This window comes from Amaranthus tricolor, chromosome 17 (assembly GCF_026212465.1).
Source record: "Amaranthus tricolor cultivar Red isolate AtriRed21 chromosome 17, ASM2621246v1, whole genome shotgun sequence".
Lineage (NCBI taxonomy): Eukaryota > Viridiplantae > Streptophyta > Magnoliopsida > Caryophyllales > Amaranthaceae > Amaranthus > Amaranthus tricolor.
This window is the reverse complement of record NC_080063.1, coordinates 10,953,185-11,025,273: the sequence shown is the minus strand read 5'-3', so window position 1 is coordinate 11,025,273 and position 72,089 is coordinate 10,953,185. Positions and strand designations below refer to the sequence as shown.

The window sequence follows — 72,089 nt, the reverse complement described above, 5'->3', positions numbered from 1 at the left end:
ACGTACTATATATTGATCTATGCACGTGCAATGGTAATCATTATGCATGAATAGATCAATATATAGTACGTGTACATGTTGTTGTTGTTTGCTCATGCCCCCTCCAACTGACCCTCTCGGGTCCTACCTTCGGGAAAAACTAACACACTGGGGTACTAAACCAGTGAAGAGACCACCATATTGGGGTTTGCAAGGCCCGCATGGTATCACCTCGGTCAAGGAGCGGTATTGGCCATCCGGCGCTCAATGACCCAAGCATGCTCATACCCCCTTACGGTGGTCCCGTCGAACCTCACCTAGGGGACTATTAAATCAACCGGACATAATCCAGTCAAGTCACGCCAATTAATCGTACATCAAGGCTCAATAAGCAGGAAATCACTTCGACACCACACATAGCTACGGTGCGTTCTCTACTATTTAGAAATTTGTTCTCATAATCTCTTAATGTTTCCATTCTACTTGCCTATTTCACTAATATGACTATACACTAGTATAATTTACTTTCTGGCGCTATATAATTCTAATGCAATGCATATAATCATGAAATATGGATAATACTTTGAAACAATGAATATGATAATCAATTACTGCGTGTACATGTTGTAAAAAAGAAAAAGAGAAAATACTTAACATAAATGCTAAGGATTAATTAAAAAGGGTGAGTGAGTTGAAATTTCGGCAGCATCTCTGCTGAAAACTGAGGATGTGACTAGAATATGTATAGTTATAATTGATTAACATGATTAAACTAATCTAAGGCCTATAACGCCTTTCAAAAGAATACGTCACGACGGAATAAATCATCGTCGGCTTCACAAAACATCAACTCTAACGAGGATCGTTCCCATTGTTGTTATTTCTGAAATTCCCCGGTATGGAGCTTTGTTGCCCATCAGTAGCCGGGTGAAAAGATGTGCTCCGAAGAAGTTCCGTACCCAAAGCTTTCTGAAATGCTTCCTAGAATTTCGACACATATCTTGTATCACGATCAGACACTATAGATCTAGGGACACCATGGTATCGTACGACATTCTTAAGGTAAGCTCGAGCCAACTGATCCATATCCCACTGATTATTCATCGGAATGAACTTAGCACTCTTGGTGAGTCTATCCACGATCACCCATAACGTATCATTTCCTGACCTAGTCCTCGGTAAACCCAAAACAAAATCCATAAACTCGTTTACGACGGGAACGGTCTCAAGAGCCACAACCTTCTCCTCTAATCTTCGAACGTGACACAAGTAACAAGGTAATCCCTACCTCAGCAATCTCTTCATTTTCAAGGCAGAAATTGAGTGCGACAAACAAGAAGTGAGGCTTGTGGGACCTAAGGGAAAAAGGGTTAATCTAAAAAAATATATTAGATAGCGTGAGAACTAAAAGTATAGCTAGTAAAAAAATATAGAAAATATTTATTATATATCATTATCCAGAAAAACAAATAATAACAGTAATAAAGATCACAATGCAATGTAGACTGAATTAGTGATAAGTAATGAGATTTATAGTACGACCAGCAAGAAGCTTTCCGGTAAAATTTGTGGATGATATGATAACGAATCTTCTGGTTTTAGAATAAGTGAGAGAACGTAGACGAAATACTAACCATCAATAATATTTTTCTTTACCAGTATTTATATACACATTACACACAAATGGAATATGTGTTGGTCAAACTTAAACATAATCAAAAGGGAGTTACTTTTCTTGGTAGCTTTTTCTATAAGGAAAATGCCAAGAAAAACACACTTTAATACAAATTGTTCTTTGCATAGTTTTCAAAAAAAATGTGAAGTTAATTTTCTACTCATTTTGTTTTTTGTTCTTTCTATTTATTTGTTTTTTTTTTGCATAATTTTTAAAATAATTTTTAAGCTTTAGTTTCTCTAAATATAAATTATAATAAAAAATGTAAACTAAAAGACTATACTTTAAGAAGAATTTAACAAACTAATATTATTTTTTATACGTATTAAAATAATATTATTCAAATTTGTTTTTTAAATAAAATTTCTAAATCAAAGGAGTAAAAGGCAAAAATATCTAAGAATATGAGTCTGATAAACCTAGTTCCTCCGTGTAAACTTAATTATAATTAGTTAATTCCTTTTTAAACTTATATGTGTATACTTTTTTTAAAGATATATATGTACTTTTTTTATTTTGTGGTCAATTACAAATGATCAATAAGATATAAACATTCACTATTAGAGAATATTTTAATTTAATATTATATCTTTGTTAATTATTTTAATGGTATCATGTTTGATCCCTTGATCTTATTGTGATAAGAGTGTAATTCAGTAGTATTGCTTTCCTATTGACAGCTGTAATTTCTGTTGTAATAACCCTCTTTATATAAGGATGCAACAGTCTTTACATGTGGTAATGAAATAATACAGAATTAGTTTTTCTTTCTCTTTCATTTTCTTCTTTCTAAAACCTGATAATGCAGTAGTATCTTTCCCCTAATGCTCACATGGTATTAGAGCAGGAATTCTGCCAAGAAACGAAATAGGTTTGTACTGTTCTTGTTCTTTTCTTGTAATCAGCCTTATTGTCTTGCTTAACATTTCTCCGTCTGCTTTTCGTTTTTCTTCTTTCCTTATTTCCTGATATACCTCTTTTCAGAAACCACCATACATATGTCCTCTGATAATCAAACTTCACAACAAAATCATATTGACTTAACTCAAGATCCATCATTTGTTTACCACCTTCATCCTTCTGATGATACCAGAACAAAACTTGTTAACACTCCTTATGATAGGCCTTATAGATAAGAACAAATTATGCTTCGTTGATGGCTCTCTTCCTCAATCTTCAGCTGATGCATCACATATGAAAGCTTGGGACAAGTGTAATAACATGGTGATAGGTTGGTTGGTTGCTTCTCTTGATCGTGTGGTTGCTAAAAGTGTGATGTACAACAAGTATGCTTCTGAGATATGGACTGATTTAGAAGAACGATTTGGTATTTCTACTTCTGCACAAATTTATTACTTACATGAAGAATTATCTAACATATCATCAGAGGAAAATAAGAGCATCACTGAGTATTTCACTAAGGTGAAATTAGTTTGGGATGAGATAGAAAATCTTAATCCTTTACCTACTTGCATTTGCAATTGGTTTAACTAAGAAAGTCTTGAAGTTACAACAAGATCAACGTCTTATGAGCTTTCTTATGAAAGTACGGTCCGGTGAAAACAAATGTTCTCATGTTACCTGAGCTTCCAAACGTTTCCACAACCTATTGCATGCTCTATCAAGAGCAAAATCACAAAGAGCTTGCACGAATTCATAATTCTTCTTCCTCTGATTCTATGGCTTTTAATGTCAACAAAAAATATGCCTATGATATAAACCATTCCAGTAACCGTTTCTATAAGCATACAATACAGATAATGGAGCATTTAACAAAACCAAGGCTGGCATTGGCTTCAAACGCAACTCCACCTATTTCTGTGAGCATTGTAAAATACATGGTCATTCTGTTGAGAGGTGTTTTAAACTCAATGGTTATCCACTTGGTTTCAAGCAAAGGAAATTTGTTGGTTGTGTTTAGGAAACTGATAACAAAATTGATCTTGAAAATCTTGGTCCAACTGCTACTTAACTTGATAATCTCATGGCTTTGCTAAACAAACACAAAGAGACTACTATTGATTCTGTTCCCATGGATCTTGAGACCATACATGGTGCTGCGAATCTTTCAGGTAAATTCTGGTTCCTTTCTAAAACGCATGCCTCTAGGTGGATCATTGATAGTGGTGCTATGGACCACATGTTTAACTCTTTGGATTCTTTTGTTTCTGTCCAAAAGTTCCTTGGAGCCAAACATAATATCACCATTCCTGATGGTAGAAAAGTGATGGTTGATCTTTGTGGTGATATTGTGTTGATGGATGGTATTGTGCTCAAAAAGTATGCTCTGGATTTTCAATTTAATCTGATCTCAATATCTAAACTTTGCCTTGATGTTTGCACTAATGTTCTATTTATTGCTGGTGAATGTGTGCTTTAGGGCCATTCAAAGACAAAGGTTCTTGGTAAACTCTCACATGGCCTTTACTATACTGATATTTCTCCTTTCATTCCATTTCTATATTCAACAACTTGTGTTGTTGCTGAGTACTCCAAATCAAATAAATCAACTATTGACCTAGCTAAGTTGTGGCATCTTAGACTAGGCCATTTACCTCTTTCACAGCTCAAGATTTTAATTCCTGATATTGATGTAAATAAATTCAATAATTTTGTTTTTTGTATTATTTGTCCGACTGCTAAGCAAACCAAACGCCCATTTCTAAGCTCTCAGTCAACATATGCAAAAACCCACCATTCATCGTTTTGAGGCTCTTACACATACCCGTGGTTACTTTTCAGCCACGTTGGGTCAAGGCATTCTCCTCTCTGATTCTGAAAATTTGGTGCTCCAAACATATTTTGATTCCGATTGGGGGGCGTCTTTTGATTCTAGACGCTCTATATCCAGCTTTGTTCTTCTTCTTGGTCGTTCACCCATTAGCTGAAAATGTAAAAAGCAAGCTACGATTTCCAAATCATCATCTGAAGCTGAGTATCGTTCCATGGCCAGTGCTTAATTTGAGGTTGTTTGGGTTGTTTGTCTTCTTGAAGAACTTGGCTTAACATCTTTAAAGTCTGTTACCTTGCATTATAACAATATGTCTGCTCTTCATATTGCTTAGAATCCAGTTTATCATGAACGTACAAAATATTTGGAGATTGACTGTCATTTTACACCTGAAAAAGTTATGGAAGGCTTGTTACAGTTAACCTTCCTCCCTACTTCTTCTCAGTTAGCTGATATATTCATCAAGATCATTCCGTCTACTCAGTTTTGTCACTTAATAGAAACTTGGTGTGTATACCCCAACCAAGTTTGAAGGGGGATGATAAGAGTGTAATTCAATAGTATTTCATTCTTGCATGCACTAGTATTGCTTTCCTATTAACAGTTGTAATATATGTTATAACAACCCTCTGTATATAAGGATGCAACAGTCCTTACATGTGGTATGCAATAATACAGAAATAACTTTTCTCTCTCTTTCATTTTCTTCTTTCTAGAACTTGATAATGCAACAGTATCTTTCCCCTAATGCTCACATATTGTTAGAAGTATGCCTTTCTAACTATCCATACATCAAATAGCTAAACAAATTGTTTAACTATAAAAATAAATTGTAACGGGCATTTTTTTACCAAAAAATAAATAATCCCTCAATTTCATTTTCTCAAAAGTATATCTCACAAAAATCGCTGTATGTTTGTTTTTGGTAAAAACCCCTATAACAATTATATTTTATTATTTGAGAGACATTAAGTGACTTTTTCATGATTTTATCTATGATAGCAAAGATCCTACTTTATATCTCATTCGTGTAATTTATATAAGTTATACTTTTTTAATAATATTTACTTAATCCATCCAACCATAATTTACATAAAATAAAACTACACCATATTAAATGTATTAGTTTCCTCCGTGAGACACGAAAGTAAATGAAACTACATGTAACATACCGTGTGGGTCTGTATTGATTTCACTATGCTGAAATTATTTAGTGCAATCAATAATTTACTTAAATTAATGAAACTTTATTTAATGCAAACGGTTTTTTTAAGGTCTTGTAGACGTAGACTAGTATGACTGTATGAGGAAAATCAAAAAAATAAACAAGATTAGATCTTTTCCTGTGCAACTGTCAGCGGAAAAAAAAACTGCAGTTGGATAGTCATGTTTAGATGGTCAAAACTCGAAACGGTCCGGTGTAGAAATGTTTTTAATAAATTTAATAATTGATATTTATCCATTTTTGTAATTAAATTTAATTTGACTTGATTTTAAAATAAATTTAAATTTATCTCAAAACACCCAAATTCTTTCTTATAAAAGTGCACTCTGCTTAATATTAACATAATAGAAGTATGAGCCATTGAGTAGGTCATTATATGGTTCCTAAGTTTTTTTTTATTTACCATCTACTCACTACCTTTAGTAGTTTTGCTATATATTTTTATCTTTTTAGTCCGTTTTATAAGATTTGCAACATTTCTTATTTTTGGCATGACTTATTATTCGTAAAATTTTCATTCACACATTTAAGTTATCTTTTTACATCAATTACACATTTTTTTTAATTTCTCATAAACTACACTTTTTTTTCAAGACCTAGGAGAACGTGAGAGGAACAGATTAAAAGTGACATGCATGAACTTCACCTCTCCAAGGACTTGACCAGGGATAGGAGTTGTTGGCGGCGCCTTATCCACGTCTTAGATTACTAAACCCGTCCGTTTTACCAATCGTTTCTTATTGTTCATTGCCTTTAATTATCGCTCTTTACCCCCTTCTTTACTTTTATCTTTATTTTTAGTTATTTGTAGCTATTCTATTTATTCTTTTTGTAAGTTGTAGGTTTCTCTCTCTTTGAAAACATTTTTCGAACCGAGGGACTCTTTAACCACACTCTTCTCTATGGGTATGAGCTGCCGTTATTCTTTTCTTCCCAGACCCTGATCATAGTTTTTTATGAGCTTATGATCGAGATACACTAGATATGATGATGATGATTCATCCAATTTTTAAATTTACTCAAAATTTATCGTTATAGTGCTGGATATTAGAGTACTTTATACTTATAAATGATAAAAAAAACATCACATCAAAATTTTATCCCATCTTCCTTTAGAGTTTGCTCCAATTTAACAAGAATGCTATGGCATCAAATGGTTAAATCTCAAAAGAAACAACTTCAAAGTAATGTGTAAAATATATTCATAGGAGTATTTGTCAAAAACTAGTACTTCACCTACCATGCGTACGCAGAGGTGTGCCACAAAATTAACTCTAGGATTGTTGGTTAAGGTAAGAGGCAAATAAGAAATGAGAATTTGACACCTAACTAGGAAGAATACTGTTGTTAGGGTAATCTAGCTAGCTAGGTTAATCGTACATTGCTAGTTTGCTAAATCCTCTAGTCATCATAGCATAACTCTATAATTAAAACGACTTCAACTTTAAAGGAAATAAAGGATTTGTCATAAGATGATGATGATTTTGGACCACTCATATTCTTACTATTATCATCATGGCATCCATTATGGAGGGCATACTCTCATTTAGCCTTTTAATTTAGTCTTATTTCATATTTGGAAATAGACTTTGCCACTTCAAAAAAAAATTAAAAAAAAAACTTCCTATTTCAATTATCTTTTGGTAATATAGATTGATCATCGTGAATAATACTCCTTTCTATTCACCCTTTCTATTCACCATAAGTGTCACTTTTGCTTTACTTCATCTAATGCACTTATTCAATTTTTAATATCTTTAACTGTGCATAATTAAAAATCATGGAAAGTTGATATAAATAATCTTTGCATTGAGACGAATTAAACAAGATCCCACTTGACTATATTTTAACTTATAGATTAATAATAAAATACAAATTAAGAATAAGAGATGAACAGTGCCCAAAAAGCAAATGGGACACTTATATAAATTTTCGTTGATTTATTTATAGTAATACTAACTTTTGAGTTTTAATTAACCATAAATGATACCAAATAAGGGTGGCCGGTGTTTTCCTAGAATAATACCAACTTTTGTTCATAATAATTTGACAAAAAAAAAAAAGAAAAACATTTATTTAAAAAATTGGCATTATTTTAGGAAAACATCTCCATGATTAATCAAAAGTTGGTATTACTTTAAAAAAATTAATAAAAATTTATATCATTTACAAAAAATTTTCCATCCACACATATTAATCTCTGGAGCTCTTTATTTATAACCGAATTCTCACCATATCTTAAAAACACGTTCAAATTTTAAAAGAGATAGTTTTTAATTTGACCCCAAAAATATTGGTGTAATCTGAAAGCATTGCAGAATGCCTTTCCTATGTCAATTCCAAACTTTAGCAATGTTTCTATGCAAGAACTTTGTCTAATAAGTGGGGTTCATCAGATAATCATAGTATATTTTTCTAACCACTCGATAACAAATACTATAACTTTATTAGTTTCTTTGTCTTGGGTCACTTTCAATGTTTGAATGAAAAAGTATTCACCATGCCCAAATACACTAGAATTAATGGAATTAACCTCAAATGTAAATCACACCAATTTCGAATCTAATACATGTACATAATTATTTGGGACCTAAGTTTTTTAAATTCACCACCGTTTTAAAATATAGATGAATTAAATTGTATCCTTATTAATTATATTTTAAATTTATAGATAAAGAATAAATACAAACAAATTAAAAAATCATTAATAAAGAATGTAAAAATTCTAAATGAAATAAGTGAAAAGAATAAGTGGGAGTATATACTGTTTTCACATAAATTATTTTTCGATTTTGTTTGATAATTTTATTGATTACACTTTTGAAATATATAGTTTCGATACACTAAAAGTATTTTTAAAATATTACTATTTTTTCATCACAATATCATGTTTCACTTTAATTTTGCACTTTTTTTTTATATAAGTGTGCGTCTTGTATTAAATATAAAATATTAATAAGAATACAAAGTAAAAAAATGAATTCGTGGGATTATATTGATAAAAATACAAAATAAGTAAACTAAAATCATTAGGAGTGCTTGTATTCATGACATGTTGATAATTATAAAAAAATTTCAGTAAAAGGAAAATGACGAAACAAAACAAATACTCCAAATAAAAAAGTGAAATATTCATATTATAATAGAAGAACCGAGGGAGTTATTTAAAATCAAAAACATTTTAAATTTCACCATTTACTATTTGTTGCGAATAATCTCAATTTTAAATTATTTTTTAATAAATTAATATTTGTCCTTAGTTTGCTGTCAGCATACAAATAAGATATGTTGATAGCAAACTAAGGGCAAATGTTGAATTATTATAAAATAAAAAGATATTATAATAGCAATTTAAGGACAAATGTTAAATTATTATAAAATTAAAAGATATGTTGATAGAAAATCAGAGATAAAAGTTAGATTATAAAAAATAATTCAAAGATAAAATTATTCTGATAAAAAATTAGATTATTAATAAAAAAAATTGGTTATTTTAACCCAAAATAATAAGGGACAAACAAACACTAAGAAATAAAAATGGATAGGGCGACAGGAATGTTTGGTGATTTCAAATCTGGAATCTTAAACCAAAAAAGAAACTGTGAAATGAACATCAAAAATCTACTAATGCATTTACATCGGTAATCTCGCTGAGTGGGTCCATCGGTCAACATCTTGTGTGTACTTTACGACAAGACATTTTTTAAAATCCACCACTCTTGTCGTTTTCAACCTCTATTTTCATTTTATACACTCAATAGCCAACCACTAAACTAATTTATGTTCAAATTACTAGCTTAGTAACATATTAACGGGTAAGAGACCTCAATTAACTACTACTACTATTAATTTTGCAAAAAAATATTTGTCATGGTATCATTTATTTATTTATTTATTTATTTTAATTATTTATGTCATATTACTTTATTATCTCTTGACTTTTCGCATTGACTTTGACTTTCGGTCAACGGGCCTTTTTTCTGAATTTTCCATCTCCCTTGAATGGCCCAAAGGCTAGTCACCTCTCATTACCCTAACTCCCTTCCAGAAAAGTAACTTCTCACTTCCCCTTAAATGCATGGTCATCCTTCTTTCATGAGGAACAACTGCCCATACCTCCTACGACCTTCACCTTCCCCTCTCTGATGTAACTTCCTCCTTGAACATTATAAATAGGGACAGTCATCAGAGAGGAGGGGATCATCTGAAAAACCATCTACAAGAGCCTTACTTGTTCTCTACTTCCATTTCAACTCCATTAGCCTACCGAAATTCTGTAGCATCAACCGCAACCTCTTGCATTCAGTTTATAATCATTTACTACATATCGCCATATCCACGTTCTAACTTGAGCGTCGGAGGGGTTTTCCGGGAGATCACCCCCGGACAAGGCTAACGTGCTGTTTTGCAGGAATTCAAGTCGCTTCCTTCCACGAGTCGCTGCTCTTGATAACACTTCCACTTACAGTATTTCAAGTGTTTTCCACTTCCTCGTTTCATCACCGAAACAATATTATTGAGTTATTTATTTGAGAGATCGTCTTATAGTAAAATATAATTTTAAAATAAAAAATTTATTAGCTAAAAGTTTTTATTATTCGACTATTTAATTAAAGTATAAAACACGTCTCACGTTGAAACCGTCTCATACAATAATTATTGTTATACAATTTGTTTTTAAGCTAATATATAAAATTTCCTTTATCGAACATTAAATCTTAAAAACATAAAAGTATAAATAATTATATTAAAACCCATTAAAAATCAAATCTACTAAGTTAATTAGATTAAGTCTAAAATTTTCAAACTCTCTAAAATTTCAAATCCTTTATTTTTGTAATGTTAAAGGAGTGAAAAAGTATAAATAATAAAGAAGTAATAATTTACAAGGTAGGTTAGTAGGGTACTTTTAGAAAATTAAAAAAGACTTCCACCTTTTAAAAGAAAAAAAAAGAAAGTTTAAAATTATGTTGAAAGCCACTCATCCTTTCTTGCTTCCCAAAGTTGTTGAGAGGTAGTTTCATTGACAATGCTTGTAACTATCAGGTTCAGAGTACATGAAGTCGGCCATTCGAATGCATGGTGTAGTGGGGGCAAATAATTTTTTTTAAGTATAATTTCAGTCTCAAATACCTATAAATTTATTTTTAAAATATTTAAAAAAAAACATTTTTTATAATAAATATATTTTAAGTTCTTTATATTAATAAAAAATTATATTTTAAATTTCAATACAAACGTATAATCAACAATATAAGACGAAGGGAGTAAGATTAAAAAAATGATCACCATTTATATTTTCTTGTTTAGCATACTATCATACTCTACCTTTTATTTCATGATATCTATCAAAAGGAAAAGATCCTTATAAGGCATATGTGGGGCTTTTGTGATTTATTAAACATTTTTAAGGAACATTATGTAATATTTTGTTGATCATTTTATAGTTAAAAAGTTTGACTAAAAGAGAAAGGAAATGATTATTGGGTATGGCCGACATAATATCCATCCTTCTCACTAAGTCATTATCATATTTTAGAAAATGTGGTTAAATTTTTGACCACTAAACACCAAATATATTCTGTCAAGATTTATACAACTTAGGAATAGAGAAAGGAATTAAATACAAATAAAATACATTATATTGTTTTTTTATTATCTACTTGTAAACTTAATTTTCTACTCAAATATGCTAAATTTTATCATATGTAGGCAGCTTTGACTATATTTAGTCATAATAATCCAATGCTCATGACATTCTTTTTATTTAAAAAGCTACTTGTAAGTTGTGAGCAAAAGTTTGATATGAAAAATTCTAAAGATGAATATCATAGCTATTTTGTATTTTGTACATTTCTATATATATATATATATATATATATATATATATATATATATATATATATATATATATATATATATATATATATAAAAGTATAATTGTAATGTAACTTAGTTTATTAAATTATAAACTAAATTATATTATAATGTAGTAAAATTAGTTATTATATATTAACAGTGATATAATAATCAAATCATTATATGATAACAGTCGTCACTCGCTACGTAAATATTATTCGGTGAAAATTGGGCTGCTATAAATATTATGTAAAAATATAATAATAATCATCATCATCATAATAATAATAATAATAATAATAATAATAATAATAATAATAATAATAATAATAATTATTATTATTATTATTATTATTATTATTATTATTATTATTATTATTATTATTATTATATCATTATTATTATTATTATTAAAAGGTAATTTAAGTTGTGGTTCACGGAGAATCGCAACATGAAGTCTATTTTCTGCTCCGGTTTAAATTGACACAGAATTTAAATAGTATATACTTCTACAACATGTGCTTGGGGTCAATAACGCAACATAAAGTCTAAAAAATTCAAAATATAAGGTTTTTCTATTAGTGAATCATACAATCATTATGTTGTTAAGATTAATTTATATCGTTATTACATTTTATGAGAAATGTTTAAATTTGATAACGATCATTGGGGGAAATTTTTTGAGTTTATTTTTTAAAGATTTTATTTTTATATGTTTATATAATAACAATTTTGTGCGTTGGGGAAATTTATATACTAGAATATTACATAAAGGTAAAGGTAAAGGAAACTCCTAGTATCCAGCACAAAGCAGGGTCTGAGTGGTTTTTTTTTTCTAAAAGATGCGGACAAATCATACCTATTCCCCTCAAGGAGGGAGTAAAGAGCTTACACAGTCAAGAAACTCCCCAGCTAATACATGCACTCTGTAAGGATCGAACTTCATACATTCGACTCAACATGCAGATGCTTTATGTATTGTGGCGCAATCATTTTTGGTATACTAGTATATTACATAAATTCATTAAATATCACAAACCACTCAGCTACCAAAAGATATGTCATATTCAACTACTCGTCTTCTATCACACCCCCCTAACAAATTAAGGACTAAACTTCTTCTAGGTTGTATTTAGATTTAAGATAAGGTTAATAAAGAGGTGTTATATTAAAAACATATGGATCGGATAATTTTAGATGGAGAGTAGTCATTAGTTGATGACTTTCATAATTGTCTAATTTAATTTTTCTTTTTGAGAAAAATTGTCTAATTTAATTTTGAAAAGCTTATTTTTATTTAATTACAGATGTTTTTTTTTAAAAAAAAAGACTTTATAGTCTGGCATTTAATGTACATAACAAAAATAGTCATAGTAATCTATTCAACCTCTTTGAAGAGTATAACTCCTATATCCATAATTCTTCATATACATTTTTAGTATCTTTTTATATATGTGAGTTGTTTTTCATATTTAAGTGCATACATTAGTAGTGTCAACATAAAGAGTGTTGATGATAGTTTTCTAACATCTTTTTGGATTTTTAAAATTTTTTTTTTAAGGATCATGTATAAATTCATGAAAAAGAAAATAGTAAAATTGTTGTTTCAAATGGTTAATCTTTACTTTCAAATTATTTCAAACAAACTCTACTTACAAATTAGGGGTCTTAGAGTAAACAACAAAGAAATAAATAATTGTTTCTTACCAGATTTTTGGATCAATAATTAGAGAATAAAATGCATAAGTCATTACTGCTTCCGCTATTTTAAATTTGCGCTATATGACTCAAAAGATTAAATTAAATTCTAATGTAAACTCGAAGAGATCAAAAAATATTATTTAAATTTTAACACTAGCTAGTTTTGCAAGATTGGAAGCTTTACTCAAACGGTTAATTTGCAGCTATTAATTTTTTTTATCCTTTTTTCCGGTTAAAAGTTTCAATCTTTAATAAAATTATATCTCATATTCTAAGTTTTTATTGTGGGTCTAACCCACTTGTGGATAAGTAATAACTCTATACTTGTTCTTGTACTGTTCGTTTTAAGTGGATGCCCAAACATTCACTAATAATTGTGTCCTAATGATGGATTAATTAAGTAGAAGTTCTTTTGCTTCTACTATATTAATTTATTTAGGAGAATCGAGCACAAGTTATCAACAGGAAAAAATGGAAAAAAAACCCCAAGAAATGAATCAAGTTCAATTTTTATGAAAATGTGTCTAATAGACATCTAATGTTAAATTGTGTTGAAATTTAATCAACTTATTAGGGACATATTTAAAATTCTATCTTAATTAAACGGTTCATTTTAACCATGAGATTGTCTATACTCAATAGATAGTAATTAGGGATCACAATATAATTCTACCTATACATAGTAATAAATTGCTAATGGGGCAAACTCTATAAAAAGGCAAGAGGGGCTTGTATTCCGGATCTATCCAATCATATTAAAAAACGATGTTTTAATAGTTAATATAATTAAGGTCTTAAAAGTGCAGAATAATTAATATTTCCGAGTGGTTAAGAAAATAATTAATATTTCATCTTAAACCTTATAATCTTAGGGAAGTATTTGGGAATGACCCGTACACTATTTTCCGAGTGGTCAAGGTGATGAGTGTCACCATGAAGATATTGTAAAATATTACAAATTAAAGTATTCAAAAGACTCTTTACGAAATAGGAAAGTGGAACCAACTAAAGCTCTATAATTCAAAGCTACTTCGTATATATAAAAAAACTATGGACAAAAGTAAAATTAGAATAGAAAGTATACGTCCTTTCCTAATTAAGTAAATGACTCCATAAAAAAAAATAACCTTTTTAGTTTTGCTAAACAATAAGCTAATCCATTTATATCTAAAATGGACTTAATTTATAATATTTTTAAGGTACATCATTCTTTAATTATTATTTACAAGTCGTACACTTCTAATACTTTAGTCCTCTTAATTACACTTTATAACCTACACTCGTTAAATTTTAAATTGATACAAATTATTTTAGTGTGCACTAAGTCTATACAAGACCAACTCGTCATTATTACGCTAATGATGGTTATTGTCTTTCTAACGTTTCTTTTTCCGCCACTAATGATCATTGTTTATAACTAATTAAGCTAATTGGAACTTTCAAAGTCAGAATAATCATATAAAAGTTGGTTACTAAATCTAAAGTTGTGCCTTTTCTGGTCTGCGCATAGTTCCCCCAATTCCAGGCTAAATGTTGTACGGTCTTCAATATGACGGTATGCTAAAATTTGCTAGTCTCTTTAATATAATGGCTTCACATTAGGGATGTTTTTGCTTGGGTTTAATCAGATCCGGAGATATTTACACATTAATTTTTTTTGACACCGACTCAGATATAAACCTTTAATTAGGGTCTAAAATTTTAGACTTATACATAAATTTGTCGGGTTGAATAAGTCTAGGATCTTAAATGAATCTAAAAGGATTCTAAATGAGTCTTAAATTGATTGTTTAAATTTATCCTTTTTCTCATTAAGGTTTAATTAAGAATAAAATGACTTTATATGTTATATATAAGTCTAAATTGAGTCTAAATAAATATATAATAAATTTAGTATAGTTTAAAATTAATTTTAGATTGTTGTTACCGGTTGGATCTAGAATGAATCTAGTCGATATAGGGTGGGTCTTGGTCTTAAAAGAGTTTAGAGAGTGAATATGGATCTAAAGGTATTAGATCTAGACCACAACTATTTAATTTTTTTGGATCCAAACTCTAAACTAGATCATTTGAGTCTCAAAAACATCGTGCCAAACTCTAAATTAGGGTTGATTCTAAGAAAGGTGAAATAGAATTTTAAACCGATGACCATCTATATTATTAATTATCAATTAAGTGAAGAGTTTTTTTTTTTGCAAAAGGGCCAAAATGGTTAAAAAAAAATTACTAACCATATCTAGAAGACTTGGCCATCTAGTAAAAGAAAATTAACAACAGATATTATCCATGATATAAATTGAATAACTTAAATAAATGAATGATCATGAAATCCATAATCCAATCATAAGGAATTCGTAATACACTAAGGACATGTTTGGATTTGGTGTAAATATTTAAGGGGTAAAAAAAATCAAAGTAAGAAAATAAAGTTGATAAATGAGAAATTAGTGAAATATAATTGTTATAGAGGTGGAAGAATGGTTGCAAAGTAATAAAAAATGAAAGAAGCTCTTAATTTGTGGGGTAAATATTTATCCTAGGGGAGGATGGAGAAATGTATTACCTCCATAATAGGGGAAATCATCTTTTTTTTCCTTTATTATTTTTATTTCATGCTCATTTTACCTTCTATACAACTATCTCAACTACTTCAAATGCATCTCTATTTGCTTTCATTTCATTAGTTTGACTTTATTTCCCCCTTAAACATTTACACCCAATCCAAGCACTAGAATACACGGACACTTCTTTAGACTGGCGTGTCCCGTGTCGGACACGTGTCGGACACGGACACGCGAAAATCCGTGTCCGACACGCCAAATGAAGTGTCCAATATTTTAATATTTTTTCGGACACGCGGACACGGCATGGACACGGCAAGGGACACGACAAGCAGTCAATGACACGTTTTTTTGAAAAAAAAAAATAAATAAAAGTTGAAATGTTGTTCTTGATTTTTTGTATATCCTCTTTGAATATTTGTTAATTGCTATTTGTTAAGGTTAAATTGTTAATGTGTTATTTGTTAATCTTAAATTCTTAATCTTAGTGTTTGTAATTTGAATTTTGAAAAGTTGAAATGTTGTTTTTGATTTTTTTTATATCCTCTTTGAATATTTGTTAATTGTTATTTGTTAATGTTAAATTGTTCATGTGTTTGTAATTTGAATTTTGAAAAGTTGAAATGTTGTTCATGATTTTTTTTATATCCTCTTTGAATATTTGTTAATTGTTATTTGTTAATGTTAAATTGTTAATGTGTTATTTGTTAATCTTGATTTTTAAATCTTAAATTTACCTATTTATTTGGTTTTCTTTGATTTGGTTTGTATGACTATTTTTAAATACTCATGTTGTTTATTTGGTACTTATTTGCATTTTATGTGTGTTTTATGTTTTTAAAGTGTTTATTTACATATATCAAATGAAAGATTGTAAAATTCTCTTTAATTTGATATATTTATTATATTACCATTTTCGTGTCCCCGTGTCCGCCATTTTTAAGTTGGCGTTTTCCCGTACCCGTGTCGTGTCCGTGTCTGTTTTAGTGCAACCTAGTCCAAGCATGGCATAATACATGCTGACACTCACACAAACACTACAACATAATATACTTTTTTGAGGTATATTTAGTGACATTTAATTTAATTGTCACTACTTTAAATTTCTAATTGCATAGTGAATTTAGTAACATTAAATAGACTCTTTCGCAGCATAATAAAAAAATCATACTAAAACTTTTTATAAGAGAATTTCCAGAGCAGCAGGGCTATCTCCAAACTTTTAAGGGCCATAAGCAAAAGTTAAATATGAGTTTGTTGAGCACAAATATGTATGTCCGTTTTTCAAGTGATGATAAGAAACTAACATATTATATTTATTAAATAAAGTCTTCTTTATTTCAATTACTCCTAATTTAATTAAAGAAGAAAATAAAATAAAATTTTAATAGCAGTATCTAGGGGTGAAATCAGGATTTGGAGTTAGGGGGGTCAAATTGTTGATATACTAGCAAATTATTTATTATGTATAAACTAGTTAAAATATGAAAATTTTAAAATTATATTGACTGAAATAAACTTAAATCATAGCAAAAATTATATTTAACAAATATAGTTGAAGTTTTCCTATAATTACCCCTTTTAAAAGAACATGTGTTTTTCACTTCATATATTTGCCTTCTAAGGCTCCAAAAAAAAAAGCACTATTTAAATTAAGATAGCAAAAATATAAACACACATACTAAAAAAAGGATGAATATGAAATTATGAAAGATAAATAGTAATAACATTATAGTATTAATAAAATTTATTAGTCTACTATAAAACAATAGTTTAAATTTGGGTTTGATTCATTAACCTTAGATTACAAATATGTAATCTCAACCATTAACCTATACTAATTTTTGTTACAATTATGCAGTCTTTAAATTATATAATATATTAGTAAGGGCGCCAAAGCCAAAATTACAAAGAATCGCATTTTCGACAAGGGAGCCCCGATGTGGCTTTGCCTATGGCAGTACTACTTTTTAATATAATAGCACTACATAGTTAGCTAGGTTGAATACTATCAATGAAAAAAAAAATCAAACATACCTACTAGACAAAAACTCAAAATCGTCATTAATTATGAAAATTAATGACACAGATAACACGAAGATTTACATGTATTGCTAAAAATATTATATTTTTATATTTAGTATAAAATCAGATATATTAATTTTTTAGACCCTTGAAAAATAACAGGGCCTTAGACCGCTACTCTTGCTGTAACGCGGACCCTGCAAAGCAGTGTAGGAACAAGATCGTTAAGTTTCAAAATATAAACAACAAAATGATCTCATGGTAATTATTGTTAGCAACTTGCAAGTGAAAGCTTTCAAATTTGAGCAAAACACCAGAATTCATGAAGTATTTAGGAATTAGTTATTTTAAGAATTATATATTTAGTAGAGTTGTTATGTTAGTGGGTAGTTAATTTTGAGATCATGGAGTAATGGTTAATAGTTTATGGAGGAGTGGTTTCTTTATTTTGAGTGATTTGTCTAATTGGAGTTGAAAAATAAAAAAATTTCAACTTTGGTGTTCCCTGAAACTTAATTCTTTAAATGGTGTTCATATAGTTAAATAGTTTTACTAAGCTACATGTTTTTGGTTTGGTAATTCCAAACATGCAAGAGGATAATGTTGTTTTGTCAAGCAAATATATGTGTTAAACAAATTCAAAAAAATCCCACAAGTCTTACAGAAACAGCTGAATGTCCAAAAAATACTTCTACATACAACCAAAAATCTCAATCAAGTTCAAAAGTCAAAATCAATAAAGATGTTTGTCGAAACTACTATCTTTGCAAGCAAAAACCTATATTTACCATTATCAAATTCAACAGAGATTCTCAAAAAAAAAATATAACAATTTGAAAAATATGCAATGTGCAAGGCTATCTCTAAATGAAGATAGCATTATCCTTGTGATCTTTGTTTAAAAAAAATGCAAACTTTGATATATAAAAAAAAAAAAAAAAAAAGAAAAAAAAAGAAGTAGCAATTTGATGTGAATAATTAGCTTTTATAAAGTGCAGTAGCAATTTGATGTGAATGCTACCATCTTCTTCGTTTACTGCTAATCAAAATAAAATGTGAGTACATTAACGATGGATAATAAAGTATAGTTCGTTTTCTGACAATTGATGCATTGCTTAACAAAGTAAATTGATAAATTGACTAACAAAGTAAACATCAACATAGTATAGTTATATTCTTATTGATAGATTGAGTAACAAATTAAACATCAAATAGCATATTATAATATTCTTATTGAAATAGCATAGTAACATCAACCGTTTACCGTAGAGCCGATTGACAGATTTGTGATTATACAAGTCACTCAATAACATTCTTATTCATAGAGATCCAAAAATATAAGACAATAAATACAAGATAAATAACAACATAACTACAATTTATTAAGTTAATTGTTAGGATAGGATTTCCAAACCAAATATTTTAGCTTAGTAAAACTCCTTGCCTAAAAGAACACTATTTTGGGTATTAAGTTTTAGAAAACACCAAAGTTAAAATATTTTTATTTTCCAACACTCCTTAGACAAATCATTCATTTATTTTAGTTACTAGGTTAATTATGTTCTATTCTATTATTATAAAAAGGAGTCTAAAAGTATATCTGATATTTAACACGCCTAATTGGCAACTTTCTCTAAAACTTCACCCAAATATTTTACAAGTATATTGGATATTTAAAAAATAAGTTGCGTCTTCCCACTTTGATTTCTAGAGTTGTTATGGAGTAATAAATAATTAAGCACATAAAACATTTACTCAAACCTAAATATAACCATCCACTACTTATCATAATCTGCCACTATCACTCATCATGCCCATAACTTCCACATTAATTCACCATCTAATTTTCATTCTACCATTATAATTTGTAAATATATTTTGCTTCATTCATTTACGGGGAAGCTTTTATATTCCTACCGTCGCTCCGCAAAAATATATCGTCCTTTTACTTACAATCCATACTTAACCAAATATTTCTTCAATTGATCAGAACTCATCCTACAATCCGTTAATCTTGCATTCATTAATTATCATACATTCATTACTTTTTGTTTCCCAATCTGACTTGAGCGTCAAAGGGGTTTTCGGGGAAATCACCCCCGGGCACGGCAAACGTTGTATTGCAGGATTTGAGGTCTCATTAGTGGAAGGATTGTAAGTACTTTCAGCATACTAACAGTTGTCCCCGACTACACCTTATTTTCAAGTATTTTAAGTATCTTTTGCACTTTCTCATTTCAATACCGAAACAAAAATCTTATTAGAGTTGTTCAAATGCGATCAAACCCGAAACTCAAACCAAAACTGAAAATTATCAAATCTGAAAATCCAAACTGAAACACGTGTGGTATTAGTTAATAGACTTGTTACACTCTGCAATTTATTTTCTTTTCGTAGCTGTTTCTAACGTTATTTCTGAATAAATCTATCACATTTAGAAATTGAAGCGATAGATTAAAAAATTCTAGAAATATAATTACAATTTGTGCAATTGACATAAGAAACCTTTTTGTTATTATCAATTTTTTTTTTTACTTTTGATCAATGTTCAAACCCCTGTAATAAGGAGTATATCTTAACTGTACTGTACATGTAAAGGAGGAATAATTAAAAGAAACGTTTCTGAACAATACACTGTATAGAATTACTTTTGTCGTTTTGACTGACTTAAAATTCTTTAGCCAATGGACAGCATTAGGCCAACGAGGTGACAGTGCCCCACACCATTGCAGGGACTATCCTGCAGAATATATTGTCTAGGTAAATTGTACTACCATTCTTATTTTCGTATTTGAAAGATTGGCATTTCTTTTTCAATTTATTTACCCCAACATGTGAATTTGACTAGGTTCGCATGTGAAGGGTTGTTGTATTTAGATGAAAAATATATGCACATTTTATAAGTTATTAGAGTGATTCTTCCTACTATTATATAATTTTGGTATGATATCTTCTTGACTTATGAATTTTGTGCATATCGTATTTTTCTAATTATTTATTGACATTCAAAATAAGTCTTACCTCAATTTAACATCTACCTCATTAAGATTGTCTACCAATTTGTTCATCTCTTAAATTTAGGTTACCTTAAGAGGATATATCATCATTATTCTACTCAGTGTATCCTGCTCATAGAAAAACCATGGATAGGGTCTGGAGAGAGAAAGACAGCGACAACTCATACTCATAAAGGAGAGCGCGACCAAAGGAGTCCCCCGGCTCGAGACGATAAAAAGACGTAACTACACGGGAAAGATAACTTAAATGCATGTAAGTAAATCTTTGAGAGGATATATATTGGATACTAAAGTATATGCGCCCGTATAATGTTGATATACTTCCTCCGTTCTGAAATATTCGTTACATTTTCGTTATTGACACTATTCATCGTTCAAACTTATTTAATATATTGCGGCTAATGTATAAGAAAAAATATAGTCAAATGAGATATTGTTTGAATCGTTTAATCGCATACTTTCATAATATTAATTTTTTATACTTTTTAGACGTGTATAATTCAATATATAAATTATCAAAATAACGTATTGGATTGTGTAAAAAGTCAAATGTAGCAAATATAGTAAAACGGAGAAAGTATAAGATATGAATTGATTTGACATCTGAATTTTAATTGATTTTCGAACGATTAATTTACAATCAATTTCAATTATAAACAATTTTTTGATTTAAAAAAGTCAGGCAAATTTTTTTTGGCGAATTCAAATTTGTATCGAACCAAAAGTGTGTTGATAATTAGCAGTTAGGTTTTGCATCAATGTCATACAACGTATTTTTAGAGTTATTTTATTTCAGTTGATTATTCATTGTGAATATTAGATTTACAACCAAATCAATTTAATTTCAACTCTAAGCTAATTTGGAACAACTTAATGGAGGTATATATAAATAAGATTTTCGATAAATAATGCAATTAATCAACTAGTCTATTAGAAGATCATCTCTATAAAAGACGTATCTCAGACTCAACCCATTAAAACTAAGACCTATTTACTGTATTCTTAGTGCCTACTTACATCATCTTAGTATCTACTTACTGTATCCTTAATGCCTACTTACATCATCTTAATATGTTTACTTACAATATCCTTAACGCCTGCTAATATCATCGTTAAATGTTTACTTACAGTATCTTTAATGCCTACTAGCAATATCTTAAATGCCTATTTACAATATCCTTAGTGTTCACCGAGTAAGCAAGTACCTACGCCTACCTACAATATCCTTAATGCATGTCGAGTAACTTACTCTACATTGCTGACCGAATTAGAGACGATCTCTCACAACAATTTTATTTTCTAACTTTTTGTACGAGACGGTCTCACTGTAAAATATACGTCATATATAAGCTAAATAATCTAACTAATAAATTATTAGCATATAAACTAAATCTCACCGAATGTTTCACAAAGATTGCTCAAATAATTGTAGAGCTATGTAGATCGAGAAAACACTAGGGTGAAGCCCAGCCCAAACGGCCTCGTGTTACGATAAAAAAAATTGGACTCTAACAAACGTATCTTTTGGGCTTACAACTAATCATGACCCGAGTGAAGTGCGTGGGATAAGAGTATTGATTATTCTATCTCAAAAAAAAGTATTGATTATTGAGGCATTTAATTATACAAATTTTTTATTAAGACTGTCTTATTGTGAGACGACTTAATATGAGGTGATTCAAAAGCTAAAAGTGTTTGTTACCTTTTCAGTTTCATTAATTTTTTCTCTAAAATTATAGCAAATTAATTTTTTGAGCTATTTTTATGGGGCGTCTTATGGTGAGACGGTCTCATAAAAGACTTGTTAGATTAATTATTGCATGTGTGACAAATTATAATAATTAAAATATTTGATAAGAACACTTGATGATCATAGTAATTCCTAATTAGTACTCCGAATACGATAATTAAAAAATTAAATATTTTAGATAATACATGTATTATTTTATTGAATAATAAATTTGATAATGGAAAAATGGGTACCATAAATATTATAAAAATATTAAAAGAAAGTTAGTACAAAAAATTTGTGGACCACAACTGATGAAAAAATGATATTTTAATAAGGGATATAAAACGGTAAAACGATGTTAATGGAAGATATGTGAGAGAATATAAGCATTATTAAATATTAAAATGAAAATAAACAAGGTTATTTTTATCTAAAATTTGTGATACAAATACAAAATTTTTTTTTGAAATAATAAATATAATATCCAAAATGACAAATAAAAACTTTTAAGTAGGGGAGTGGATATAAAGGTGAGTGTGTGGGATAAGCGCGTAAAATAAATAATGAAAAAGTTGATAAGTACTTGAGCTGATATTCATACTCGTGCTATTTTTTGTCTCCGTTGAGTGTTGATTCTATGACTATTTTTAAGTTGAGACTTGAAAGCTGAGTGACAGCTATCACTTCTTGTTGAAGCTGTGGGCTATGATTATTTGTTTTGAAAGGACATACTACTACTTGTATTACTAGTATCTTAATCATCCATTAGTCACATGTTGGCCGCTTTATGAGTCATTAGCTACTTCTTCTATTCCGATTTACCTCTATCATTTTAAAAATAACACTATTTATTCTTTATCCTTAATTTGTTATTAATTTTTAATTTATAAGTTAAAAACTGATCTTAGCAAGGAACATAGGAGTACTAATTAGGAATTACTATATGATCTTCTAACTGTTCTTATCAAAATTTTTAATAATTACTTCCTCCGATTCATTTGAGTTGTCCTATTTTCTTATTTGGGCAATTCATCTCAATTGTTCTATTTCCATTTTAGAACATACATTTAGACCAAATTGCTCTTCTACTATTTTTATAACTACCAAAACATCCTCATTTTAAAAACTTACCTACACTAATTAAACCCACAATCCTAATTAATACTCTAACTAATTACTCCCTCCTTTATTAACCCTCTCCCCTTCTGATTCACCCTTCCCCCATTCTTAAACCCTTTCATTAACCCTTCCCCGTTCTGAAACCCTAGATCTTCATCTTCCTCATGTGTTCTTCTTTGACGGCGTTACTGTGAAATCCTTCTGAAACCATAAATCCGGTAATAAAGTCGCCCTTCTGAAACCCTATATCTTCATCTTCCTCTTTTCTGAAACCCTAGAACCGTTAATGGAGTCACCTAATTCTTCTCTCTCTCATCCTGCACTGAAGTTGTTGTTTGGTGAATGTGAAGATTCAAATTCGTATATTTCCTCACCACATTCTTTTATTGAAACCTCTCCAAGTTGGGGAAGAACAATGGACAGTGAGGATGAAGAAATTTCGGCTATGTTTGATTTGGGACTTGATCTACCTGATGATGACTATTTTCCTTCATCTGACTCTGAAGATTATGGTGGGGAAGATGATGACACTGTTTATGATGTTAAGGAGCCCTTCTCTCGTATGTGAAACGGTTACTCTTTCCCTCTTACTAATGATCTAACATTGCATTTTTGTTATTTTTGATTATGCATCTTCGTGTATGTTGGTCTGTGATGATTTTTTTTATTGAAGCCAAAGAAAAGCTCAATGATTTTTGAAAAGAGTGCTTGTTAGTTGCTACAAAAATCCATATACACACTCACAGTGGCACCAATCTTCATGATTTTAGGAGGTAAAGAGTATGTTTATGGATCTCAATGATAAAAACATTATGTTTGCTGAGAGATGCGCCTGAAATGATTTTTTTGCCATTAAAAATCCCAAAAACTTTCCATAAAATGTTTAGTTATAAACAGCTTGAATGAATCAACATGATGTTTAACCTTAAACATTTTGCCATTAAAAATCCCAAAAGTGTTGCTGGATTTGTTGCTACTGGTTGGTTGCTGTTGATGGTCGTTTTGCTGCTGAGTGTTGCTATACTTCTGTTGTTGTTAGTGCTGTTGTTAGTGGTTCTGTTGATTGTTGATGTTGCTGGTATTCCTGATGCCTCACATTAAATGTTATTAGTTCTGTTGTTGTTGGTTCTGTTGATTGTTGATGCTGCTGGTATTCCTGCTGCCTCACATTAAATGTTGTTGGTTCTGTTGTTGGTTCTATTGATTGTTGATGCTGCTGGTATTCCTGCTGCCTCATATTAAATGTTGTTGGTTCTATTGATTGTTGATGCTGCTGGTATTCCTGCTGACTCACATTAAATGTTGTTGGTTCTGTTGCTGAGCGGAAAACCTCTTGGTCTTCAATTCCCAAGTACAGTAAAGCAACCTCTAAATGATTTGCATCCAAATGTCGGAGTGACTCATAAATGATTTCCTAACTGTTAAATAATCTGGTAGTCTCCCCTCCCTAGCTAGTTTTCTTTTGTTCATGTGTGGAATATGGTAGTCAATACCACCAAGTTTTTTAAGTACTTCAACCTTACATGTTTGTAAGGTTATCTAAACATGCCTTAATGTGTGGTGTTCTAAAGCTTCAAAAGCACCTGTCACAGCCCTAACCAATTCAGTGTAGTTGTATGTTGCTTTCTGGTGTCGTAACGATTGAATAGAACTAAAAAAAACCTAAGTCTAACACGTTCATATCAGGGGAATTTGGAGGCTGTTGAATTAAATGGATATTGAATTCACCTTGATTTGCAGCTTCCCTGAATATTGGAACATTGTCTAGATAGTGTGGTTTTGCATTATCCTGTTGAATGTAAATCGTTTTGCTTGCATCTTCTGGTCATTAATATTTTTCGTTTTTTGGCGCATTTTTAAAATAGTGACTAAGGTATACAACAAAAGCATATTCGGTTTGTTTGACCTCTTTTCTGAAGTCAATGAACGAAATGACACATGGCCTGAGAAAAGTGTTCGTTATTTGTAGCCGTGAATAAAGTGTTGAAGAGATCGAGGAGGAAGTGGAAGTATAGATACAAACCCCCTTTATGAAATGTAAATTTATTTATTCAGGATGTAAATTTTAATAATGTAATTTAATTAATGGCTATGAAGACTTTTGTAATTTTTAATTATGTAATTTAATTAATGGCTATGAAGACTTTGTAATTTTTAATTATGTAATTTAATTAATGGTTATGAAGACTTTGTATTTTTAATTATATAATTGAACAATTTTAAATTTTCCCTTCAAATTTAAATTTATTCAGATTGGAGGGAATGATTAGAGTTTAATCAACTTCATTACCAATACTCCTACATCACATGCCTATACTATTTAAGGTGGTCCCCCCACTTTCTTAATATGCATGCCCAACCCAAATGGTACAACTCAAATGAATAGGAGAGAGTATAATTTGTCACAAATGCAATAGTTAATCAATAAGTCTTATATGAGACCGTCTCATTGTAAGATGAGTTTATGCAAGCAGCCCATTAGTAAAAAACATTTAGAAACAATAAAATTTGAATTGTAGAGTACCAGTTTTTTTTAAAGCGTTTGGGCTGATCCAATTGAGGCAGTCTCATGGTGAAACGGTCTCAATAAAGATGTGATTATACGATTCAAACAAGATTCCACATAATTAAATTATTTCTTACACATTAACTGCAATGTACACAATAAACTTAAACAATGAATAGTATTAATAATCGTAATGTAGTGCATATTTCAGAATGGAGAAAGTATGTAATGTCCCCTATGCATCCAAACCAAATAGATAGTGATCATGATATCACAAATGAAGCTAAAAATACAAACCATATAATTCTCCACTTCTCCCCAAATTTCACCAATGAACTTATTCTTTCCATAACACCTTTCTACTTTATCTTAAACATATATTTTGAAAAATGTAAAGAAGTGAATGAAACACAAAATAGAAATGAAGATGGTAATTTCCAAACTCATATAATCTAATGGTCTAGTTCAATCATTAAGTTGATGCTTATATACTCTCACAATATGGTTTATTACTCTTTGTGATCATGACCGTTATAATCGACCTCCTTCAATTCAAGGCTTAGACCACACGATAGCATCAACTCAATACCACATCCAAGAAAACATCAAACAAACTCACCCAAAGACAACCAATAACAACTTCTCATTCTCGAGTAACTGACATATATTCAATTCTCCGTAAGAAATTCCATGTCTTTATTTAAGCGAGGGCCACAATCAAAGAATAAACTCAATTAAAAAACATCAGCTATTATCAATAACCGTAACATAGCGAGTATTTCAGAACAAAGAAAATATGTAATGTCCCCTACATAATTACATCCAAACCAAATAAATAGTGAACATGATATCACAAATAAAGCTAAAAACAAACCATACAATTCTCCACTTCTCCCTAAATTTTCACCAATACCAGTACCACCTTTCTACTTTATTTTAAACTTGTTGCCCATTCTAAGTAATAAAAACATTAAACACATTAATTTCATGCTCCCTCAATCTCCCATATGCTTCCTTTGAACAAATCAATCCAAAATATCTCATGGCATAACTCATTTTGACCCCTTTTTCATGTCCAATACAAAAGACAATTTAGCTTAGTGCATAATATTATATAATTTCACACAATACACTACATAAACAATTCAATTAGGAGTATATGACTATACCCATCTATAAAATATAAAAAAACAGATGCCTATTGGCTAAAGTTCACTAATGGAAGACACCAAATCACCACCATTAGACACGTGTAGAATTCCTGTGGAACTGTGACTCAAGAACAACTTTGTTGTCTCCCTCTAATTTGAGCTAAAATGTCTTTTTCCTAATGCTGTCCCTTTATTTCCTTCAAAATAGTTGAAAAGATACCCAAAATATCACACTACAGTAAATTAGTTTAGGAAACCTGCTGTCATCCAATACCAATTCAACACGTGGTAATTAAAAAGTACAATCTTATATCTGGACACGTGGTAAATTACCCATTTTACAGCTGTACTTATTTAGCAACTAAAGGACAAATGATTGTGACTAAAAGAAGATACTACTACTGCTAGGTTGCTACAATTGGAATTTTTTTTTAAAAAAACCTTAATTTATCAGATTCCGCGTAACAAATAGTTTACACGTGTCTTACCTTGTTAATCCCATATCTTGAACACTGCTTAACTTTTTGTTACTTCTATGGCTATATTAATTGTTTTAATATTTAGTATGATTTAATTTAATTACTAATAATTAACTAACACATAAAAATTACTCAAAACGATCAAAATATGGACACGAATAATGGTGGAAGGTGTACACATTCGGATGATGAGGTGATATTAGCGGCGAGTTGTCCGAAAAAGCGAGCCGGGAGAAAAAAGTTTAAGGAGACGAGGCATCCGGTATACAGGGGAGTAAGAATTCGGAATGGGAATCGGTGGGTTTGTGAGGTTCGGGCACCTAATAATAAGACACGAATATGGCTCGGAACATACCCGACTGCTGAGATGGCTGCACGAGCACATGATGTAGCTGCATTAGCGCTTAGAGGTCGGATGGCTTGCCTGAACTTTGCTGATTCGGCGTGGCGGTTGCGTCTGCCTTTGTCGACTGACACGAGGGATATTCAGAAGGCGGCAGCAGAGGCGGCGGAGGCTTTTAGAGGGGAGGAGGTGGAGGTGAATGTAGGGGAAACTAGTGGTACGAAAGATATGGAAATGGAAGAGGAAGTTTCTAGAAGGGATGTTGAAGTAAGGAAGAGTGGGGGTGAGGATGTATTAGAGGAATATATGGATGAAGAAGAAATGTTTGATATGCCGGGGTTATTGGTTAATATGGCTCAAGGAATGTTGATTCCTCCACCTGATCATGATCCGTATGGTGGTGGGTTTAACCGGAATGATCATACTGAAAGTGATGATTGTGAAGTCTCACTATGGAGTTTTTCTATTTAAGATAGTGCAAAAATATGATTTTTGTTGGGGTTGTGGTACGCCTTATATTTCGATCGCGATAAACTGTTACAATGGGAGTATGTAGACATTGGATTTTGTTACTTCATTAATTTCTTATTCATGTTCACCTATTATACAGGCATGCTAGGTGTTTAATTCAACCAAGAGTGTAATATAAAGCTATAAAGCTAGAATTCTTTTTTAGAAGTAGATTGTCCTTTTGTTGTGGTGGGAAAGCTAGAAAAAGACTAAAAATGTTTGGTTTAAAGTTAATCCTTTGTAATGCAATTTATTTTTTGATAGCGATATTTTTTTTTACTATAACAATTTTCTTTTTATTTAGTTAATTTGGTCGATATATACTATTCATAACTAAACACTTTAAAAGGAAATGTTTAAAGGGTTGAAAAACCTCTTTCTAATTTGTTTTTTCTATTTCAATTTTTTTGTCATTCTCAGTAATAGAAAATGGAAATAAAATTGAATATTATTTCAGTCGAAATAATACCACTTTTCTGGGGCAAAATTATTGATTTGTTTCTCATCTGGTACTCCTTTTCACTTAGCTTTATTCTATAATTAAAAAAAAGATAGTGACATTAATGAAAAGAAGCTAGACTGGGTGGGAATAAAAAAGGGCACAACAATGTTTAATATTGTGACCATGATGCATGAAATTTAACTTAGTTGAATCACAAATGATTTGATCGTACTAAAAGTAACAAACAATAACTAAAACTAGAATGGATGATTCCGATCATGTATAAGTTATTTGATTGCACAAAACCCCTTAAACATAAAGTCATAAAACATTAGTTGACATTTGCAATGTTTTTACATTAGTTTACATATTTGTTTTTAAGCTTTAAATTTTTTTTTAAAAAAAAAGAATAAAAAAAATAAAATCTTAAAGTTTTTAACATATTTTTATTCCGGTCCTAAAAACTAGCATTGTTTAGGTCACCTTAGTGTCTGAGTTCCAACAATAATGAGAAAATGTGAACTGTATTACGTAGATGCGTAACGTACCTCCTTAGATATGCAACCCAAGGAAATACCAAAGCCATCGGACTTCATTATAAAGAAACAAAATCAAAGACTATTGATTGATGGATGCATGTGTACTGGTCTTGGGCCTATTATGGGCAAATGGACCCAAAACTACTACTATACATAAGAGGCCCAAGAATACTACATCTATCTGAGTTAAATAGTTCATTTGTTATCTACATATAAGTTGTGTACCGAAATATCTTATTAGAAGTAAATATCTCAATATATCTCATGTGAGTTGAAATGGCTAAATGCTTTATTGTCTTGACATTTCTCATCTTCAACCAATAAAACTCTATTGCAACATTTAAGCAGCTCTGCATATTGTTTCTAATCCTGTATCTCAAGGACGAACTACACATATTGAGATGGATTGCCATTTGATATGTGATAAAATTCTTAATGGTACTTTTAAAACTTCTTATATTCGCATAGGTGAATAATTGCCCAGTATTTTCACTAACGATCTGTTTGGTTAATGGTACTAAATGGTGGTAATGAGAATGATTTATAGTGTAAAATATCATCAAAAATTCCATGTCATTCTCATGGTGATGAAACTTTGATTCACAAAATTTTTTTTGCATATAAATTTCTATGACCACCTAATACCACATTTTCCAATAGTAATGCATTGAAAGAAATTTTATAAAGAAATGACATGATTGAAGTCAAGTATGACCGTTAAGGTAGCTAAGAGCTTTTTCAACAAAAATTACACTTATTTTCATTTCCATTACAACCGTTTATTACCACCTGCCAAATAGACAGTAAAGTGCGTGCTTGGCAAAATCCAATTTGGTGTTTTTCGGGATCTTCATACTTCTACTTGAGGGTGAGTATCAAAATAGCTTATTATGTCAACGTATCTCATGCAATATTCTTTACATATATTTAGGCATATAGTTAGGATATGTGAATATTGGGCTGATCTTTTGTTTCCTTCATAGGGTTTACTATCCTGTATTAAAGCTAGCGAAGGTATTTCTTTCTGTTGAAGGATATATAGAAAACTTTGCAATCTTCATTATTTGTCATTGGTCATAGTCGAAAAAAGAAAAAAATATGTTTTGTTATAAACTTAAGGAGTAATTCATTTTACTACCAAATTGGTTTTACTTCATTTCAGCTTCTAAAAGGATTATCTTTTTTCTGTCGTTATTTGTTTGAGCTATTGGCCCATTTGTTTAACACTCCTAATTGAAATAATTGAGAATGGTTTGTAGTGTGAATTTTCATGATATAAATGTATCATGTCATTTTCATGGCATCAATGAATGTTTGATGATAAAATATTTTTTCACAATTTTCCATTACCACCTAATAACATGTTCAAATGGTAATGCGTTGGATGTATTTTGTAAAAAAAATGAGATTATTGAAAGAGAATATGCATGGCCATTACATTTGTTAAGAGATATATTCTACCAAATTTTACATATTACATTCCCACCATTTTGTACCGATTACTAAATGGGCCATAAGAGTTTTGACATAAATATTAAGAATAGGTATCACTTTAAATAAGTGGGTGACATGTAATTTTTTACCGTTAATTGGTAAAAAAGACATAATCTTTTTAAAATTAAAGTAAAATTTTAACGTTAAATTGATAAAAAGTTGGTTAGTATGAATAGAAATGGGTTATTTAAAATGAACTTGCGCAAAAAAAAGTCATTTCCTCTTAATTGAAGAGAGTATAAATTAATTTCGCAGTTTCAATTAAATCCAAATCCATGGACTAATTGATTTAAGTAAATATACTATATGTTTGAGAAAAATCTTTTATAAAAATTATGGTTTTGAAAAAGACGAGTTACCGATAGTCCGTTACCATGAAAGTTCTAGATTGTTCTGGATATAAACAATTGAGATGAGAAATTACTCTCTTCATGATTTCGGAAAGAGTCGTTTTTGCTTCGTTGACTTTTGCGGTGTTGTGGTGTTATATCGGATCCTTATAGGTATCTACAAAATCAAGTAAATATGTATCGAGTAATCGGGCTATCAGCCCACCATTAATAAAATCCCTCTAGATTCCCAACCTTGGTTTAGGCCCGTCGTCAAAGATTAAGACATTCAACTATCTTTCTTGGGATTTATGTGGTATTTTGAACAATAAAAAATTAGAGTTTTGTCTTATTTGAAGACCAATATTTACCTTCAAATTTCCAATTAGGTTTACATCAGAGATCGACACTTAATCTTTTTTTTTTGCAGTCATCATAAATAAGTTTTTTAAGTCTATCCGGGAACTGTGTTGTGGTGCATGCTGTTCATTAATGATATAGTGTTGGTCGCAGAAACTAACAAAGAGGTTAATACTAAATTAGAAGATTAAATGGCGATTTTAAAAGGCAAAGTGTTGTATATAAGTTATACAAAAACTGAATATTTAAAATGCAATTTTAGTGATATAGAGCAAGATGATGGTCCGGAGGTAACAATTGCAAAAGATGTAGTTACAGCCTTGCAGGTATAATCAAGCTCAAGTATTTAGGATTTATTATCTAGAGTAATTAATAGATTGATAAAGACGTTACACGGTCTTCACTCTTTGTGGAATTAAGTAATCAAAGTTTCTATGCTCTGATCTGTTTAGCTATTTACAAAATTTTTATTTCAATTTAACAATATGAAGTAGTTTATTACCACAATCATCCTTATCAAGATTGTTAGAATAATTTCACCTATGATCAAAAAAGGTGGGATTGAAATTGGTAGAATCGGATCATAATGTCGTTAGAACTTATAAATATGTTTTAATGCTATAGGATACTTTATTATCAGTCACATTTCTTCATTTTAGTTTGGTTTTGAGATGATAAATAAAGATTTATTTGAGTTTTTCTTTTTATTCATTAAATGATATACTTTAAATAATTTTTGTATTGTTAACTTATATTTATATCTAAGTAAAAGCTAAAATATAATATATTTTTTATTATGGGACTATCCTTGTAAGATTAGTTCATTGAACCATAAGATCATAAAATCGTTTTATAATTCTATTATACAATCCTACCATTATTAAGATCCTACTTAAAATTCAAATTATTTATCTATTTTAAATTGTAAAGTTGTTAAATCGTAGATCATGATATTTTGATAACCATAATCCTTATAATTATTATTGTTTACTACTTAGCTTACATTTGGATCGGAATAGAATAGGAAAAATATATATACATGTTATGCTTCCTTATGGTTAATTCGGCCCTGGCCTCCTACACACTATACAACAGTCTATACTACATCGTCTACACACTATAATCGATATTATGATAACCATAATTCTTATGATTATTATATTTGGTCAATTCAATAGAATATTTTAATTAAATAGGAGAGAATATATATATATATATATATATATATATATATATATATATATATATATATATATATATTGTTTTTCCAAACTAAAAGTCACTAAAAACTTGGTAGTTGATAATTTAGGCACTAATTAATTTGATTATCATTACCCACATAGGCACTAAAATTAGGTCAATGGACAAAATACCAACGAAAGAAACAAATTAGAAGAAGAATAATTTAAAAAAAGACCCTCAAAATCTGCATCTATTTATCGAGTAGAGACTAATACCTGGCCACACGTGGAGTCATGTACACTCTCCCTTACTTCCACATACACTCAAGTCTCAACACTGAAGCACCAAATTAATATCACTATTCGCCCCTTTTTTTAATTTTTTATGTAAAAATTAAGTTTTGTTTTAGTTAAAGTAATTTTTTTAGTAAACTTTATTATACTTATTATATTTGACTATTTATGTATTTTAATTTATTATTTTATTATTTATATATTGAATTATGCACATAAAAAAATTACAATAAGTTAATATTATGAATTTATGCGAATAGATGATTCAAATAAAATCTCATTTGACTATATTTTTTCTTACACATTAATCGCAATATTTAAAATAAGTTTGAACGATGAATAATATCAATAATCGTAATGTAGCAATTTTTCAGAACGGAAAAAGTTGGTATTAAGTTTCTTACGTACTTTTTCTTTTTCATTATACTTGTTAAATTGAACTTTTTAATTAATTCAATTTGTTATTTTGATAATTTATATATTGAACTATATCCATATAAAAATTATAAAAAATTAATATTATTAAATTATGCAATTAGACAATTCAAACATACAAGATCCTACTTAATTGTACTTTTTGTACATATTAGCCACAATATATAATATATAATATAAAATTAGATTAAATAATAAATAGTATCAATAATCATAATATAACAAGTATTTCAAAATTTAATTTTTTTTGTGTTGATTCAAAACATAAATTTGATTTTTTCTAACTCTCCTCAATGTAATAGAAAAAGGAAAAAAGTTTTTCAAAGGTCAACTTTGGTCGCATTCAAGTCTATTAGAGACATAACATCCCCGGTTTGATAGTTGATAATGGAAATAAAAAATTAGTATAATTTTGGTTGAAAAATCTCTTGATTATTTTGATGGTTATGTTTGTCCAACTTCAATTATTTCATTTTTCTTCATGAAATTCATTCCAATATATTACCATTGAGAGAGGTGGTATTAGGTGGTATTGAAAAAATTTTTTATAATCAAAATTTTTCCATTACCACCGTTTAATCTCACTAATCAAACAGGCCGTCAATATAATTCAAATCAACTCCTCTAATATAATTCATTTTAATAATAAAATTTATGGTTCAAATTTTTGTATTTCTTGATCAAGGAAGTATCCTTTCTAACTCATTCACTCTCTCTCCATTTCTTCAACTTTCACTAAAATTTTCCATTAAAGCTTCTTGAGATCTTCACTTAATTAACCCAAACCTAACCTCCTCGAACTTTCCCTCCTTCCCTCTTTTTCTACTTAACTCATAACCCTTCTTCTGATTTCCCTCCTTGCTTCTTCCTTTTCTTTCTGTCTCTGTTTCATAATTAATGGCAGGTAGCAGAAGTTTCAGTACTCTGCTGATTGGTGAATCTTAAAATTTCCCCATTTGCATTTACACCATAACCAACTGTACTTACAGCTTTTTTTCTTCCTTCTTTTACCCTCTAAATTTATTGCTTAGAGCCATACACCATTAATACTGTTATATATACTACTAGCACTAGTTATTCGAAACCCAAAAATTGAATTATGGCTATGGTGGTGTATATGTGTGGTGAAGAGAAATTCAGAAAATCATCCTTTAGAGCTGATCGGAAGCCATGGATGCTGAAAGATTACCTTGGAGATGACATGAGTTCATGTTCTTCAAATGGGTTCCGATCATTTCCTCGTCGACAATGTTGTGTTACGGTTCGCAACCTTATCGAGAAAGAAGTTATGGGATCCCGTCGGAATCATCACTCTAAACCTGCGAAACGTATGATTACGAGAAACCGTAGCATTTCTTCAACTCTTCAAAAGGCTTCAATGGCGGTGATTAACGCTGTTAAGTTTCTTCCGTTTAATAATCCGGCGAAAAATTCTTTGAAATCTAGTGATGGGAAAAACTTTCTTTCTAGAAGTTTCTCGAAGAAGTTGTTCAGGAGAAGTTTTTTCTGGAAGAAAGAAAAAAGTGGTAATTTGATGGTTATGAAGAAGAGTAATGGTGATGATGATGAGATTGAACGGTGGATATCTTCGGGGGTTGTTGGAACGGAGAAGTATCAGCCGTTGGATTTGTCTAATGATACGACTGTTACGAATGTTTCAACGACGAGTGTAAGTAATTACAGTGACGGTAAAAGTGAGAGTAGTTGGTCTGACGACATTACTTTTACGTCTGATTCTAGTGAAAACGATGTCGTTGGGAGGAGAGAGAAAATGGAAGTAGAAGGAGAAAAAGAAGTCAGCAAAAGAGTTGGCGGAATAACCGGTCAGGATTCCGTTGAGCCTGCGGTATTAGCTAAGGTGAGAAAATGGTTTCTTAATTTTAAAATTGGTTTATTTATTAATGTTTTTTGTGTTGGTTACTTTTTTTTGCCGTTGATTTAACTTTCAGTTTAGTCTTAGATGCAATCTCTGCTGTTTATTTGCTTTGGTTTTACTCATTTGAAAATCAAGTTATATGGACTTTTTGGTCTTATACTAAATAAATAAAATAAAAATAATAAAACTTATTGACCGCAATATATATTTTATGTAACCTTAAACTCTTTAAGAAAATATATTAAAAGTTTACACTCAATAAGAAAACATCAACATTTTAAAGTTTTAAATTTAAATTAATGATTAATAAAATCAAATATAACAATAATAGTGAATAAGAGGGCATATAAATGATATAGTCTAATAATATTAACAAATCATCCTTATGTCAAAGAATTTAATAACGTTTGACTTTTATGATTTTAATTTATTTTTAATGGTATATAAACTTTAATTTTACTTTTTCAAATGAAAATATGTAAAAATTTATTACAATATATGATTTTTTATTTTTAATTATTTTTAAACTAGGACCGTAAATATAAAAAAGTTTTAAATTTAAATTAATTGATTAATAAAATCAAGCAAGAAATCAAAAAATAGAAAAGCAATGAAATATTAATTAATTATTACTCCCTCCGTTCTTTTTTGATTTTTCGCATTACTATAACAGGTAGTTTCAAAAGTTCTTCCACTTTAGAATACTTTCTATTTTTAGAAAGTTTTTATCTCACTTTTACCCCTTAAAACCCCTCTTTTTCTCGTAATGTACCAATTTTCTTTTATTTATAATTATTTTTCTCTCTCATACATTCAATACAATCATTACTTTACATTAATATTTAATTAAAATAATATCCACTACAACCTCATACTTCCAATACAATCATTACTTTACACTACTATTTAATTAAAATAATATCCACTACAATTCAAAGATTCAAATATTAATTAATTGGGGCGAGAAGTGAGGAAATGAGCAAGAGTCTCAACTCTCACGTGCGGCAGCGGGAGTGTATCATTGATTCTAGGAGAACTTTTAGTTGTTGAAATTTGCTACTCTCTTTTTTCTAATGTTTTTTTTTATTTAAAATATTTTATTTTAAAAAGAGAAAATTTATTAAAATTTTTAAGACATATATTGATGATAAAATATATTAATGTGAGATTTCATTAAATTCATCTTAATATATACTTTTTATTATATATTTTTTATAATTTTTCATGATGTATATTTAGAGATAATAATACTTAAAGTTTATTTTGAAAACTATGCAAAAAGAAAAAATTTTAAAAACTATGCAAAAAGAAAATGAGAAGAGCATTTGAAAACAAAGGTAATGCTTCCTATGTAGCTGATAGTTTACTTAATAGAGTATAGTATTTTATTATTGTTAATTGAAAAAGAAAAAGAAAAATTAGGTTGTTAGGTTACTTTATAGAGTATAATATAATATTTTATTATAGAGTATAGAGTATAGAGTAGAATAAAAATAGAAGAACTTAGAATTTTAAATGATTATTTTATTACTAAAAAGGAAAATGTAGCAAGTAATATGAAATTGCCAAAAATAAAAAATGTAGCGGGTATTATGGAACGGAGGAAGTATATGAGTATGCTAGTGTATTGTAATTAAAAATCTGTACCGTTGTTGTTGCCACGCTGTGTGCCACAGCAAGATTACGGCAGAGAGATTCGCTAGACCATTTGACGATCCTGCACCTCGATATACTGGATTTGATCCATTAAATAGGAGTGTTATTATACTCTATAATACTCGTACTATCCTCCTATGGAACTGGCAATTATAATTTACTCTACTTTTACTGGAGCATCATTTTATATGTTTTTTTTCTTTCTGAATCATTTTATGACTTATAATGATGGCTAATATGATTACATTAAATAGGTGATTCAAATACAATTTGTCGGTGATTATTTGGTAACATTTTAAAAAACTATACATCTTTTTTTAAAGTCTATAGCATGCATGTAAAATAATGTTAATTTGAGTTTGTTATAGTGAGTTGTATATTAAAGTCTTAATTATTTTGTTTAATTGAAGGTAATTTAACATACATTAACACTTTAGCCAACTGAAAATTAATTATTATACCAAAATGAAAAAAAATTACTACAATTGTTACGTTTGCTTTAAATTTTGACTTATACAACTACTTTAATAGCCAATAAATATGTAAATGTTATTAGAGACTTGTTAAACAATCTAACAGCACTGGTGGGCAGTAACTAATAATCAATTGTTAAATACGGCATTAAACACTCATTTGAAAAATGTTGTGCATAATTATTTCAAGGATTCTTTATCACAACATAATACTTCTATGATTACTGATTACCTGAAAAGCTTGTTTTCGTATCATGAAAACAATAGCATCAATAATTAACAATCAATTGTCAAATACTACATCTCCTACGATCCGTTTTAGTTAGTGGTACTAAAATTTAGTAATAGAAATAATTTACGGTGTAAAATTTCATTAAAGGTTTCATGTCACTCCTATGGGGATGAAACTTTAATCACAAAAAAAAATTTTATTTAAAAATTTTCATTACCACCCTTTTCAATGGTAATGCATTGGAACAAATTTTATGAAGAAAATGAGATGATTAAAGTTAGACAAGTATGACCATTAATGTAGCCAAAAAAATTTTCAACTAAAATTACATTAACTTTCATTCTCATTATTATAGTTTATTACCACCTACCAAATGGGCTACAAACGTAATGTATTTAAATAAATTTTATAAAGATAATGAGATAATTAATGTAGAACATAGACTATTAATAGCCTAATATATCCGGTAAAGCATTACATCGCCAAAAGACTTTCATACCAAAATTGCACAAAATTTTTATTATCATTCTCACAATTTAATACTTATAATCAAATAAACCGTTACAGGACTAAGTTATTAGAATTAGAATCTTTACTTACAATTGATAAAATCTAAAAGGCCTTTATGATGCTTGGGTCTTTTAGCGTTAATATGTTGAATAACAGGAATGGCCAATTAAATGGGGATGATGCTTGCACGTCGAAGCCTTTAAGTTAATAAGTCTGGTAAAGCCATAAAAACACATGCACGAATTTACTTCGATAAAGTGTTTAGTTATGGACATGATTTGTTTTGAAAATGAATTTGTGTGCATCAATTACTCGAATTTATTGAAAATATTAAATTCACATTTAATATGAAATAAAGAAAGCAAAGAGAAAGTTTTAGGTCGTTGTAATTGAGGATTTTTTTTAAAAAAAGAAATGATTTCAAAATTATATTAATTGTAGATGAGGATAATAAATGTTTTCAAGTTTAAAAAGTTTAGCTTAGATTAGTTATGATTAATTCATTCTATATTTCAAATTATTTTAAAAATGAACAGAATGATACTTTTATTTATTTATTTATATATTATTAATTAATTGTATATTTTCACTCCAATAAAATTCAGGAGATGAAATGGTTGAATGTAGAAGATGAAAAAGAACAATCAAGTCCAATTTCTGTATTGGACTTTCCATACAACGAGGAAGGAGGTTCTTCACCTTTTACCATTAGAGCATCCAGAATAAAGGGTATTTTTTTCGATCTTATTTAATTTGCACCTAATTTATTATTTACGATTGTTCTACTTACATACATCGCATCCTTTCTTCTTTCGGTCATGATCCCCATGGACCATAATTCTCTTTTAATCTCATGATCTAAAATCTATTCTCTTTTATAATTTTATCTATGTGAGAGGTTGGAGCACAACAAAGCAAAGAAAAGGAGAGAAGAAAAGAGTGCGTAGTATATTCAATGTATCCTTTGGGTAAAGGTAGGAGAAGCCTTTTTATACAGGTACTTGTTAGTTTGTTACTACAGAACGACCAACTGTCAAGAGTACACATAATAAACTCATTACAAACTTACTACAAATATACAAGGCACTGACGGAGAGCTAATAATAGTCATATCATCCCCCTCAAACTTGGCTGGACTAGTCATGCAAAGTTTGGCTAATAAGTGGTGAAATTGAACAGAAGGAACTATCTTGGTGAAGACATCTGCTAATTGGGAAGAACTAGGAAGGTATGTGAGCAACTAATGAGTGATTGACCAAGAAGGAGAAGAAATCCGGAAATAGAACGTCCGATGTCCGAACAGGCACCCCAATCAGAGTCGGAGTAGGCTTGAAGAGTTAAATGATCAGAGGCAGATAGGAGGATACCTTGTCCTAAGGTAGCAGATAAGTAACCAAGGGTACGGACAAGAGCATCAAAACAAACAGAGGTGGGTTTTTGCATGTGTTGGCTAAGTGTCTGGACGGAGTATGAGAGGTTGGGACGAGTATGAGTTAGGAAGTTGAGGTTACCAACTAAGTTGCGGTATAATGTGGGATTAGGAATTAAAAGGGAGTCAGGAGGATAATTTGTGGTTTAAAGGAACAGAGGTAACATGGGGTTTAAGGTTGGAAATACCAAAATCTCTAACTAACTCCTTGCTAAACTTCTGTTGAGTAACAATAATCCCATTAGCAGAATAAGCAAGTTCAAGCCCAAGGAAAAAACTCAACCGGCCAAGATCCTTGATGCTGAAGGTACTGTGTAAATGTAACTTAAGCTGAGATATAAGAGGAGCATTGTTTCCTGTCACTATAATGTCATCCACGTATACGGCAACAATAGTGATAATATCATTATCCTTGTGAGTAAACAAAGAATAATCTAGCTCTGATCGAGTAAAACCCTGTAAAAGGAGCTCTTTAGTAAGCTTAGCAAACCATTGGCGGGATGCTTGTTTAAGACCGTAGAGAGATTTGCAGAGTTTGCAAACCAATTTAGGAGAATAAGACAGACCATCAGGGGCTAGCATATAAACATCTTCATTAAGGTCCCCAGGTAAAAACGCATTATTAACATCGAGCTGGTGTAAAGGCCATTGATGAGAAGCAGGAAGAGCTAGAATACATCGGATAGTTGTCATACGGACCACAGGGGAAAAGGTTTCATGAAAATCAACCCCATACTCTTGCATGTAACCTTTAGCTACAAGGCTAGCTTTGTATCGTTCTAGGGAACCATCAGCTTTAAACTTAATCTTATAAACCTATTTGCAGCCAATTGTTTTCTTGCCAAGAGGAATAGGAACAAGGTCCCATGTATGATTGGCTTGGAGGGCTTGAAGTTCGGTTTCCATAGCCCTGACCCACAAAGGATCCTGAGCTGCCTGCTTATAATTCTTAGGTTTAATCCACTGACTTTGAGAAGCTAACAAAGATTGATGAGAAATAGAAAGAGAGTTAAAGTGAACTAAATTACATAGTGAGAAGTGGTGCAAATAAAATCTTGAAGATGTAAAGGGGGTTTAGTGACACGGGTAGACCTACGGGTAGGAGCGGGAGGAAAAGGAGTAGGAAGAGAGAGATCAACAATTAAAGGTAACTCACGTGGAGAGGATATAGGGGAAGTAGAGGCATGAGGAATAGAGATAGAATTAGTTGGAGATAGTGTGGCAGATATTGGAGTAGGAAAGGAGAAAGCAGGGGAGGGTGAAGAGGGAGTAGGTGAGACAAGTGTGGGAATAGGGGCGGAAAAAGGAGTAGGTGGTAAAAAGGAGGCATCATATGAGGGAATAGGAGTATGTGCAGGGAGGTAGAAGCTAGATAAAGGAAAATTAGGAAGGGCAATAGAGTGATAGGGAAAGTGATGTTCCTGGAAAGTGACATCCCTAGAAAAAATAAAAGAATTAGAGCTAAAATTGTAAGTTTTGTAGGCCTTTTGAGTAAGGGAGTATCCTATGAAAATGGATATATCAGCTCAAGAATGAAATTTGGATCAATTGTGTGTGGGAGTGGAGACAAAACATAAGCAACCAAAGGATTTTAGGTGAGAGATATTGGGTTTTTCATCATAGAGTTTCTCATATGGAGAAATGTTGCCTAAAATGAGTAAAGGGGATCAGTTTATGAGATAGGTGGCAGTCTTGACACACTTACCCCAAAAACATATAGGGAGATTGGATTGAAAAGAAAGGGCTCAGGCTACCTCTAAGAGATGTCGATGCTTACGTTCGACAACCCCATTTTGTTGAGGGGTGTCACGACAAGTGGTTTGATGGAGAATGCAATGAAGGAGATAAAAGGCTTTGGATTCACCTTCGCACATTTCTTTAGCATTATCATTCCGAATTATTTGAATTTTAGAATGGAACTACATCTCAACATAAGCATAAAAATGTTAAAGGAAAGAAATATATTGTTTCTTGGATTTCATTAAGTATAACCACGTGGCCCGTGTAAAATCGTCTACAATGGTTAAAAAAAAGATTACAACCATCATGACTAGTATGTCTATGCGGACCCCAAACATCAATGTGAACCAATTGAAAACATTTAGTAGTCTTGATATGACTATGAGGAAATGGCCTTCTGGTTTGTTTGGCAGCAGGTTAAATAGTACAGAAGGTAGATTCATTAATCTTATTTACATCAATATTTGGAAGTAACATCCTGAGTTGTGAAAAAGGTAAGTGACCTAGTCTAAGGTGCCACAACTTAGCTTGGTCAAAATTTGTCTTATTTGAGTTGACAGAATCAGCAGCTACACATGTAGATTGTTGTTGAATGGAGGAATTAGTGGAATGAGGAATGTCAGCATAGTAAAGGCCATTCGAAAGTTTACCAAGAACCTTTGTCCTTGAATGGTCCTGAAGTACACAAGTTCATTAAGAAAGAACACAACAGTGCAATTATCAAGACAAAGTTTAGGAACCGAAATCAATTGAATTGAAAAGCTGGGACATAGAGCACATTTTTGAGCAAAATACCATCCATCAACATAACATCACCACAAAGATCAACCATCACTTTTTGACCATAAGAATCGTAATGCAATATATATATGTATCATCTCTAGCTAAAAATTTATTTACATTCTGTTTTTTAACTGAATAAATTAACTTATCTCGTTTGGCAGGGACTAAAGAGAGACTTATGAAAAAGCTAGGGAGATTCGAGTGTTTAGCAGCACTTGAAGCCGTTAGTTTTGAAACCCTAATGTCCTCCACATTTATAGAAGATCAATCTTCTAAGTGTTCCATCCAACCTTGTTCAACACCAAGCTATGTCTTGTCTAGTGAAAGCGACGAAGAAGAAGACGAAGAACAAAGTCATGAAAACAAAGTCGAAAAACAAGCACAAGACCTACTTAACATTACAAAGGCCAAAATACCAAAAAAAATCACCCACAAAATTGAGTTTGAAAATTTGTTACTAGATTTCTTTCGAGAAAATGTTACCAAAAAAACATATGTCACGTTGCTAAATGCGGCCGAGGATTGGCTTAATGGGCACTATGATAAGTTAATATTAGGGTGGGAAGTGAAGGATAAGAGGCAAGCTTATATTAAAGACATGGAAGATGAAGGTTGGTGGCCTACAGATGCTAATTTACAAAAAGAAGAGGTAACATCTAAGCTTGGAGAAGAGGTTTTGGCTAATTTATTGGAAGAGCTTATTGTTGAATTTTGCTCTTCTAACTCCTTTGCAGATTAATTTATAGAGAATTAAATCTTGTCTCAATTTGGCATGTACGAATTTCCTTAGGTAAGATACTAGATTTAATTCTCGGTGCCAAGAGATACTATATGTGAATATTTGGTAGGGTTCTAATGGTAAATTAGTCTTTAATAAGATAGGAGATAGCTAGCACAAAAGAGTTGATCTTCTAATGTAATGTATGTTGTTCTTCTTTTTCTTTATCTCAAGAAAAGAAGATGGAGATTTTTGGACTAATTTAATTTTTTTTGCAATGTTTTGTAAATGCACTTGCATTTTGTGTGGTTATTGGGTGCTAGTACCCATTAATAAATGGTTTACTTATATTTGGGTTATGTTTAGTCACTCTAATGAACTCAATTAGATTAAATTTACTAAATTGAATTGAATTTAAAGCAATTCTTATATGAAATTGTGTTATGGTAGATAGGTTAATACAAGTAGTTTAATAGAATAAGGAATGTAATAACTAAAGTGTTAATTTAAAATCTAAAATAACATGTTAAAATTAAACATTTAAAAGTGAGTATTTGAGTATGAATATTAATGTTTTAATAGAATCAACACAAATTTTCATTTAACACTAATTCTTTATTGAGACCGTCTCACCATGAGACGACATCAATTGAATCGGCTCAAACTCTAAAAAAAACTGCTACCATATATAATTCGAATTTCATTGTTTTTTAATGTTTTATTACTAATGGGCTGCTTGTATGGGCTCATCTTACGGTGAGACAGTCTCATATAAGACTTGTTGTAAATAGGAAGTATATAAGCTAAAAATTTTCTATTATTAGGCTATTTAATCTAAGTATGAGGCATGTCTCACAATAAGACTGGCTCAAATAAGAATTTGTGTTTGTATTAAATTTTAGATTTGATTTCGATTTTGGGGTGGATAAATTTTAAGGTTTGATCCTTGTCCAATTTGATTCAGATTGGGATATCTTCTTTTGGGCCGTGTATGAAGAGGTTCAGACTTGGGCCAGTATTATCAATAATGGGCTCCTCACTATCCTGACATTATCGTCATTTGTTTTTGAGCTTTCGGGCTAAAAAATCTTGTAAGATCCAAATTTAAAAAGTAAAAATTGTAGTCTGTTTGTAAAATGTGTTAAAATATATAGATAATTAAAATTTTATTTATTTCGTCTTAATATATATATATTTTTTTTTAAAAAAAAAAAACTTGATTTTTGCTTACAACTTTTTCAACCCAAGCCTTAGTTCTTGGGTCACAGCCAATCTCTCCTTATTCCCTTCTTTTTGTAAATATTATTGGAAAACTTGGGGTTCCTTTGCAATTTTTCTAATAAATTTTTTACATTTTAATTATTTTTTATAAGTAAGAATACCTAACACAGAGATCTAATATCAGAAAAACATACAATTAAGATTGCATGATGATAGTAATGTTTGGTTTTAAAAGACGATCAATATAGAATTATCCCAACAATACTTAATTTGTTTTAACACATAATATAAGACGTTTATTACATAAAACAGTATATATAGCTACACAACATATTATGCAAATTTAATTATTTATTCCAACAATACAAGTTCATATAACCGGATTTGCCATATATTTTATTTCTCGCGGCTAGGGCATCAAATGTGCACACTTAGTGGAGCTCCATTTTATTGAGGCTGTTGTTCACTGAAGTAGCTCCCAACCTTGATCACTCTAAAGCTCCAATTACCAAATACTAGAACCAAAATTAGACATACGAAGATCATGAAATGGAATTTGGACCTTAGCTAGCTAGCTAGCTAGGTTATTAAGTAGCAAGAAGCAATGGGCGGATGTAAAAACTTGGGTCACATTTAGGAGGTTCCTTAACAATATCCACGTATGGGAACCATGGACTTGGACCTTTTTCCGAAACGAATCGAAGAAATTTAACGTCATTTTTGCCGACAACTTGAACATCGGTGATTGTCATGAGCTCACCAACTTGGGCATTGTTAACATAGAGACTCACGGTGACTCCCTTAACTTCTGTTAGCTTATGTTTGGATACAATTGCCGATATTTGTGGTTGACACTCTACTATATTTTTCACAAAAAACATGGTTCTAGTCACTTTACAATTACCGTGTAATTGGATCGATAAGTTGTACGAGTTATCTGATTTATTACGTTCGCAGCTGAAGCTTTTCACATAATCTGGGAAAAGCCCCGTTGGCAAATCATATTCTTGTAACAAATCAGAGACGGAATTGAATTCCGAGCAGTTGGGATTAGTCACAGTGGATGATGTTACATAAAAGAAGAAGCTGAGAGCAACGAAGAGGGAGATTGTAAACGGATTTGTGGCTGGCTTTGGAGACATTTTTATCGATCACTTATAATACGGGTTTTAATTTAAAATGAGATGAAGTAATACTTATGTTTTATGTATAGTGGTGGTGATGGACTAATATGCAATTGATGTTGCTCTATTTATAGACTATAATTGTGTGGAATTTTTTTATTAAATTAAAAAATTATTTAATACCAATAATTCTATTTGTTTTAGAGGGATTGCCAAACTTTTTATTTTAGTTTGTTTTATTGACTTTGCAATTTTTCTATTTTGAATGATGTTTTTAACATTTTTATTTATTTTTATCTTTATATATATTTTTCACTTTTCATCCTACCTATTATACAAAATTTAGTAGTCCATATCAATTTTTTGATATTTATATCAATTCTTTTTCGTGTCGGGGGACTCTTTTGGCCGCACTCTCCTTTATGGGTATGAGTTGTCGCCGTCCTTCCTTCCACATACCCTGTTCATGGTTTTTTTTCTATAAGTGGGATACACTGGATAAGATGATGATAAGAATGATTGATATTTGAATTTCTTAGAGATGGAGGGAGAAGTACTATTCAATGGCACGTAAATTTTCATGTAAATCATTTTAGTGTTTGCCTTCTTGCACTATTTGATTTTTGGCATGCAACATCCATGATGTTTTTGAAAAGATGATTTAGGAATCTTTTTTCAGCTTTCTACTATTACGTTTTGGCACTATTAATGACGTGTCTAATTAATTATTTGTTAGCCTTTTTGTTAAAGTTTGTTTCTTTACATGCTATCAGAAGTCAATGTGTAATGAGTTCGAATTTCAACTACCTTTTAGAATCAAGTGATCGAAATATTTTAGGCAAAGTAAAGAAGCCTTACGCTATATCCACACTTCTAATTCAAATGATTCTCGCATGTTACATATTTTGAGTCTTCAACCATCAGCTTAAGCTCAACTTAAGCTTAAACTTTTGGTTGATTTAGTTCATTCACGTTATCCTACATCAATGTTTAAGTATTAATATCCATCCCAAGCTATTGCATTTCATTTATTTTGTTAAACTTTACATATGCAAGTCAAGAAAATTGACAGAGATTGTTTAATTTACATAAATGAAATCAAAATATTTCGTTGCTCTAAAATAAATGTATATATAACCCCACATCATATAATTAGAGAGAAATTGAATAACATTCAATTAATGCGCTACTCATCTTATTACCAATTATAATTTTAGGATAGAACCTAATAACTTGTGTGTAGTCAATTCTTTTTATGCAGGTCTTGTTGTGTACAAGTCCAATAACAAATTTAATAGACTAAAAGTGCTCAAATGAGCACATATTGCGGTTGAACGAGCACCAAAACCTTGTTCAACTTTCCTTCTTCCCCCAAGCATTATCATCTGAACATTCCTGTTCTTCCATATCCTCCTAGATGTCTTGCCTTCTTCTAACAAATGCTGAATTGGTGTAGTATGTTTTGATCACACAAATTTTTGGCAATCTTCATTTGTATTCTCTATCATTTCCCTATAAAATATGGTAGAATTTATGGAAATTTACTTGCACTCTAGACTAGGCTCACACCCCCTAATCTACTTTTTCTATAAATTATTATGGATGCAAATTTCTTTGGATGGATCTTATTTTATTCAAATTTGAAATTATTTTAACAGGTAATAATTTAGAGACATTGCATTTGATGTTGTTATTAATTTCAAAAAGTAAACAACAAATAGAAAAAAATTGGAAATTCACAGAGAAATAGGAAGAAAGTAATGCAATTAATTTTAGGAAGGCTTGCATCACTTAGGCCGGCCCTTCAACTTAAACAACCACATAAAAATTGTTCAGTTCATGAATATATCTATCTAGGCAAATCCTGCAAGTAGAAAGGGAATACAATCTACCTACTCGAGTTATTAGAGGCGGAGCAAAATTGATAAATTTTAAAAATTATAATAGGAAGGTAGAAAGCATTATTGTAGAGGGTAAAAGGAGTTGAGGAAGACCCAGGAGAACTTGGGGTGAGCAAATAAGAGTTGACTTGCATGAGTTAAACCTCTCTGCGGACCTGAGTAGGGATAGGAGCAGTTGGAGACACCATATACATGTCTTAGATTACTGATGTTCTCTTAGTTTACCTTTTAGTGTCTTTTACCTCTTGTTGTATCGTTTCCTTTCTATTAGTTCTTTGTTTTCTTTTTGTAGTGGTTCTACTTTTATTTTTATAGGGCTTTAAGTTATCTTTCACTTATAATCACATTTCTTTATCTTTCTCGAGCCTGGGGACTCCTTTGGTCGCGCTCTCCTTTATAGGTATGAGTTGCCATCGTCTTTCCCTCCCCAGACCCTGGCCTTAGTTTTCTATGAGTGGGATTTACTGGGTAGGACTATGATGATGATGATATACTATATAATTTAATATTGAGGCCCTTAATTTTTTGGAGTTTGTGTGGTGTAACATGTTGAACATGCTCACCCTGCGAGCTTATTTGGTAAATAATTAGTTAGTTTGTTTTAGCTTTTGACTTGTTGTTTGATTAAATAATCAAAATTCTTATTTATCCGAGTTTTATACAACAAACAACCAGGTAATCAACCAGGTAAATAATTGTTGGTTTTTAGATCTTGCTAATCAAAATTAGAATTCTCTCAATTACTTAATATGTAATTGAAAGTCAATTACTCAATTTAATGGTTACAATTGCTTAATGGAGAAAAATAAAAGAGATATTGAAACTTTATTCTGTATTTTAAAATAAGTATAAAAATAAATAATAGAAAAAGTAATAAAAAAGGATTCTAATACGCTAATTAAATAGTCAATAGCCAAATAGGCCGACACTACTAATTTATCAAATAAGCTAATTGAATAATAATTAACTATCAACATTTCAGACCCAAGAACCAAAACTCCCAATTTTCTTCTGTCTCATCCAACTTTTCTCACATTTTCTTCACATTTTTCCACTTAGTCAAACTTAGTATGCCTTTTGTCCAAGAGTTTTGCTACATACAACCTATTTTTATTCTGAAATACTTATTATATTATATGTATTGACATTACTTATTACTTAAACTTATATTATATATTACGATTAAGTATAGATATTTTACTTTTAAAAGTAACAAATACTTCATAATAAAACGGAAAAACTAAATAATTATAGCAAAAAAACAAAAAAGTACTCCTTGATGAAAAATTTATGTCTATCCAAATTCACAATGTTATAATGCATTTGTAATACACATGTTTTCAAGGCTTACACAGTGTCCTGTAGCAACTAAATGATGCTAAAGTTGGACCAGAGCAAAGCCACATGGGGCCGAGAGGCCCAGCTCCCCTTGCTAAAAATGCAATTCTTTATAATTTTGGCTTTGGTCCTTTAAAATATGATATATGATTTAAATAGTGCATAAATATAACAAAAATTACTATAGTTCAATGGTTGGAGTAGCATATTTGTAATCTAAGTTAAGGGATCAAATCCTAATATAAACTATTATTTTTTAATAGACTAATAATTTATATTATAATTACCCTTTATCCTTCATAATTTCATATTCATCCTTTTTAGTGTGTGTGTTGATAAGTGCAATTATTTGCACTTATTTATATCATTTTATACTCTTTAATGATGGTCGTTGTTAGTAATTTCGTGCTTATTTTGAAGATTTATGCTACATTACTCATTTTGGTTATTCATGTAGAATTTGAGTGGTTTTGATTGTTTTAAGGATAATTCTTATGGTTTTAATGATGACGGAGTTTACTAAAGAGATTTTAGCTCGGGTGAAGATAATTTACAAAGAAAATGAGCAAAAGAGTGAAAGAGTTTTTATAATGCAAAAGTTTTGAGGTGAAATTTGATACATGTCTACTCTTTTGGTCATAACTTTTGATAGAAAGATTTTATTAATTCAAGGTTTGCGGCATTGGAAACTAGACGTTAAGAGCTTTCCAACGGTATATTATATGTCCAATTTTGAAAATCGAACGAGAAATGATGATTGCTTGAAGTTTGCTGAAATTGTCAGCCAAAAATACCGACTCGGCTTCCTTGACGTGAAAGTGGACGCCGAGTAGGCTTCTTCTAGATTCAGTGCAGCCCATTTTTTAATACTTTAATTTTGTATTATTTTCTTTTATCTTTATTTTTAATTATCTTCTTAGGGTTAATCAAGATATTAAAAAGGATAATTAGGTTAAGCCTCCTTGGAAGAGGAGACCAAGGAGGGATATTAAAAACCTCTTCTCCTTTCTCCTTTTTCTCTCCTCTTCCATCTCTTAGACTACTTTTACCTTAGTTATTGGTTTTGCTCTTTACTTCTTCCTTTAATTTTTAGCTTTTTCATAAAGTTTGCCATTAATCTTCATTCGAGGATTGTAAGTTTCTTTTAGGGGGTATTTGGTATAAAGAATAAAAATGTAATGCAGAGGGAATTCATAGAGGGGTAAGACTAATGTAAAGTGTTATTTTTAAGAATTATTTGGTATACTAGTGGTTATTATGGAAAGGGAAACACTTCTTAGTTTTACACTTTCTCTCTCCTTAAACCATAGCCATCAACCCCTGATAGGTGCAAATTTTTATAACCGCAAGCGCACGGTTGACGTGTAGCTGCGGGTCGAACATAAGGAAGCGAGTTAACAAATTTGTTCAATTTATAAGTACAAGATACGGACAAACAATATAATCGGTTTGAGAATCTAACACTACAATGAACAAAAATCAAAATGATGCAATTGAAACTAATAAATAAAGCTAAGACAATAATTAATATGAAGACGATGATAATAAAACAAATATAGTATGTCGAGAATCATCTAATTCTAACATGGGAGTCAATTACTCTCATAATTGTATAAAATTGAGTCTTTGGCATGATTAAACGTGATCTAATCAAGCTTCCGCTTTATTGATCATTATCGGTTTAAGACCTTACTAGTATTAATCCTCAAACTTCCATTTTATTGGTTAAACTAATAGAAATTTAACTTAAATATACCTCAATCCTAAATTAATCCTAATCTCAAACTTTCGTTTTATTGAAAAACTTAATAAAGATGTTTAAACTAAGGCTCATTAAGCACAAGTTTAATCACATACCCAAATTTCACACAATTAATCGATAAAATATCATCCCATGTTTTGAATTAGAATTTTTTACCTTAACCCTAGATAAGAAAGCAATAAATAAAGAAAACTTACTAACGAAAAGAACGTAAATATAAATTGCAATGAAATTGAAAATATAACAATGGAGCTCCACTAGGGAAGCTCTCAAAAGGGAGAACAACAATAAAGAAAACTAAAAATTAAACTAAAGAAAACTACCCTCATGATCCTCCTAATAATAATAATAATCGCCACTATTTATAATGGTTCTAAAAATTAACCGTAACAAGCTTGTCGGTGGCAAACGCCAACTCGGCGGTCAAGGACCTCAGCAGAAAGCCGAGTTGGCTTTTAATGAATTAAAACAATGATTTTTTCAGAACCTACCGCCGAGTCGGCGTTTTGTGCTAAAAAATCGTAGCAAATTCAAATGGTAGTCATTTCTTGATTGGTTGTCGGAATTGGACATATAATATACCGTTGGAAAGCTCTTGAAGTCTATTTTCCAATGTTGCAACCTTGCATTAATACGATACTTCTATCAAAAGTTATGACCAAAAGAGTGAGCATATATCAAATTTCACTTTAAAACTTTTGCATTTTAAACACTTTTCAACTCTTTTGCCCATTTTCATTGTAAAACATCTTCATTGTAAAACATCTTCAAACGAGAAATAATCTCCTTAGTAAACTCCGTCATCATTAAAACCATAAGAATTATACTTAACATTATCAAACGCTCAAAATCAACATGAATAACCAAAATGGGTAAAGTAGCATAACTCTTCAAAATAAACACAAAATTACTAACAACAATCATCATTAAGCAGTATAAAATGATATAAATAAGTGCAAATAATTGCACTTATCAACCCCATGAAAGCCACCACCAAAATCATAGTTCACCTCATAAACAACCATTGAGCAGATTCAGTACTACATTACAACAATTGAGCAAATTCTTAAGAGAAAACCATTTTATTTAGTGAAAATCAAGCAAGAAAACCTTCAAATGTAAAATACTTTAGACAAAGAATGATGACGAAAAAATAAAAATGATAAAATTGTGAGTTTGTTTTTTAAATTTTCGCAAATTAACTACAAATTTTCAGATTTTGTACCCCTAATTTCATTTTAATTGCATGCAAGAGAGAAAATAAAAAAAAATAGATCAGAAAATCAAGTTATGAGCACTTGAAGAAGAAAAATCTCATCAATTTTATGAATATTGATCGAAAGGTATGAAGATAGATGTTAATTATTAAGTAATAGGGAGAGAGTGAAAGGTAATGGTAATTGATTCAGAAAAATTATGAGCGGTAACAAAGGAGTGGAAACGGTATCCTTTCGGTAACAGTAAGGGTATCAAAATGCTATACCAAATAATTTGTAAGGGTAATGATAAAATGAATCCTTTACCTATCTTAGAGTTTAGAATACCAGACGACCCCTAGTCTTTTAATTTCCTTTGCATTTTGATTCCTTATATTAGTTTTAATCCTTCATTTGTGAACCTTAATTATTGTCATCAATCTTCCTATAATAAAACTAGTTTTGTTCTTTATTTATCGTTCTTTGAATTAATTTTTGTGTTCTTTGGTATTTAATTATTGCTTCTCTTGAATTTGTCATTATCATCATATTCATTCATGTCTAGTATTATCCTAGGGTTTTTGTTTGCTTTCACCATGATTAGTGAGTAGATCCATCTTAAAGGGTTAAGGTTTGAACCTATAAGTCAAGTATGATTTAATTATTGAAAGTGTCTATGAATTTAAGATTAAAGTGGTTAAATTATTCTAATAACCCTAAATAAATATGCTTTATCGGACTAGTCAATAGAACTAAAGTGTGAGATTATGATCGACTTTGCTTTAGGGTAAATTCTAGCTAAATTGTTATTAATTCGTTCAATAAAACTAGTGTGTGAGAATTGAATTAGTAAGGTCTAAATCTAATAGTTAAGCAACAGAGTGAGAGTTTGTGATTAACAAGATCATGTTTAACCACATAATTAATTCGACATTTCATAGACTCTAATGAGAATTTGATCATACAAAACTTTAAGGGATTTCCGACACCCTAGATCTCTTCATCATATAGTTTTAATCCATTTTCTTATTGCATTCTTAGTTTGATAGACAAAAATCAATTAAACTTTTTTTCTCTTCAAGCAATATAATTAGTAGATTTAGCAAGTTTTTGTCCAAACTTCCTTGTGCTCGACCCGTGACTATACGTAATAATTTGTAATACTGTGATTTCATAGAGACTTCCAATGTACATTTAACAATTTTAAAGATAAAACAATAATTTAACACCAATCAATTACCCCAACACCAATAAGTATCCTTCCACCTAGATTGGTGTTCGAAATAACAAAGTAACATAAATAAAAATACACGTGGGATTACAATCCAAAGCCAAAGAACTAAACAGTGTAGCTGCTTATACTATACATTGATACACCAAATAACAACATCCAATTTATTCATCAATAATACAAAACAACTGAACCATGGATGACCTTATTTATTAAGCACCAAGAAGAAGAGGGATGGACCGGATGGTCAAGGTGTTGTCGCATTTAGGAGGTTCCTGAGCAATATCAAGGTAAGGGAACCACGGACTTGAACCCTTGTCCGAATCAAACTGAAGAAACCTGACGCTGGCCTGTCCCACTGCTCGAACATTTTTGATTGTCATCAGCTCGCCAACTTGACCACCATTAACAAACAGTGTAACCGTCACACCTTTCACGTTTGTTAGCTGCTGGTATGATATTGTGGCCGATATCTCGGGCTCGCACACGACTATATTTTTGACGCCAAACATTGAACGAGTCACTTGACAAACACCGTATAATTGAATCGTAAGCTCGTACGAGTAATCGCTGTCGCTTACGCAACTGAAGCTTTTCACATTGTCGGGGAAAATTCCCGTGGGTAATTCGTAACGACGTAATATATCCGGGATTGAATTAAATCCAGGGCAGTTTGAAAGGGCAGAGGATAATGATGTTAGATAAAGGTAGAAAAGAGCAAGAAAGATGGAGATTTTGGCTTGTTTTGGAGACATTTCTAATACAAATTAAATGTGAAGATATAATATTGTTGGTTTTGGTGTGTTTAGAAGCGGTTCTTAGCTCTATTTATAGATGAAGTTCTATGGATTTAATTTCTATTTTAATAAAGATTAAAATTATTTATTAATTCTAGTACCACTTAAATTTTTAAATGAGATATCTTATAATTTTCGTAGAAATAATTATGAAAACTATCACTGAATAATATTGTTTTCTTGTACTATTTGATGTTCGGCAGCATCCATGGGCGGCTGTTATCACGAATAATAGAAATATATTGAGTGTTTGGTTTATGGTATTTTAATTAGATTTTTGTTTGGTTTTGTCTTTTGACTTGCGATTAGGTCAAACACTAAAAAAATATTAGTAAATATCTAGCTTTTAGGTCAGCTGAAAAGCTGATTTTTAAGCCAATAAAAAAGTTACTACGTTAAAATAAAAGAGCTACTCTAATTAGCTTTTTTGTTGACTTTTGCTTATTAACTCATTTTTTTCTCTAATAAACAGTCAACAGCATATATCTAAACTTACCAAATATCTTCATAAACAATTATATTTTTTTAACTAACCTAAAAGCCAATAAAAACAGGTAACATTTTTAACTTGTCAAACAAGTCAATAAAAAATCAACAACCAATTACAAACACCCTACTCTATATCCCTATGAATTTTCATATGAAATCAATAAATGTGAATTTAGGTTGCAAATTCAAAGTTAGGGAAAAAATGTATTTCATCAATTTATTTCCTGACACTATAAATGACGGTGCCAAGATTTTGTATCTATGACCTATGGGTGTGAAATAAATCAAACTAGTTTCACAAATTCTCATGAAAAACGGTTTCTTTGAAATTAGTTTAGTTAAGCTTTAATAGACTGAGTTTTACAGACATCTGTCAAAAATATGATCTCTTAAGAGATCAACTGAACTAATTTATGTAATGATGAAGAACATTATAGTCTAAATTTATAAATATTGAATTTGAAATTTATAAAATTTAAGCTAATAATCTTAATGTTTATCAAACATTTAAAAAATAAATTAAAAATGTAATAATTAGTTAATTACAATAAAAGTTAGGATTACCACTACTCTCAAACAAAAACCTTTTTAATTAAAAGATGTTAATAATATAACATCGTATTTCTCATTTTAAGACTATTTTATGTTTTTTGGTTTTAGTATGAGTTGAGTTGAGTTGAATTGATTAGACACATACTGAAACCATTCAGGGCACCATGCAATCATCCATGGCAAGATTTGTTCCGAAATTGAATATGCAACTTAATCTGATTCAAAATATTTATATATAGTTAAGAATTAAAAATTAACCCAATTCGAGATATTGTAAATGAAATTTGTTTGAATACCAAGTGAACACCTCCATTCGTTGCGTGTCCGAATCGTTCATTCTGGTGGCCGTATTTGTGGTGGGCCGTGGGCGAGTGGCATGCACAAATTTTCATTCATCTCACATATTCCATTTTACATGTAATCAATAATCATCAATGGGAAATAAGTATGGGAATTTTAAATTAAAGATAGTTTGATTCAGTTAATTGAAGTTTATGGGATTTTTTGGATCTTCTATCAGTTAATTTATAGATTTTTAAAAATTAAACTCAGTTATTAATTATTTCCAGATAATCTCATTTATTTGCTAGTTTCTCCGTTATTTAATGTTCTTTCCATTCAGAATATTCCACCTTAAGGAGAGATAAATTTAATTAATGTTTTTTGATATATATTTAGAACATAAAATATATCCATGTGAGATTTCATTAGATTCGTCTTAATATATACTTTTTTATTATGTATTTTTTATAATTTTTAATTATATGTATTTAGAGATATTGAGGTTTAAAATTTACTTTAAAAACTGTGAAAAAATAAATGAGAAGAACAAACAAGAACAAAGAGAATAGTATTCTTTAGAAATACCCTCAAAGGCCTCAAATCACCTAAAATATGTTTAGTAGATTTTTGATTTTAAAACTAATTCATATATTTAAATAAATTATTTGAATTGAAAAGAATTCTTAAAAGATTAATATTTATTGTTAGAGGTGGTTAAAACAGACTGATGACCCGATTTTACATGATCTTGTAACTGAACCCGATTTGACCCGACTTTAACAGTGCTATAGGTCGGCTTTGTGCAGGCTATTCCTCCCCTCCCTCCTATGAGACCAGCCAAGGCTGTGCGACCGGCACACGGTACATACTCCGTGACCTTTGCTTCCCCGCTTGTGTACTTGAAGGAATGGAGTAGGTTCCCCTATAGTGGCCGCGTTGGTGAGCAGGCACTTCGTCGGGCATCTGTTCCATCAGAGGTTGAACCTAGTTACGTTGACTGGTTCAGAGTGTGCTCACACCCGAACGTAATCCTTGGCGAAGGACCGAGTGCCGGTTTTGGTCTATCTGAAAGCAAAGCTGAATACGTTAGTTTTTTAAATTAATTTGTTTTCTCTTGTGTCTTTCTGTTATTTGGATGTTGTTTTATATCTTATTCACACCCTTTTTCCTTTTTTCAGTTTCTCAATGAATGACCGAATCGATTCGCTCCATTGGCGAGACTTCCTTCTGTTGCTGAAATGAACCCCCGGGAAAGACATGCTTCAAATGTATACCTTAATGATTGTAAAGATTTATTTACTGAATGACAATCGTTTAAGGGGCATGGCCCTTCATAGTACTCCATAATTGATGAATATCATCCACATACAAAGCACCGTGTGAACCGATAGACATATATAAATAACAAGCACACGGCAATCCATGGGTGTGTTGAAGTACACAACCGCATTTGTTAAATACAAAATCACCCAATTCTAACATATGGTTATCCTCAAGCTGCAGCTGCTTCAAGGCGTATATAGATTCGTGGCGATATAAAGGTCTAAAGAAATGTTGTCGCATCGACCTTGCTACAGAATTCATGGATTCCTGTAGCGCTTGTCGGATCCTGGCTTGCTGATTTGTAATCTGTGCGTGTACCCTTCTAAACAGGGTATCAAATGAGCTATTACCGCTACCAAGGTAATACTTGAAAGATGAGTGTTGGCTTTCAACTCTGCTGGTAGTCTGGTTTCCGCAAGTGGTTTGTCTGCCTTTAGTGGCGCCTTAATCAATAATGAATCTAAGGTTGGATACTTACTCTACATTTTATTATTCGGTTATAGTCACACAAACCAATAAGTATATACTTTCTTCGTTTTAAAATACTTTTAACACTTATTTTTCACGTAGCCTAATTCTTAATATTTCTAATTATGTATAATAAAAAATTATAAGAAAATTAATATTAATAATCTTTTGTATTGAGACAAATCAAATAAAATCGCACTTGACTATGTTTTAACTTTTAAATTAAAACCTAATCATAAATTAGGATGATGAATGAATAGTTCATTATTTTGCAATATTGCAAGTAATTTGTAATGCTACTTTAATTGTCGCTCACTTAGCATAATTATCCATTTTAAGTTTGTCCCTCTTATTTAGCATCATCTATATTTTTAGACAATATTCACCACCTTTTTTTTAATGTATTTATATATTCTAACTCTTTTTTAATTTCATTTATATATATCATCTCTTTCTTTATTTATTACCAAATATTTACCTTTTCCTTAAAATGAATCAATTTTTCTTTACTATTGTCCTAGAGGGACAAAAGGGTATATACATATTTTGTCAAAAATGATTTTTTGGGACAATAAAAATCAATTTTATACTACACCAAGCAATAGTGACACTATATATAGTTAGTCAATTTTTGTAATTGATTGCTTTAAAATAGTAAATAATAACTTTAACTAACTAAATGTAAATAAGTCAGTTTAATTAATAAAGATAGTTTCACTATCTAATCATTAGCTATATTTCCACCATGTAACACATCTTTGTGTTTTGGCTTATGTTAATGTTATCAAGATTATGCTAAAGTCTGAAGAATACATAACAAAAATAAGTGGAACTTCTGGAGAATATGAATTCGCCAATAATGAACGTGTGATCTCCACATTGAAGATACATACAAATCTTCGTCAGGATGGTTATGGACCATTTGGAACCGGGGAGGATACCAAAAATTGTAATGTGTTTTCATTTCCTGACGAATTTAATGGACGCATTGTTGGATTCTTTGGACATGCTGATGACTACCTTTATTCTCTTGGAATCTATGCTCAATAGGTAACCTCAATGCTTATTAACTTCAAAATTAGTTTAAGGCCCATAGCAAAAGGATAAAAAGGTCCTTAAAAACTTAAGGCGAAGTAAATTATATAATACTCTTTTTGTTTTGTATTGTTGAAATTTTATCTATTTTATATAAAATATCCGAATAACTCATATTGCATAGCAAATAACATAAATTATAAGTAATTTTGGGCCCTAAAAAATTGGGCCCCTGGCGAAAGCCCACGGCTATGCTTGGTAATTGATATATACTTCCTACATTCAGCTAAATTACGGTTATTGACAAGTTTATCGTTCAAGCATATTTTATATAGTATGGTTAATATTTAAGAAAAAACATAATCAAGTTACATCTTATTTGAATCGTTCAGTCGCATATTTTTATTATATTAATTATTTTGAAATTTTAGTTATGCATAATTAGTATATATTGAATCCAATTCAATTTTTGTGCTATATGGAACAGAATGATCTTAAGTTTAGGCAGTGCTTGGATGTTATGGCTCCCACCAGCAAAATGGCCGATTCACGATCTTTCTATTTATGTCTGCATTTAATTAAAGAGTTTTAAGTGTATTTGTTATTTTCTTTGATTCTAATATTTCCTTCAATAAGCCATCCACATGTACTATCAATTTGGGTTGCCCTTTGAATTAAATATGATTTGTTGTAATCTTAATCAGTTATTATTACTTTTTACTAATTTCCTTTCAATAATACCTACTTTTGATTAATCATAAATAATACTAATTTAGGGATTTTTTTTCTAGAATAATAGTACTTTATTAGCTAATTTACTAATTTTTTTGTTATATAATCTCTTATACTTTAATTTTTAACATGTTAAGGATATTTTAGGAAAACACCCCTTTAAATTGGTATTAGTCATGATTAATCAAAAATTACTATTATTACAGAGAAATAAATTACATTATTTCTGATAATTTTTTCTAAAGGAAACCAGCAAAAGGATTTTTTTTGAAAGATAAAACTCTTAACTTTAACGTACAACAAACAAGGTAACTCTAGTAAAGCCAACCACTATTTTCAAACTAAAACTATTTAACAAATATTCTAACCAAAAAAATTTAAAAGCATTCAAAAATAATCTTTATATTTCCAACTATTTAACAAATATTCCTCCAAAACTTGCATATATTTTGTAGTAGTTATACAATTTTATATATTCTTTTTATATTTATTATACGTGATGTTATTTTCTTTGAATTAAAAAATATTATTAAGTAAAGTGTCACAAATTGTAGATAACAACGTTAAAACGTATAAAAACTTTATAAATGATGATTAAAAAAGCGCCGCATACGATAAGTTGATTGGAATATGGTAGTTTTTATTTTTTTTATTTTTTTGAAATTACGAACGTCTGTCGAAATATGATGGTTTTGTTAGGAATATAGTGTTTTATAATAAAAAAATATTTTTACAGATTTATAAAAAAATATTTAATAAGTAAATTTGAAAGCGAATAGCTCAGGCCCAACAATGATAGAACTATGAGTAGAAGATGAGTGAAAAAAAAGCATAATCAAGAGACACAACAACAATCAACACAATGTGTTTATGAGGTATCCAATGATACCTCCCCCTCAAAAGATGATTACTTTCATTAATCTATTCAACAATACATTAATGACTAACCAAACGCACATGAGAACAAGCTCTTAAGATAGTGCTTCCATTCCATAGTGAAGATCACCTACAATCTAATACATAGAAGAAGAAACTCTCTTGGTTCTCAAACCCTAGCCTTTCTAATGCGCATTAGCCTTACCACACTCTTCTAATGATGTTCTTAGAAACTTTTATATAGTCCCATAACATATTAAAAGCCCTAGGTCGAAGCCCTAAATGCCCCAAGTAAAACAGTCCACGAAACAGAAAGTTGCGAAATTGGGCCCTGTACCACGCTCGACTGAGCCAACCTGCTCGACCAGTCGAGCGGGTCTTCCACAGCTTCTGATCTTCTACTGTGTTGCTGCCTCGCTCAAGCTAGTCCCCTTCTGTGCTTTGCCTCGATCAAGGCACACTCCAAGACCCCCTTGGTGCACTCTCTTGCATTGATCAAGCTCTTCCTTGTGCATCACACTCTTGTTCTTCGTTGCACCTTCATCACGGCACTCTAAAGATCCTCCACATAAGGATAATTTGGTGCTTGCTCTAACAAAATTATTAACTATATTTATAGCCAAAAAGAATTAGTGTAAATGATTTAATCACAGTTTTTTATTTGAAAGATAATCATATAGTTAAAATAATAATAGTATAATAATTAATTGCCTTTCCAGCATAAGTGTAAATGTTTCACAAATCGGCAATGCATGGCAAACAATTCATTAACGTTAAAATTCAGAAAACAGAGTCATTTCAAAAATGTCCATGACAATTTTGACGCTTGAGTTATTTTTATGAGAGGTCGCCTTTTGATGAGTTAACTTTAAAATAAAGAGTTTATGTGCTAATAATTATGTTAGTTGGACTATTCAACGCAAGTATGAAGCGTGTCTCACTATAAGACTGTTTCATACAAAAAAATTGTATTACCATTTGTATATGGTTAATTAGATCATTTTTCATAATTTTCTAGTGTATTTCAAATCTTAAAATTAGTAAATATACTTTCTAAAACTCGAATATTATCACAACTTTTTAATAAACAAAAATCATATTTTTAGCAACCCAAAAAATTAAAGAATTTAGATCAAGGTCAAGGCGTTTTTATTTCTTTTCACTTACAAAGGCGTAATTTGTAATTTGATTGTTAGCAAAACCTTAATGTTAAGATTTTTTTATTATCAAATAGATTTTCGTGTCAATTACGATTCATGAATTATTTAAATAAAAACAGTAATCTTATATGTGTAATTAAATTATTATATACTCCTAAGCATATTAAAACTATAAATTAATTTATTTTAATCACTATGTAATTAAGACAATATTTGTTAATTCTAATCATTTCTTCGTTAATATATTGTATAGATACTAGTGTATTGGGTCGTGGGGTTGCTATTCCCTTAGCTCTTCTACATGCAGGGACAAATTAGATGAAAACTATGTCAATTTACGTATTAACTTTGAGCTATTCCCTCAGCTCTTGGAATGCCATGATTTTTATTCAGTTTCTCCTACCATATTTATTCTATTTTTATTTTAAATCATCACTCATCCCTTTTATTAATTTTCATCTATATATGTATATTGTTTTTCATTTCCACCCACATTTTCTTAGCTACTTCTCCAAAAATTACATTTTATATTTTTACTTACTACATAATATACTTTTAGCTAGTGGAATATAATTTTTAGCGACATTTAATTTAAATGCACTACTTTATTTCTAATGGTATATATAATGGATTTAATGATATTTATTAGACACATTAGCAACATAATAAAAAATCATACTAAAGATTTTCAAGAGATAGAATCTAGTGACATTTCTCATAAATGTCATTATAAACTATAGTAACAATTATTTGTCACTAAAGGCCAAATAAAATGTCAGCAAATCACTTAATACTCACTTTACATAACCCGAGCATGATCAACCCCTAAACAGTAAAGAAGGGCTTTAAGCCACTTTAACTCAGAAGTGATAACAACCATTATCCTATATTCTGCATCAGCCAAAGAACAAGACACAATACTTTGTTTCTTGTTGTTCCGGGACACATGAGAAGCCCCAAGAAAAATTAGCCAACCTGAAAGAGAACGTCGAGTCAAAGGATAACCTGTCAAGTTGAATCACACCAACCAGAAAGATGCAAATCACAGTCACTACTAAGAAAAATTCCCTGACCCGGTGATCCTTTTAAGCAACGCACAACATGAATAAACATGTATGAACTAAGCCAATATGTGTACCCCATAAGTCAAATCAAGACGAGTGGAGGACAAAAAATGAGACGCCCCACAAGTACCTGTTAAATAGAAAAACTAAGTAACTAACTACACATGAAAATAGGGAGTTTATTCCATGATCCACTTACTCTTAAATAGTAACTACCCACTACTTTGACTCTTACTAACATAATTTAAATCAATCCAACATTCCCCTTGATTCAAAATTTCATAAAAAACAATCCTTGACTTGAACAACTTGAACTTGATTTAATTTAACATACTTGCATCACCACTGAAACTTAAAACTTAAAATTTTAATGATACCCAACACATCACTATATTACCCCCGAACAAACCAACACAATAAGCCATTGCGATGTGACTTTAACATACATTCACCACAAAAATACAATCCATTGCGATATGACTTTAACACACATTCACCACAAAAATACCATCCATTTCCATGGATCAATACTATACCACACAAGAACACGTAAAGAGTATTATTTCATGAACAAACACTTGACTTCATAACCACGATCATAACTTAATAAATCGTTTCTGCCTTGAACACGACTTTCACACTTGTGAAGATTGCTACTAAACCTCAACTTACTCAATACCCCTCCCTTTTTCATCATAACACTCGAGCAAACTTTTTTTATAAGCTAATTAAAAGGAACCCATAAAACACATAAAAACATAAAAGCCAACACTTGACATTATTGGACATCAAACACTCATAACAATTTTAATTCACTTAAAATTACATGTGTTTTCTTTCCCACACAACTTACCATTTTCTATTACTCATACTCACTCTTTTTTTGGTGAAAAACATACTGAAAACAACTGACATAACACCCAAAACACTCGTTACTCAACAAAAACTGACATATAACCACACCTACAAACAATTTTTTTTAATTGCCCTCACCACCTTCTTTATCTCTTCTCTCTTTTTTTTTTTTTTTTTTTTTTTTTTTTTTTTTGTTTGCCTCACTACTCCGGATTATAAACGCTGGCTCTTGATGCCTTGTTGAGAGAAATACATAAAAATGTGTAACACTAACTTTCTCATTACAATGATCCCATAACTTACTCCAACTAATTAGTAATGACTCTTAAATAGTAACTACCCACTTAACCACTAGTTAGACTCTTACTAACATAATTTGAATCAATCCAACATGTTTCCACTATGGTCTATGATAAATTTGATAAGATCAAAATTTATAAAATATTTTTAAAAACTTTGAAATTATTGGGACTTACTTGAAATACTTATTAATTTGTGGTAAAATAAAACTTTTGTTTTGGAAATAATTTACTTTTTTTAAGTATTTTATTTATTTGCATATAATCATTTTTAAAAATTATATATGAAAAATCAATGGCAGAGATTTTACGGTGTAAAAAATTAATAGTTAAGATTGTTTGTTTATTGTGGTAATTGGCTTCTAAGTACCCCATTAAAGATTATTTTTAAGAAAAATATTTTTGCATATTTGTAAAAAAATCATTAAATAAATTATTAAATACATTTATAGTCAAATAGAATTAGTGTAAGGGATATCATATATCAGATCAATAGTTAAAATAATACACTCTCCGTTCTTTAATGTTCTTATCGTTTGGAATATTCTACCTTAAGGAGAGACAAATTTAATTAATATTTTTGACGACATATTTAAAAGATAAAATATATCTATGTGAAATCTGTTTATTCGTCTTAATATATACTTTTTTATCATGTATTTTTTATAATTTTTTATTATGCGTATTTATTGATAATGAGATTCAAACTTATCTTCGAAAAGTATGAAAAAATAATGGAGAAAGAAAAAGAAAGAAGTATAATTATTTGATATTTTATGTCAACCACACGTACTAATGTTGCAGGCATTAGTTGATTTTTGACAGCATCCAAGGCGTGTAACACGAATTAGGAATTGTAACTTCCAACTTAATTGGTACTATTAATTTGGCACCATCCGATTTTTAATGCATGTATTATTTTTAATGCATGGCAAAACATTCATTAACGTTCAAATTCTGAAAACAAAGTCAAAAAAAGACATTTTAATTAGAGTTGAAATTTCAATGAGAATTTTAATGCATGTATTATTTTTATGAAAGACCGTCTCTTAATAAGACGATTTTAAAATAAAGAGTTCATATATTGATAATTATATTAGTTGGTTTATTTAACCCATGTATAAAATACGTCTCATAGTAATACCGTTTTACACAAGAATATTTATTAATGTTTATATATAGTTGATGGATCGAATTAGGAACTAGACGTTTAGAGAGAAACTAGGGGTTGCCCCTATTTCTGCAAAGATGCGCGAAGATAGATTGAGATGGTTTGGATATATGAAGAGAAAAACTTTTGACGCCCCTGTGAGGAAAATAGAAAGCATCACAGTAGAGGGTAAGAAAAGCCGAGGAAGACCTCGGAGAACTTGGGAGGAGCAAATAAAAGTTTACACCTATCTAATGACCTTGTAAAGGTTAGGAGTAGTTTGAGGCGTCTTATCCGTGTTTGAGACTACTGATTCTCTTTCGTTTACCGATTGGTGTTCTTGTTCGCTTATCTTTATCTTATGTTTTTTTATGTTTAAGGTTCACGCTTGTGTGATAAGATACAGGTTCGCAGAGTTAGTTTCAACTTCACTTATTCTTATACGTTGCGGAAACTTCTCTTGATCTTTCTGGAGTTGAGGGACTCTTTGGTAGCGCTTTCCTTTAAAAGTATGAGTTGCCGCCCTCATTTCCTTCTCAGACCTTGCTCATAATTTATCTATAGACGGGATACATTGGGTATGATGATCGATGATGATATAGTTAATTTAAACATTTTTCATAATTTTCAAGTATACCTCAAATCTTAATATTAATAAATATACTTAATAAAACTCAGAATATTTCATAAACAAAAATCATGTTTTTAGCAACCAAAAAAAAAAGAAAAAAAATTAAGAACAAGGTCAGCGCGCTAATTTCTTTCTCTTTTCACTTATAAAGGCGTAATTTGATCATTAGCAGAAGCTTAATTTATTTTAAGATTGTTATTATTATTTTAGTTTATTGGGTGTGGCCGTGTGGGGTTGCTACTTGCCATTTCCTCAGCTATTCCATGTAGGGCCGGAAAAAAAATAAAACTTTTATCTCAATTTAATTTAATGATTTTGTCCACTCTCTCCTATTATCATATTTATTCTATTTTTATTTTAGATCATCACTTACCCTTTTTCTCTAATTTTCCTATATCATCATCATTCTCAATGTATCAAATTATATATATTTAAAAATTATATAACATTAATATTATGAAAGTATAAGATTAGACGATTCAAACAAGATCTCATTTGACTATATTTTTACTTACATATTAGCCGCAATATATAAAATAAGCTAAAACAATAAATAGTACCCGTATATCTAGTATTTGAGATCAGAGAAAGTATAAAAAAAAGTATTTGGCAACATTCATGACGTGTTTCACAGATTAGTAATTTTATGGATCGATCATGTTTGGTAGTACCGTATTTGATGGAACTCTCAATTCTCATCAATGTACGTCCAAAGCTTCACATGATCATAAATCATTACTATTATTATTAACTAGTATATTGGTGGAATATGTGGATATACGAGTGATTGGTACATATAAATAAAATACAATTATACATATATAAACTAATGATGACAATTTGATTGTGATGAATTTTCAACGTAAAAATATTAAAATTTTACAATTATTTAAATTAATAGGAAACAATTTAAACATCTTACTTAGATGTTTGATTTTTCTTTTTTTTATTTTAATTGGTATAAAATGACAGGGTGTAAAAGTAACTTGCCAAATAATCAAAAATTTAACAAATCTCATTAATACATGTGGCAAAACTCTTAATGAGTGCCACTTTGAATTTTTCAATCTTTTTAATAAATAGTATGATGCCAGAAAGACAAAGCAAGAAGTATGCATTCAGACTTACGGTAACAGATTGAGCGTGATGACTCTATTATTTGTAATTAGTTTAGAAACCCATGTAATGTACAAAGTTTAGTATAAAGACATATATAAATAAAAACTTTAAAGAATAAAACAAGAAAAAAATTCTTTGGTGTAAGAAAAGTAATACTAAATTGATACATTTGGCAAAGTTTTAAGAAATCATTATTTGTTATTTTTCAACTCTTTTTAATAATATTTATGATTTCTTACTTGCGTATAAATTATATTTATTATATTACTTTTAATATTATGATAAGATTATGATTTTGATAACATTATATACTCCTACTATGATATCACAATATTATGATATCACAATATTTAAAATAAATTCTTAAAATAAATCACTAGGTATGACAATAATACATGTTAATTGACAATTTTTCTCTCGAGTTTATTATTTAGCTATGATATTTTGTCGTCATAAGATCGTTAGAATAAGTTATCTATTTTTGAAAACCTGCTTACAATGATGTGTTCACTTTGACAATTAATTATTTAATTAATTGACACATAATAATATGTCAACGATTAAAATAATGAAATTTGGCAAAGCTCTCATGAGCTGTCATCTGTCATTTCACAGCAAAATTATTAAATAGTATGATTTTATTTAGAGTGTCTTTCCACTATAATAAATTTAATAAAATATTGTCGAAAATAAGTAAATTTATTAGCTCTGAATAATCTCTACTATCAATTATTTTTATAAATGATCTCGTATTTATCTATTTTTATCTGACAACACCCCTTGTCATATTTTAACCGGCTATTAAGTATTTATCACCAAAGAGGAGTAAGGATAGATCAACGAAGAAGCATAGTGGAGAAGAAAAAGTGAGTATATAGGTACCTACTATAGCCGATCAAAATATGGCAAGGAGTGTTGTCAGTAAAAAGATATACAAAAGTTAGATTATTAATAGTAGGAATTATTTATGGCTGATGCTAAATGGGCAATAAGTGAGATTATTCAGGATAATTTTTTCTAATTTTAATAAGATTAAAATTTATAATATATTGAAGGAACAATCTAGAGCTTAGAGACTCTTTGATCGCGTCGTCCTTTATAGGTATGGATTGCCGACTTCTTTTTGCCATCCTCAGACTCTGATCATATCTTTTTATAGACGGAGTATATTGGGTACGATGATGAAAAAGAAATGAAGAATAAGAGAGTGCTCAAAATACAAATTGAAATTGTAAATATTTTTGAAGTTTAGAGAGTTGAGTGTTGATACTGCATCTTCATCTTCATCAGTTCTGATATTTATTGCATTTGAGATTATTGAGAATTACTTATAATATTTATTAATTTGTGGTAAAATATAAATTTTTTAGATGTTATATACTAATATTAAGTATTTTATATGCATATAATCATTTTGAAAAATTATGAAAAATCAATGGCATGTAAAAAATTAATGGTTGAGATTGTTTGTTTCATTGTTTGTAGTGGTTGGCTTAAATTACCTCATTAATGATTATTTTAAAAGCAATTTTTGCACATTTAGAGTTCTTGTCGCTACACATAACATATTTTTAGTGCATATATTGTGATATTTAATTTAAATGTCATTATTTTAACTTTTTAAGAGTATGTATATATATATAGTGAATTTAGTGATATTTAATAGACCATTTAGCAGTATAATAAAAATCATATTAAAGTTTTTCACGTATAGGATCTAGTGACATTTCTTATAAATGTCTCTATAGACTATAATATCAATTACATATGTCACTAAAGACCAAATAAAATGTCACTAAATCACTTTATGGTGGAACTTAAAATAAAAACCAATAATTATTACACTAAAAATTTAAATTTGCGACATTTGTTTTAATGTCACTAAATCCTATGTCGCGAAAAATTAATTTTATTGTTGTGCGTTTCACGTAAATTTAAACAGTACAAATTTTTTGGAAAATGAAATTTGTTAATTTTTACCATTGAAATTTTTATTAATTTTCAAATCTAATATCGACCAAACCAAACAAAACATTAATTTGTTTACATGAATTTTATAAGATATTCATGTGACGTCTCTTCTAAAATTGATGTCTAATGTTATATTCTATTTAATGAGTCAATGGATCAGAACAACTAAAAACTTAAACTGATAAATTTAGCCCTATGATATGCTTAGTACGACCAAGTACAAGTATTTGGGATCGATCATTCAAAGGGATGGGGAGATTGACGGAGATGTAAATCATCGTATACAAGCAGGATGACTCGAGTGGCGAGTAGCCACTGCGCTATGTGATAGAAAATTCCCAAGCAAGTTAAAAGGAAAACTCTACCGGGCAGCAATCAGACTTGCTCTGCTATATGGGACCGAATATTGACCAGTAAAGGAAATTTTTGAACATAAGATGGAAGTTACAGAAATGCGTATGCTGAGGTGGATGTGTGGGCACACATTAATGTATCGAATTAGGAAACAAGATTTAGGGACAAACTAAGGGTAGCCCCTATTTCTGAAAAAATGCGCGAAAATAGATTGAGGTGGTTTGGACATGTGCAAAGAAAGACTTTCGCCGCCCCTGTGAGGAGGGCAGAAAACATTATAGTAGAGGGTAAGAGGAGTCGAGGAAGACCCAGGAGAACTTGGGATGAGCAAATAAAAATTGACTTACATGAGTTAAACCTCTCTGAGGGCCTGACTAAGGATAGGGGTAGTTGGCGGCGTCATATCCATGTTTTAGACTACTGATGTCCTCTTAGATTACCTTTTGGGGTTCTTGTCATCTTGCTTCTCTTGTTTCTTTTATTATTAGATTTTTGTTCTCTTTTACTTTGTAGTTGGCCCTACTTATTTATTTTATTTATATGCATTTAATTTATCTTTCCCGTGTAGCTTCGTCTCCTTATCTTTCTCGAGTTGGGGGACTCCTTTGGCCGCGCTCTTCTTTATGGATTTGAGTTGCCGCCGTCCTTTCCTCCTCAGACCCTGTCCATAGTTTTTTAATGAGCGGGATACACTGGGTAGGATGATGATGATGATATGTTTAATACTTCCCTTATTTTGAAATACTTTCTACATTATGGTTATTGATTGTTCAAATTTATTTTACATATTGCGCCTAATATGTAAGTAAAAGAATAGTTAAGTGAAATCTTGTTTGAATCGTCTAATCGCATACATTCATAATATTAATTTTTTATAATTTTTAGATGTGCATAGTTCAATGCATAAATCATCAAAAGAACATATTAAGTTGCGTAAAAAGTCAAATATAACAAATATAATAAAACGGAAAAAGTTTATACAATTTCATACCCTTCGATGTTAATTACTCCATTTATTACTATGTTTCAAGTATTTCACTTAAAATCAAGGATGCATGAAATTCAAATATATTATTTTCTATTACATTAATCAACTTACTTAAAAATTCAATTAAGCTGATAACTGTAGCACAGTTTTACATGAAGTCATTAACTTTAATGAAATTTTATATGACCATCTCTATTTTCTCCATCAATATATATCCAATAAAAATTTTACATTCTCTTTAATTGGCTAGCTTTGTCCTACGTTAATTGGCCATCTCATGCATAGGCGGATCTAGCTTAGAGCGAGGGATTACACATGCAACCCAATCCTCCAAAAAAAATTCAAATAAATATTAGTAATGTAAGTTTTGATCCTAAAACTCCCTTGTTCCAAGTATACACAAAGGATAAAGGATAAAGGACACTCCCAGTATCCCGCACAAATATTTGACTTTGGTCCTTTAAAATATGATATATGATTTAAATAGTGCATAAATATAACAAAAAATACTATAGTTCAATGGTTGGAGTAGCATATTTGTAATCTAAGTTAAGGCATCAAACCCTAATATAAACTATTATTTTTTAATAGACTAATAATTTATATTATAACGTCATTACCTTTTATCGTTCATAATTTCATATTCATCCTTTTAGTGTGTGTGTTGATAAGTGCAATTATTTGCACTTATTTATATCATTTTATACTCTTTAATGATAGTCGTTGTTAGTAATTTCGTGCTTATTTTGAAGATTTATGCAACATTACTCATTTTGGTTATTCATGTTGATTTTGAGTGGTTTTGATTGTTTTAAGCATAATTCTTATGGTTTTAATGATGACGAAGTTTACTAAGGAGATTTTAGCTCGGGTGAAGATAATCTACAATGAAAATGAGCAAAAGAGTGAAGGAGTTTTTATAATGCAAAAGTTTTGAGGTGAAATTTGATACATGTCTACTCTTTTGGTCATAACTTTTGATAGAAAGATTTTATTAATTCAAGGTTTGCGGCCTTGGAAACTAGACGTCAAGAGCTTTCCAACAGTATATTATATGCCCAATTCCGAAAATCGAACGAGAAATGACGATTGCTTGAAGTTTGCTGAAATTGCCAGCCAAAAACGCCGACTCGGCTTCCTTGACGTGAAAGTGGACGCCGAGTAGGCTTTTTCTTCTAGATTCTGTGCAGCCCATTTTTTAATACTTTAATTTTTTATTATTTTCTTTTATATTTATTTTTAATTATCTTCTTAGGGTTAATCAAGATATTAAAAAGGAGAATTAGGTTAAGCCTCCTTGGAAGAGGAGCACAAGGAGGGAGATTAAAAACCTCTTCTCCTTTCTCCTTCTTCTCTCATCTTCCATCTCTTAGACTACTTTTACCTTAATTATTAGTTTTGCTCTTTACTTTTTCCTTTAGTTTTATAATTTTTTCATAAAGTTTGCCATTAATCTTCATTCAAGGATTGTAAGTTTCTTTTAGGGGGTGTTTGGTATAAGGAATAAAAATGTAATGAGAGGGAATTCATAGAGGGGTAAAACTAATGTAAAGTGTTATTTTTAAGAATTATTTGGTATACTAGTAGTTATTATGGAAAGGGAAACACTTCTTAGTTTTACACTTTCTCTCTCCTTAAACCATAGCCATCAACCCCTGATAGGTGCAAATTTTAATAACCGCAAGCGCACAGTTGACGTGTAGCTGCGGGTCGAACACAAGGAAACGAGTTAACAAATTTGTTCAGTTTATAAGTACGAGATATGGACAAACAATATAATCGGTTTGAGAATCTAACACTACAATGAACAAAAATCAAAATGATGCAATTGAAACTAATAATTAAAGCAAAGACAATAATTAATATGAAGACGATGATAATAAAACAAATATAGGGTGTTGAGAATCATCTAATTCTAACATGGGAGTCAATTACTCTCATAATTGTATTAAAATTGAGTCTTTGGCATGATTAAACGTGATCTAATTAATCTCAAGCTTCCGCTTTATTGATCAATATCGGTATAAGACCTTACTAGTATTAATCCTCAAACTTCCGTTTTATTGGTTAAACTAATAGGAATTTAACTTAAATATACCTCAATCCTAAATTAATCCTAATTTCAAACTTTCGTTTTATTGAAAAGGTTAATAAAGATGTTTAAACTAAGGCTCATTAAGCATAGGTTAAATCATAGATCCAAATTTCACACAATTAATCGATAAAATATCATCCCATGTTTTGAATTAGGATTTTTTTACCTTAACCCTAGATAAGAAAACTAATCATAACATGGTGATGAGGAACATGTAATAATTGATAAATAAAACCTTAATTAAAATACTAGACATAAAGATGATGAATAATTTCAATGCACAAAAATAAATAATAAAGCAATAAATAAAGAAAACTGACTAACGGGAAAAACGTAAATTGCAATGAAATCGAAAATATAACAATGGAGTTCCACCATGGAAGCTCTCAAAAGAGAGAACAACAATAAAGAAAACTGAAAATTAAACTAAAGAAAACTACCCTCATGATCCTCCTAATAATAATAATAATCGCCACTATTTATAATGGTTCCAAAAATTAACCGTCAGAAGCTTGTCAGTGGCAAACGCCGACTCGGCGGTCAAGGATCTCAGCAGAAAGTCGAGTGGCTTTTAATGAAGTAAAACAATGATTTTTCCATAACCTACTGCCGAGTCGGCGTTTTGTGCTAAAAAATCGCAGCAAATTCAAATGGTAGTCGTTTCTTGCTCGGCTGTTGGAATTGGACATATAATATACCGTTGGAAAGCTCTTCAAGTCTATTTTCCAATGTCACAAACCTTGCATTAATATGATATTTCTAAAAAAATTATGACCAAAAGAGTGAGCATATATCAAATTTTACTTTAAACCTTTTTTATTTTGAACACTTTTCAACTCTTTTGCCCATCTTCATTGTAAAACATCTTCAAACGAGAAATAATCTCCTTAGTAAACTTCGTCATCATTAAAACCATAAGAATTATACTTAAAATTATCATTAAGGAGTATAAAATGATATGAATAACCATAA

At 30.3% G+C, this 72,089-nt stretch overlaps 5 protein-coding genes and 1 long non-coding RNA gene across 6 annotated transcripts; 4 read left to right on the top strand and 2 right to left on the bottom strand.

Annotated features, from left to right (window-relative positions):
• The first annotated feature begins 2,770 nt into the window (after positions 1–2,770).
• LOC130803746 (uncharacterized) lies at positions 2,771–3,626 on the top strand. The gene is made up of 3 exons (XM_057667946.1): positions 2,771–3,076; positions 3,202–3,474; positions 3,576–3,626. The coding sequence occupies exons 1-3, from the start codon at positions 2,771–2,773 to the stop codon at positions 3,624–3,626; spliced, it is 630 nt and encodes a 209-aa protein (XP_057523929.1).
• A 24,232-nt stretch (positions 3,627–27,858) lies between these two features.
• LOC130804792 (dehydration-responsive element-binding protein 1A-like) lies at positions 27,859–28,973 on the top strand. Its single transcript, XM_057669387.1, has one exon. The coding sequence runs from the start codon at positions 27,909–27,911 to the stop codon at positions 28,572–28,574; it is 666 nt and encodes a 221-aa protein (XP_057525370.1). The 5' UTR covers positions 27,859–27,908; the 3' UTR covers positions 28,575–28,973.
• Positions 28,974–34,357: 5,384 nt separating this feature from the next.
• Positions 34,358–43,454, top strand: LOC130804791 (uncharacterized). Its single transcript, XM_057669385.1, has 3 exons — positions 34,358–35,545; positions 39,040–39,163; positions 42,548–43,454. Exons 1-3 carry the CDS (start codon positions 34,787–34,789, stop codon positions 43,123–43,125), a joined length of 1,461 nt encoding a protein of 486 aa, XP_057525368.1. The 5' UTR covers positions 34,358–34,786; the 3' UTR covers positions 43,126–43,454.
• Positions 43,455–44,550: 1,096 nt separating this feature from the next.
• Positions 44,551–45,542, bottom strand: LOC130804790 (uncharacterized). Its single transcript, XM_057669384.1, has one exon. It carries the CDS (start codon positions 45,465–45,467, stop codon positions 44,913–44,915), a length of 555 nt encoding a protein of 184 aa, XP_057525367.1. The 5' UTR covers positions 45,468–45,542; the 3' UTR covers positions 44,551–44,912.
• A 6,615-nt stretch (positions 45,543–52,157) lies between these two features.
• On the bottom strand, positions 52,158–53,632 carry LOC130803745 (uncharacterized). Its single transcript, XM_057667944.1, has 2 exons — positions 53,098–53,632; positions 52,158–52,285 (listed from the first exon to the last, which is right to left on the bottom strand). Exons 1-2 carry the CDS (start codon positions 53,630–53,632, stop codon positions 52,158–52,160), a joined length of 663 nt encoding a protein of 220 aa, XP_057523927.1.
• A 3,130-nt stretch (positions 53,633–56,762) lies between these two features.
• LOC130804789 (uncharacterized) lies at positions 56,763–58,555 on the top strand. The gene is made up of 3 exons (XR_009040059.1): positions 56,763–56,785; positions 57,578–57,838; positions 58,311–58,555. It is a non-coding gene; the product is annotated as an uncharacterized LOC130804789 (long non-coding RNA).
• The last annotated feature ends 13,534 nt before the right edge of the window (positions 58,556–72,089 follow it).

Bases quoted from the DNA above. Each gene is read 5' to 3' on its own strand.
- LOC130804791 (XM_057669385.1), top strand. From the start codon at position 34,787: ATGGCTATGGTGGTGTATATGTGTGGTGAAGAGAAATTCAGAAAATCA. The intron at 35,546-39,039 runs GTGAGAAAATGG...AATAAAATTCAG, and splicing joins AGCCTGCGGTATTAGCTAAG to GAGATGAAATGGTTGAATGT. The intron at 39,164-42,547 runs GTATTTTTTTCG...CTCGTTTGGCAG, and splicing joins TAGAGCATCCAGAATAAAGG to GGACTAAAGAGAGACTTATG.
- LOC130803745 (XM_057667944.1), bottom strand. From the start codon at position 53,632: ATGTCTCCAAAACAAGCCAAAATCTCCATCTTTCTTGCTCTTTTCTAC. The intron at 52,286-53,097 runs GTGCTTAATAAA...CTTGACTTATAG, and splicing joins GTCCATCCCTCTTCTTCTTG to GTTCAAACCTTAACCCTTTA.
- LOC130804790 (XM_057669384.1), bottom strand. From the start codon at position 45,467: ATGTCTCCAAAGCCAGCCACAAATCCGTTTACAATCTCCCTCTTCGTT.
- LOC130803746 (XM_057667946.1), top strand. From the start codon at position 2,771: ATGATAGGCCTTATAGATAAGAACAAATTATGCTTCGTTGATGGCTCT. The intron at 3,077-3,201 runs GTGAAATTAGTT...TTCTTATGAAAG, and splicing joins TCACTGAGTATTTCACTAAG to TACGGTCCGGTGAAAACAAA. The intron at 3,475-3,575 runs GTGAGCATTGTA...GGTTGTGTTTAG, and splicing joins ACGCAACTCCACCTATTTCT to GAAACTGATAACAAAATTGA.
- LOC130804792 (XM_057669387.1), top strand. From the start codon at position 27,909: ATGGACACGAATAATGGTGGAAGGTGTACACATTCGGATGATGAGGTG.